This window comes from Giraffa tippelskirchi, chromosome 13 (genome assembly GCF_054371585.1).
Source record: "Giraffa tippelskirchi isolate mGirTip1 chromosome 13, T2T-mGirTip1v1.2.pri, whole genome shotgun sequence".
In the NCBI taxonomy this organism is placed as follows: Eukaryota; Metazoa; Chordata; class Mammalia; order Artiodactyla; family Giraffidae; genus Giraffa; species Giraffa tippelskirchi.
The window spans coordinates 109324447-109383980 of record NC_137287.1 but is presented as its reverse complement, the minus strand read 5'-3'; the positions used below and the strand labels follow the sequence as shown (position 1 = coordinate 109383980).

The 59534-nt window shown below is 46.9% G+C and overlaps 2 protein-coding genes across 9 annotated transcripts; both read right to left on the bottom strand.

The window, feature by feature from the left end:
- Positions 1-27437: 27437 nt before the first annotated feature.
- Positions 27438-49336, bottom strand: ACTR5 (actin related protein 5). Of its 8 annotated transcripts, XM_081560977.1 has the most exons (13): positions 48911-49336; positions 46521-46750; positions 43646-43815; positions 40575-40792; positions 39701-39883; positions 34987-35103; positions 34113-34252; positions 32951-33083; positions 30059-30569; positions 29097-29885; positions 28872-28962; positions 28592-28691; positions 27438-27739 (listed from the first exon to the last, which is right to left on the bottom strand). In XM_081560977.1, exons 1-9 carry the CDS (start codon positions 49307-49309, stop codon positions 30312-30314), a joined length of 1848 nt encoding a protein of 615 aa, XP_081417103.1. In that variant the 5' UTR covers positions 49310-49336; the 3' UTR covers positions 27438-27739; positions 28592-28691; positions 28872-28962; positions 29097-29885; positions 30059-30311. The 8 variants fall into 8 exon arrangements, with proteins under 8 accessions (XP_081417103.1, XP_081417099.1, XP_081417102.1 ...); XM_081560973.1 differs by having other exon boundaries at positions 29533-30569; XM_081560976.1 differs by lacking the exon at positions 28592-28691 and having other exon boundaries at positions 29533-29888.
- A 3804-nt stretch (positions 49337-53140) lies between these two features.
- Positions 53141-57806, bottom strand: SLC32A1 (solute carrier family 32 member 1). The gene is made up of 2 exons (XM_081553430.1): positions 57414-57806; positions 53141-55071 (listed from the first exon to the last, which is right to left on the bottom strand). The coding sequence occupies exons 1-2, from the start codon at positions 57804-57806 to the stop codon at positions 53884-53886; spliced, it is 1581 nt and encodes a 526-aa protein (XP_081409556.1). The 3' UTR covers positions 53141-53883.
- Positions 57807-59534: the final 1728 nt, after the last annotated feature.

Genomic DNA, 59534 nt, shown 5'->3' with positions numbered 1-59534 from the left:
AAGTGGCCAATAAGCACATGAGAAAATGTTCAATATCATTAGCCATCAAGGAAATACAATGCAAAATCCCCATAAGGGGACTTCCCTGGTAGTCCAGTGGCTAAGACTCTGCGCTCCTAATTCAGGGGCCATGGGTTTGATTCCTGATCAGGAAACTAGATCCTGCATGCCACAATTCAAGATCCCACTCAAGGTTCCACAGGTTGCAACTAAAGACCAGGCACAGCCAAAAAAAGAAAACTACCCCACAATGAGGGAATTCCCTGGCTGTCTAGTGGTTAGGACTTGGTGCTTCTACTGCTGGGGCCAGGTTCAATCGCTGTTCAGTGAACTAAGATACTGCAAGCTATGAGGCCAAATGAAAACACCACAATGAGATACACTTTCAAACTCACTAGGATGGCTATAATCAAAAAGACAGGTAGTAATGAATGTTGACAAAGATGTGGAGAAATTGGAAATTTTATCCATTGCTGGTGGGAGTGTAAAATGATATAGCCCCTTTGAAAAACAGGCTGGCAGTTCCCTAAAATGTTAAACATAGAGTTGCCGGATAACCCAGCAATCCCACTCCTAGGTGTGTACCCAAGAGAAGTAAAAACAAATGTCCACGCAAACTTGTACTTAAATGTTCATGGCAGCGTTATTCATAATAGCCAAGAAGGGGAGACAACCCAAATCTCCATCAAACAATGAATGGATCTGGAAAACATAGTGTATCCATACAATGCAATGTGATTTGACAATCGAAAGATATGCAGTATGAATACATGCCGCAACATGAACCTTGAAAATGTTGTGCCAGGTGAAGGAAGCCAGTCACAAGACCATGTATTATATGATTCCATTCCTATCAAATGTCTAGAATAGGCAAATCTATAAAGACAGAAAATTAATTCATAGTTGTCTAGAGTTGGGAAGGGCATTTGGGGCAAATGGAGAGTAACCAATAATGGGCACTAGTTTTCGAAGTCCCCTAATAACCAGTTTCTTTTTGGTGTGTTGAAAAATGAACTAAAATTGACTGGGGCAATAGTTACATGACTATGACTATACTAAAGCCATTAAATTGTATACTTTAGATCGAGGGGTCTCCGACCTGTGGGATCTAACACCTGATGATCTGAAGTGGAGCTGATATAATAATAATAGAAATAAAGTGCACAATAAATGTAATGTGCTTGAATCATCCCCAAACCATCCTCCACAACCTCAGTCCATGGGAAAATTGTCTTCCATGAAACCGGTACCTGGTACCAAAAAGGCTGGGGACCACAGCTTTAAAGGGAAGAGTTACATGGTATGTGAATTACATCTCAATAAAGTACCCCCCACCCAAGTCTAACTGTACTCTGGTCCTTGAAAGCAACACTGACCGTGTCTACACCTCTCTCTTCTGCCCCAGGCAAGAAAGTCCTTCCTTTTTAATTTTTTTGGCTATGCTGCACAGCTTGTGGGATCTTAGTTTCCCAACAGGGATGGAACCCACACCCTCAGCAATGAAGTTGCAGAGTCCTAACCACTGGACCATGGAATCCCCGGGGAAGGTCTTCCTTTTATTTTGAGGCTATCTATGGTCCATTAGACATTAGAGTATAGTCTAATGCCAATGAACATTCTAATAGACTATGGAAAATGTTTGAGGGCCTGGAAATAAATGGTTTGGCTCCAACATATAAAATCTGAAATATTGGTGTTTACAATTATAGAATTAAATATCTATACAACTTCGGGTGAACCAGTCAACTGCAACTCAAGCCAACTCATAGTTACATATAAATTATACAGAAGGTAGAATTGGGGTGAATTATATGATTGCTGTGATGTAGAGCAACACCTCAGAAGACGGAAGGCCTAGAGACTGCTGAGTCTACTAAACAATGAGCTAATCCAGCCTCAAAGAGATTCACTTCAGAAGTTATTTGATCCACTGGTTCTTTTTTTTTTTTTTTTTAATAAATTTATTTATTTTAGTTGGGGGCTAATTACTGGTTCTTAACACCAGCCAGTGAGCAGGTGCTGGGCTGGCTGTATTCATTCACTCAACAGATACTTAGTCCAGGGGAAAAGAGTATAGAGTTTCCTTAAAAAACTAAAAATAGAGTCACCATATGATCCAACAAACAATCCCATTCCTGGGCATATATCTGCAAAAGATAAAAACTCTAACTCAAATTAGCCCCCAACTAAAATAAATAAATTTATTAAAAAAAAAAAACTCTAACTCGAAAAGATGCTTGCACCCTAATGTTCATAGCAGCACTATTTATAATGGCTGAGACATGGAAGAAACCTAAACGTCCATCAACGGATGGATAAAGAAGATGTAGTCATATTATGGAATGAAATGGAATCTTATTCAGTCATAAAAATGCATGAAATCACACCATTTGCAGTAACATGGATGAGCCTAGAGATTATCATACTAAGTGAAGTAAATCAGACAAAGACAAATATCCTATGATATCACTTTTATGTGGAATCTAAAAAATGGTACAATGAATTTATTTACAAAATAGAAACTGACTGACAGACGTAGAAAATAAATATATGGTCACCACAGAGGAAAGGGGCAAGAGGAATTAATTAGGGGTTTGGGATTAAAAGATACACACCACTCTCTATAAAAGAGATAAGCAAAAGGATCTACCATATAGCACAGGGAACTATATTCAATATCTCATAATAACCTATAATAGAAAAGAATCTTAAAATGAATATATGTACATATCTGTATGTTTGTATCTGTAAATATAACTGAATCTCTTTGCTTTATACCTGAAACTAACAGAGTTGGACTATAAAGCAAGCTGAGCACCAAAGAATTGATGCTTTTGAATTGTGGTGTTGGAGAAGACTCTTGAGAGTCCCTTGGACTGCAAGGAGGTCCAACTAGTCCATCCTAAAGGAGATCAGTCCTGGGTGTTCATTGGAAGGACTAATGTTAAAGCTGAAACTCCAATACTTTGGCCACCTCATGCAAAGAACTGACTCATTGGAAAAGACCCTGATGTTGGGAAAGATTGAAGGCAGGAGGAGAAGGGGACGACAGAGGATGAGATGGTTGGATGGCATCACTGACTCAATGGACATGAGTTTGAGAAAACTCCAGGAGTTGGTGATGGACAGGGTGGCCTGGCATACTGCGGTTCATGGGGTCGCAAAGAGTCGGACATGACTGAGCAACTGAACTGAACTGAACTGAACACAATACCATAAATCAACTATACTTCAAGAAAGACAAATACTTAGGGCTTCCCTGGTGACTCAGTGGTAAAGAATCCACCTGCCAATACAGGAGACACGGGTTTGATCCCTGGCCAGGGAAGATCCCACATGCCAAGAGCCAGCTAAGCCCATGTGCCACAACCACTGAGCCTGTGCTCTGGAGCCCGGGAGCTGCAACAGGAGAAGCCCATGCACCACAATTAGAGTAACCTCTGCTCGCCACAACTCGAGAAAGCCCGCAAAGCAACAATGATTCAGTGCAGCCAAAAATAAATGAAAATAACAAATACTTATTTATTCTAGCGCCTGGCCCAGAATAATCCTAGATAAGTGGCTGATTCTGGTGAAGATGCTGGCTCCAGGCCAGGCCCACCCTAGAGAGGGGCAAGTGAAGATGACGGTAGGCTCAAGTGAAGACGACCGAGTCGGGGAAAGACCTCTCCACTTAGGAGTCCTAGCTCTGCTGAACTCGCTGGGCCGTCATTTCCTCTTCCAGAGCATCGATTTCCTGGTCTGCGTGACTCCAATTGTACAATACTTGCTTGTCTTTGTGTGTGTCTTTTTTCCCATGTCCCTGTGCTTTTGAGGGAAGTGACCTTTCTCCGACCTGTTTTGCAAGCACCCCAGTGAGCACATAAGTGGTGTGAAGGGAACACCAGATGTTTTTGGTCAACAAGTGAGCTCAGTCCTGTGTCGCTGTGCGTTTAGGGGGAAACAGGAGCAGGGGAAGTGGGTTTTCATTTTTACATTCTGTTTAGAGAGAACTCTCTTAGCCCAGCGTCTCTCAACCTTGGCAGTACGTTGACATCACTAAGGAAGCTTTTTTTTTTTTAATTTGGATGTGAGAGTTGGACTATAAAGAAAGCTGAGCGCCGAAGAATTGATGCTTTTGAACTGTGGTGTTGGAGAAGACTCTTGAGAGTCCCTTGGACTGCAAGGAGATCCAACCAGTCCATCCTAAAGGAGATCAGTCCTAGGTGTTCATTGGAAGGACTGATGTTGAAGCTGAAACTCCAATACCTTAGCCACTTGATTCGAAGAACTGACTCATTTGAAAAGACCCTGATGCTGGGAAAGATTGAGGGCGGGAGGAGAAAGGGACGACAGAGGATGAGATGGTTGGATGGCATCACCGACTCAATGGACATGAGTTTGAGTTAACTCCAGGAGTTGGTGATGGACAGGGAAGCCTGGCGTGCTGCAGTCCATGGAGTCGCAGAGTCAGACACGACTGAGTAACTGAACTGAACTGAACTGAACTGAAATTTAAGTTAGCAATACACATGGAATCAATTTCTTTTTATATCATAGTGAGCAATTAAGTGTCCAAGAATTACGTTTATCCTTTTTTTTAATTTAATTTTTATTTTATGTTGGAGTTTTTAAAGCTTCGCAGGTGGTGCTACTGATAAAGAACCCGCCTACCAATGCAGGAGTTGAAAAGATGCAGGTTCAATCCCTGGATCAGGAAGATCCCCTGGAGGAGGGCATGGCAACCCACTCCCGTATTCTTGCCTGGAGAATTCCATGGACAGATGAGCCTGGCAGGCTGCAGTCTATAGGGTCACACAGAGTCGGACACAACTGAAGCGACCTAGCAGGCATAGTTGATTTACAATGTTGTGTTAGTTTCAGGTGTACAGCAAAGTGATTTCGTTATACACATATAATGAAGTTTTTTATTCTATTTTTTACATTAATTTTTATTGGGGTATAGTTGTTTTACAATGTTGTGGAAGTTTCTACTGTACAGCAAAGTGAATTAGCTATAGGTATACAGGTTTCTCCTCTTTTGTGAATTTCCTTCCCATTTAGGTCACCACAGAGCATTCAGTAGAGTTCCCTGTTCTCATTATTTATCTATTTTATACATAGTATCAATGGAAGCTTTTTAAAAATGGAGATGCCAGGCTCTCCCCCAGGACGTTGGAATCAGATTCTGGAGGTGGGGCTCTTACTTTTAAAGATACACAGACACACAGATCACAAAAACTCCCCATGGTTGTTGAAAACGCAATGTGCGGCCAGCCTAAGGATCACCCTTTAAGCCTGTGTTTCTCAAATTGCAAGGAGCACAGAATCACTCCGGAAAAGAGAGAAAGAGAAGGTTAAAATGCTGCTTCCTAGGTCTGTCCTTTGCACCCCTCACTCTTGGGTGTAGGATGGGGCCTAGGAATAGACATCTGACTGATTCTCATGAACTATTTGAGTCAATGCCTCCAGCTGCCTTGATAGCAACACTCCATTTCCTGTATCCCTTACCTAGACTTAACCAGGGTTTCCCCAATTCCCTGAGTGGAAGAGTAACCTGGGGCACTTATTAAAAATACAAATACCATTTTGCAACTACTGTATAATCATTGAGGAGGCAAGTCATCACAGTTGCTAGAGCCACTGGGTGGAAAGTTGGATAACAGAATATTCACATGATTCCAAAAATCAGACCATTTATTGATTAAAAAGGGGGAGCCACACGTTCACAATAGGGAGACCCAGCAGTCTCCCCCTTAACCACGGATCAGACCCAGCATCTCAAAGAGGGCAGATGACCTGACATCCCCTGACCCCTTGTGATGCAATAAGATGTACTAGCATCTTCTATGTCATATTCTTGCCAAAAATACTTAACCTGATTTTAATCATGAGGAAAATTTAGACAGATCTAGAATATGGGGCATTCTACAAGCCTGGACTCTCTTTTAAAAAGCTAATATTTTTTAAGGTGGGGAGCTCTTCTAGATTAAAAGAGATGAGACGGACATAACCAAAAGTAGATATACAGCGTATGGACCTTGACTGGATCCTGGATTGAACAAGTAAATAGCTATAAAAGGAATTATTCTGTAGACCATTGAGAAATGAACGATTGTTTGCAGACTCAGTGGCGTTACTGAATTAATGTTATTATTCTGAGATGAGATAATGGTATTGTGGTGACAGAGGAAGGTGTCCTTATCTTATTCTTAGGGGATGCCCGCTGAGGAGAAGACCAAGGACGGAGAAAGAAAAGCCTAAATGGGTCAAGATGTTAACAGTCGGTGAATCTAGGTGAAGGATATTCAAAGGGCACTTCTCTTTCAATTTCTTTGCAAGTTGGGTATCTTTCAAAATAAAAAAAAAAAAAATTAGAGAGTGGAAGGAATGCAGAGCCCTGAGAACCTACCCCCTGGAGATTCTGGTTTAGCAGATCACTGAAGCCTTGGATCTGCTTTTTTTTTTTTTAATTAAAAAATTCTTTTTTAATTTTTTTTGCATGGGGCATATGGGACTTTAGTTCCACCACCAGCACGCCCTGCATTGGAAGGGCAGAATCTTAACCAACAGGGAAGTCCATGGGATCTGTAATTTTTAAAGAGGGCCCCAGGGTGGAGTTGTGGTTTGGGGGTGGGAGGGGGAGCGATTATATCTGGCCCAAGGCTTCACCATCCCGAGAGGTCACCGCAGCAGCCTCTGCCTCTAACTGCCTTTCGGTTCCTCCAAAGCCCTACTGGATGCTACCATCTCTTCAGCACACCCCGTTCCCTCTGCCAGGCCTGCTGTCGCCTCTTTCTCTGTTTAACTTTCATCATTTTTTTAGATCTCAGCCCAGATACCAGTTTCTCAGAGGAGGCTTCCTAGACACCCCTCAGTCAAACCCCCTTGTTTTGGCTCTCATGGCCTCAGGAACCACAGTTGTAGTTGTTCATATGGTTGTGACTGTTGGATTCATGTCTGCGTCTCCCATCTGACAGTGTCATGGGCTGAACTGGGTCCCCACCTCACCCCTAAATCCACATGATGCGGTACTTCAGAATGTGACCGTATGTGGAGATGGGGCCTTTAAAGAGGTGACGATGGGGAAAGGAGGTCCTCCAACTGGGCTCTCATCCAGTGTGACTGGTGTCCTTATGAGAAGCGGAGGGACTTGCCTCGTGGTTCAGTAGCTAAGACTATGTCCTCCCAATGTGGGGGGCCCAGACTGGATCCCTGGCCGGGGAACCAGATCCCTCACACTGCAACTAAGACCCACGGTAGCTGAGTAAATAAATATATTTTTTTAAAAAAAGAAGAGGAAGAGTGATTCAGAATTTCACTGGTGGTCTAGTGGTTAGGATTCCAGGCTTTCACTGCCAGGGCCCAGGGTCAGACCCTGGTCAGAGAACTGAGATCCCGCAAGCCAGGTGGCACAGCCGAAAAAAAAAAGAGAGGAAAGAGAGAACAGACACAGAGAACAGACCACGTGAAGACAGTGGAGGAAGACAGTCATCTTCAAGCCAAGAAAAAAGGCCTTAGAAGAAACCAACTCTGCTGATACCTTGATCTCAGACCTCTAACCTGCAGAATTATGAGAAAATAAGTTTCTGTTGTTCGAGCCCCCAGTGTGTGGTCTTCTGTTAGGGTGGCCCTAACAAGCTAACATATAGATGGTGAGCACCTCTGGTCAGATGAAAATGTTAGTCGCTCAGTCGTGTCCAGCTCTTTACAACCCCATAGACTGTAGCCCACCAGGCTCCTCTGTCCATGGAATTCTCCTGGAGGAGGAAATGGCAACCCACTCCAGCATTCTTGCCTGGAGAATTCCATGATCAGAGGAGCCTGGCGGGTTATAGTCCATGCGGTCGCGAAGAGGTGGACACAACTGAGCGACCAACATTTCTGGTCAGGAACCGTGTCTGTTTTGTTTACTGCCGAATTTCCAGGACCTGACAAAGCTGGGCACACAGGCAGGGGCACAGAAAGGACTTGATGCATGAATGATGTCACCTTTTACGAGACTTTTGAGGGAACACACAATACAGGTCCTGGCCTACACTAGGGCTTCAGTAAACAGTGCTTGAAAATACAGCCAGATAATACTTGGGGGATTACAAACTGCAGTTTAGCTTGTCTTCCTTCAATTGTTGTTTTGTAACTCTTTGCCTCTGGGAAAGGGCAGACACCACCCAGAGGGAACAAAGTGGTTCCTCCGTCCTGAACTGCAAATAGAGTCTCTAACAGTCACAACCCAGGGAGTTACTGGAGAGCCAAAGCACTTTTCACATATTGCTGCCTCAGACAAGAGAGGAAAGCTCTTTTGGAATTCTAGAAATCTAGGCTTGGAAGATAAAGAGACAAAGCCTGTGGAAGGAGGCAAGATGTTTCTCCCCAAATGACAGATGGGTTGAAGAGATGCTCACCTTCAGAATGATTAGGGAAGTACGAAGAAAACATCCAGGAAAGAAAAGCTGACAACCGTCAGGAATAGCCACAAAAAAGGTCTTCCTATCCTGAGGCAGCCTAGGATGATGAAACATGAATCCTAAGGAAAATCAACTCTGAATGTTCATTGGAAGGACTGCTGCTGAAGCTGAAGCTCCAATACTTTAGCCACCTGATGCGAGGCGCCGACTCATTGGAAAAGACCCTGATATTGGGAAAGATTGAAAGCTAAAGGAGTGGCAGAGGCTGAAATGGTTAGATAGTAATCACCGACTCAATGGACATGAATTCAAGCAAACCTTGGAAGGCAGTGAGAGACAGGGGAGCCTGGCATGTTGCAGCCCATGGAGTCGCAAAGAATCAGACACGACTTAGCGACTGAACAACAACAACAAGGACTGTGAAACAGGAACTTCTTAGGGTTAGGGGACCAAACACTAGGACCACCGCTTTGGAGAGGAATCCAGCATTGTTTGGGAAAGATGGCCCACAACTCCACTTTTAGGAGTACTTGGCCTGGAGAAAGCCTCACACCTGTGTAGGAACAGGCATTTCTTTGCGGCTTTGAAATCGCAAAAGATTGGCAACATTCTAAATGCCGGCCCAGAGGGGAGTGGACATAATGAATTAAGGGGTATTTTAAGATGATGAAATTCTAAACAACAGAAAAAAATGAACTGAAATAAAGCCACCTGTATCAACACAGAGAAATATGGAAAACAAACTGCAATTTGGGGGGTGGGGAGGGAAACAAGTTGCAAATGGATACTTTTAGTGTGATACTTTTATATATTCAAAAGGAAATAGCATCCAATATGAAATATACACAGGTGGCAGAATGGCTGCTATAGAGTCATTCTCCATCCTTCACTCGGCTCTGCCTCGTCGGGGATTAAACTGTAGGGATTCCTGTGTCTTCTGGCTTCTTCTAGATTTTGGCCAAAGGGAAACACCAGCAGATCAGTGGGCAGAAGAAATGAGACTATCTGAGTTGTCTGTGTCCCTCTACTGAAGGCCGTGGCTCGTGGTGGTAGCCCACTCTAAGTTTTGATAATTGCTCACTCCCTTTGCCTCAGTTTTCCCGTTCACAAAATGGGCATGATGGGACTTCCTTGATGGTCCAGTGGGTAAGACTTCGCCTTCCAGTGCAGGTGTGGGTTTGATCCGTGGGTTTGGTCCCTGGTCAGGGAGCTCAGATCCCATAGGCCTTGCGGCCAAAAAAACTAAAACCTAAAACAGAAACGGTATTGTAACCAATTCAATAAAGACGTTAAAAATGATCCACATCAAAAAAAAAAATCTTTAAAATAAAGCAAGCATGATAAAAATACCTACTTCCTAGGGTCATTGTGTGGACGTGGTTGAGGGTAGGCTCCTGGCACAATGCCTGGTAGGTTATAAACACTCAGCAAAAGTTAGCTTGGATTATTATTTAACCACACCCTTTCTCCAGTCCTTCAAGGAAGCTCTTCCCTCTTGTTTCCCCCCCCCTTTTTTTAAACATAGAAATCTCATGACTTCCTTTAATATGACTTGAAATTTGAAAATACAGGTCCACAAGAATCTGTCATCCGAAACCGAGGGAACCAAATGTGCTTTAGAATTCAGAACTTTGGGGTTTTATAAATGTCATGTGGGGCTTCCCTGGTGGCTCAGTTGTAAAGAACTCGCCTGCCAATGCAGGAGATGTGGGTTCAATCCCTGGGTTGGGAAGATCCCCTGGAGAAGGAAATGGCAACCAACTCCAGTATTCTTGCCTGGGAAATCCCATGAAGAGAGGAGCCTAGCAGGCTATATAGTCCATGGGGTCACAAAAGAGTCAGACACAACTTAACGACTAAACAACAACCAAGTGTAATGTGGTACATAAACTTTATATCAGTGATTCACATACTTGAATGTGAATCAGAATCAACAGGAGGATTTGGGTAAAGCACAGAAGTCTGGAGCCCATCCCAGAGGTTTTACTTCAATAGGTCTAGGATGGGGCCTGAGAATTCCCATGTTTTACAGGTTCCCAAGTGATGCTTCTGCTGCTGGCCTGGGGACCACACTTGGAGAACTAACGCAGTCTATTACATAGCATCCTTAGGGCAGCACCCCATAAATTAATATTTCTGCTGTGAAATGTTAATGAAAGACATTTCCTTACGTCAGTTCAGAATAGGCTAAGCTCCCCAGTGAGCTTTATTAAACTGATGAAAAACCTTTCAGTTTTCAGAGAATTCTGGATTCTGGAAGAGAAATGTAAGAGATTGTGGAGTTTGAAATCTCATGACCAAAGGTGAAAGCATACAAAAAAACAGTAACGTTAGATTACACTTTTTTTTTCAAACTACACTTGACCTATTAGGGACTTGACCATCAGGGACTGTGAAATGTTTGTGGAATGAATGAATGAATGGATGAATGAATGAATGAAAATGTCTTTTAAAGGGAAAACAGTATTTTTTTTCTATTGTCCACCAGGTGGCAGCAATATCTCTCTATCAAAGTTGGGGGCAGGGGTGCACGGGCTGGAGAACGGTGTTTTTTGCTTTTATATGAGAAAGCGCATCTGGTGGTCGCTGTTCTGGAAGAGTCTTTGGGAATCACTGTTGCTGTGTAACAAACTACCTCCAAATTTAGTGGAGTAACCACCATTTTATCATGCTCATGAATTCTGTGCCAAACTCCAAATTAGGAAAGGGCATGGCAGGGACAGCCCACCTTCCATGTGTCTGGGGCATCAGCTGAAAAGACTCAACAGCTGGGAGCTGGAATCATTTGGAGGAGTCTTCACTTATGTGTCTGATGATTGGTGCTAGCTGTCAGCTAGGACCTCACTCAGCTAGATGGTCAGCAGGAGCTACTACACAGGATCTCTTGATGCGGTCCCTCCGTGTGGGCCAGCGTGGGCTTCCTCACAGTATGGCAGCTGGGTTCCCATGTGAATGTCTGCACCCAGCTTCAAGGAGAGAGAACGGAGCCCTCTGGTGGATGGAAGGAACGTCACGGTCACTGTATTAGTTTGCTAAGGCTGCCATAACAAAACGCCGTGGGCTGATTTGCTTAAACGATAGAAATTGATTTCTCACAGTTCAGGAGGCTGAAAGTCCAGGAAAAGGTGGCAGCAGGTTTGTTTTCCCCTGAGGCTTCTCTCCCTGACTTGCTGCCCTCTTGCCGTGTCCTCGTGTCCTTCTTTCCTGTGTGCCCACACACCCTGCATCTCTGTGTGTCCAAATTTCCTCTTCTTGGGCCTTCCCTGGTGTCCAGTGGCCGAGACTCTGTGCAGGGGTCCCGGGTTCGATCCCCAGTTGGTGAACTGGATTCCACACGTTGAAACAAAGGTCAAGGATCCCATGTGCCACAACTAAGACCTGGTGCCAAGTAAATATTTTTTTTTAGCTTTTCCCTCTTCTTATAAACACAGTGATCAGGTGGGTTAAGGGCTCTAATCCTTAATGGCCTCATTTTAACTTAATCACCTCTTTAATGACGCAGTCTCCAATACAGTCATGTGCTGAGGTACTGGGGTTGGGACTTGAACATGTGGATTTGGGAGACATGATTCAACCCTTAACAGCCACATTGCTGAAAGAGCATGTGGGGTGGGAGGTGTCCTGCAGCCCTCTTGGGGAAATGCAGTCTACCCTGGCACCCCCTCCTCTGGTTGCCCCACACGCTCCAATGACCCCTGAGTTTATTTAGCACATCCTACTCATCCTGTTCCTGTGCCTTCCAATACGCTGTGTTCTCTGCCTGAGATGCCCTCACCTGCCCTTCTCTAATGGGCCGCTCTTATTCACCCAACCAGAGCATCCTTGACCCTGTCTGCAGTTGACCACCATTATCTTTACCACCAGCCTTACCACATTAGCCACAACCAATGCCATTTGTAGACTGCTCCTCTGTGCCAGCCTAAGCTCCACTGATTTTTTTTTTTGAAAGGAAATTTTTTATGTGGACCATTTTTAAAGTCTTTATTGAGTTTGTTACAATATTTCTTCTTTTTTATGGTTTGTTTGTTTTTTTAGCCATGAGGCATGTGGGATCTTAGCTCCTCAACCAGGGATCAAACCCTCAGGCCCTGCATTGGAAGGCGAAGTCTTAACCACTGACTCGCCAGGGAAATCCCTAGTGATCATATTTAATTCTTACAACCATCGTGAGGTTGGTTTTACAAGTAAAGAAATTAACAATCAGACTGGAGAAGTTCGTTAGCCCAGGGCCACAGAACGAGCAAGTGGCAGAGTCAAGACCCGAACCCAGGTCTTGCCTGCTCCAGAGCCTGTGTCTGTCATCTCTTATTGGGCCTTTGACACCTCCTCTGTGCTGCTCCTATTCCTGCTTCATCCCTCTTATCAAAGCATCATTCCCCTGCAACAGTTCACACCGCACTAGCTCTGGTCCCATCTGCTGGTCTCACCTGCATGGGCTGCTCATATGCCTGGGCTGCTCCAGGGAAGCTCTCATTTGAGCTTAAGAGCAGGCTGAAGGCATGTTACATTGTACATTACATGGTAACACCATGACATTGAAGGTCCCCGATGAAGCACACACTTCCTGATATCCATGCCTTTGTGCAGCCCCTCCCGCATTGACTCCGGGGTTGTCTGTGTGACTCCGTGTGGCCAGCAGGACCTCAGCAAATGAGATGCATACAGGCGCTTGAAAGGTGCTTGTGTATGGAGCCTGGCTCTCTTGGAACACTGCCACCTTGTGGACAAAATCCAGATAGATTTGAGGATAAGAGACCAAGCCCAGCCAGTGGCCTGGCCACCTCTCCTCCTGGTCGAGGAATTCTAGCTGAGACGGATATGTCCCTTGGTCTTAAGTCAGAGGCCATGTTTTGTTTTGTCTTGTTTTTATTTTCTTTTTTATTTTTGGTTGTCTTGGGTCTTCATTGCTGCGCACGTGGGCTTTCTCTAATTGCAGAATGGGAGGTACTCTATTTGCAGTGTGCAGGCTTCTCTTACAGCTGAGCATGGGCTCTAGAGCGCGGGCTCAGTAGTTGTGGCACACAGGCTTAGTTGCCCTGAGGCATGTGGGATCTTCCCGGACCAGGGATCGAACCCGTATCCCCTGCATTGGCAGGTGGATTCTTAACCACTGGACCACCAGGGAAGTCCTGTCTTGCTTTTACAAGCCTGTATTTTTAATCTCATATTTGATTTGGCTTCTTCACTGGCCTCTCAATCTCACAGATCGCCTTCCTTTGCTTAAATTCACACTGCTTGTGAGTGGAGGATCCAGAATTCCAGCCCAAATCTGTCTCTCTGGAAAGCTATAATAATAATAATAACAATAGGGGTTTCCCTGGTGGTCCAGTAGTTAATATTTTGCCTTCCAGTGTAAGGGGTGCTGGTTCGATAAGATCCCACACGCCACGAGGCCAAAAAACCAAAATATAAAACAGCAGCAATATTGGAACAAATTCAATTAAGACTTTAAAAAATGGTGTACATCAAAAAAATCTTTTAAAAATAATAACAATATTATTAAATACTGTTATGTATTATTATCAAATAATTATTATTTTATTTTCTTGCCCTAATCCTGTACTATATATCTAAGACATTGTAGATTTTAACTTTATTTTTATGCATTTTATAGTTTTATCATCATATTCTTTTTTACGTTTTTCACTATCACTAACTATTCTTTAATTTCCTGGTTTTCCTCATGTTAGAATGGCCACGATGTTACCGCTCTGCAGTCCAGTTTTCCGCTCTATCAATAGAGTATTTTGTATGTTTTCTTTTTTCTCTAGTTCTTTTGTGCTAGACCTAATCTTATGGTTGGCCTGTGTATGTCTGTAAAAGGTATAAGCCAGGACCCTGGAGGCCCACCCTTAAAACACTGCTGTTGTCATGGAAACATGGTCCAGCCCACCCCACCCCCAACTATTATAACTTGACTGTTTTTTTGCAGACACCATGAAGGGAAATACAACATTCCCAGAAACACTACTTAAAACCCTCTTTTCTGCCCCGTCCACTTACTTCACATGCCCAGAGTCCTTGTCCTCTGTTCAGCTCTTGTCTCTGTCTCCTCTGACTCTCTCACTTTCTCTTTTTCTTCCTACGTCTTCCACTTTCTTCCAGCCTCTGCAGATCTGTCTCTCTCTCCCCATCTCCTGGATTCTGCATCACAAGACTTGCTTAATTACTTGTCAACCACATGACACCACGCATGTCTGTGATTTTATACATTAAAAAGTCCAACAGATTCTCCATTCAGGTCATTTAGAACTAATCAGAGAATTCTTCAAGGTTGTCCGATACAACATCAATAAACAAACACCAACGATAAAAATCAACTATGTTCCTATACACAAGCAACAACCAATTAGAAAATGTCCTTTTGCAAAAGATGCCATTTACAATAGCAATAAAAGCTTCAAGGTGTCTAGGAATAAGCCTGCATGATATCTTTATGGGCAAAATCAGGAAACTGTAATATGAGACATTAAAGTAGATATAAACATTCCATGATTTAATGAAAGGAAAAACACACACCCAAAATAAAGAACATACAAAATCCACATGCAGAAGAGATACATCCCATTATCAAATTAGACAAAAAATGTGAATGGAGAATGTTCAAAAGAAATATAAATGACCGGAAATCAGAGAAATATTCACTAAAACCATAATATGATATAATTTACTGATTATTAGAAAAAACTTTTAAGATTATAAATATGCAGGATGGTCAAAGTGTGAAAAAAAATGGTTGGATACCTTTAGGGAGAGTATTAACTGATTTTGTTTTCAGACTGATTTGACAATACCTGTCAACATTTAAAACCTCCTTTGGTGCAGCAATTTCACTTGCAGTAATGTATCCCTCCTGAATATACGTATGCAAGGATGTTTATTGCAGCACTCTTTGTAACAGAATAATCTTGGAAACATATTTACTCAAATGCCATTCAAAATGGAATCATTAAATAAATTATGGCATGAAACATAATGGACAAATGTTTAAATATTTAAAGGAATCAGTTGCTTCACAAAGCATGGAAATATATGAATACAACTTTCAACTTTCAAAATCTATTAGGTGACATAAAGACCTGAATAAAGAAAAAAGGCACATTCCCATTTTTGGTTAGAAGAATCAATAAAGAAAAGATAGCATCTTTCAGCTTTCAATCTGTAATTTTAATGGGATGCAAATACATATTCCAACAGGATTGTTTTGGAACTTAACAAACTGACTCCAAAGATTATGCAGGAAAATCAAGAAAAGCCCTGAAGAGAGAGAGAGAAATTGGAAGAGATAAACTCTGTTACATCTCAAAGTAGATTATAAAATGACAGTAATAGTTCATTATGAATTCAAGAATAGACATAAAGATGAATGGAGCAGATGACTAAGTCTGGAAGTAGACACAAAAAATAAGGTTATTTAACAAATAATAAAGGTGGCATTTAAATCAGTGGAGAAAAGATGGATTACTCAATATTGTTAGTACACCAGGCTAGCCATCTGAAAAGAAATTCCACTGGAGCCCTACCACAAGCCTTTGCGAAGATGAATTCCAAAAGGATAAATAAATAAATCACGGTACATGCACACAACAAAATATTACACAGCAATGAGAATAAATGAACTGTGGCTACAGGCAACATGGATGCATATTAGAGGCAATGTTTAGAGATGCATAATTAGGTGGTCAAACTATACAGGAGCATGGAAGAAATACTATAGAAATTGGTATAGTGGTTTCCTACAAGGGGAAAGGAGATTTTGATCCAGAAAGATCATACTGGAGGCTTCTGACTGGGAAGGGGGGTAGCAGTGTTTTGTTTGTCAACCATACGACTCCACAAGTGTTCGTTTTACAAGTTGTTAGGTTGTTCACTTATATTCTATGCCATTATGTAGGGGTTTTTTTTTTTACATAAAAAGCTTTGCAATAATTAAATACATGGGAAGAAATTGTCGGGCTTGGTTTTGTTGTTGTTGTTTTTAATTTTCTCAGCATGAGTAAGGCTTTTCTAAAGATGACATGAAACCCAAAAGCAATTTTAGAAGATTGCTTGATTTGAGCCCATAACAAATTCTGCATGGGAAAACACCTCCACCCAGTCAGATGACAAACACCCATTACTGGAAAATGTTTGCAATTATATCACATTTCTTAGTATAAAAGAGCAAAGGATTGAAGGGTAGTTTTTCAGAATCTTATGAATGCATAATTCATTAAACATAATATAAAACTAAACAAAGGAAAAAAAGAGTATGGCAGCTGTTTTTATATTGATGGGGGCTGATCTCCAAGGAATGTTGTTATATTATGTATATGCTACTATTTGTATAGAAAGTGTGTGTATCTGATGTGGATATCCTGACTGCATTCACTTGCTGTTCTTTACCATGTTTGTGGCAGATATACACACATATACCTCTTTTTTTTTTCTTTTGCAAATACACTTTTAAAAGATGAAAAAGAAGCAACTCCACATGTAGTGATATTGAATGATGTCTAAGACATACCACTACATGAGCAACAAAACAAGGCTAGACAAGAGTAGCGCTACTTCTGTTTCTTTTAATGGAAACTTCAAATGTACAAAAAGTAGAGAGAAGTATAGTGCACCCTCATGTACCTCTCTCCCAGATTCATGATAAAAAACATATGGCGACTTTTGCTTCTTCTGTATCTCCCTCCCACTCCCCTCCACACCACATGATTATTTTGGAGCAAATCCCAGACATGCCATTTCGTTTGCAGATACCTTGGGATGTACCTCTCTGTAAGCCCTTTCTCTTTGCCTCTCTCTCTCTCTCTCCATACCACAATCATATCCAAAAATTAAAAGCTATTAATAATCATACAGTCAAACATCCAGACACTGTTCAACCTTCCCAGATATTTCCAGGAGTTGATCTTCTTTACCAGTTGATTTATTCGCATCAGGGTCCACGTGTCTACATTTCGTATCTGTGTTATGGTTCAAATGTCTTTTAATTCACAGGTCACCTTCTTTTTATACCCTTTGCAATTTACGTAAGGGGAAAAAGGTTATTTAACTTATAGATTCTCCCACAAGTCCCTTTTCCCCTCTCTTTGCAAGTTATTTGATGGAAGAACAAAAAAAGGCGGGGCGGGGGCTTTGTTTGTCCTGGAGAGTTGTCGGTGCTCTGGATTTGCTGACGGCAACCTTATGGTGTTATCATGTTTGTGTTGGATTGCAGTCACTTGCCCCACTGGGGTCTTCCTTCCACTCTTCTCCACCCTGTTCTTTGCCCCAGGAGGCTGCATCAGCCAGGCTCTCTTGCCCTCTGGCTTCAGTTGGGTTTGGCTACTAGCGAGCCCTGGTAGGAGTGGGAGGGGGCGAGAACAATGAGTTCAGTGTGTTTATTTCCCCAACTCCCTCTACAGGAAGACCATGTTGAGTTGGCTGTGCTTCTTCACTAAAGGCAACTGTTCCTCTCAGGACAGCTACTCTACACAGCTTGCTTCCCTTCCAGTTTCTGGTAATTTCTCCCTCTTACTGGCAAAGGCTTCTTGGCTTCTCATCCTAGGATCCTTCATATTCTACTGTCACCTTTATTAAAAAAAAAAAAAACCCTCTTCTCATTTTTCTAACCTGAGTGCGTCATCCACGTCCTGTTGGGACCCTAGTTAATACAAGGTTTCTCTGTATCCGCCCCCCTCTACCCCCAGTATTTCCAACAAATTGGCAGTTAAATCTGAAGCTTAATCAGATTCAAGCTAAACATTTTTGTAAGAATACTTCATGGATGTTGTTAAACACATTACATCGTATCACCTCAGAAGGCATGGTAATATCCATCCATTACAAAGGTCTCCATCAGCTTATCGCCAAATGGTTTTGAGCTGTCACTGGATCACTGTCTCTTGCCATTATCAGGAGTAGGAAATAATGCTATTCTATCATTCTTTCTTCATGCACTAGCTGGAAACCCTCTACAAAGGAAAATCCCCTTACCATCTACTTGGTAACCATGGGATCTAATTATACAAGAAAGTCAGGACCATGCCTATGTATTTCCCTTCTTTGTTTTTATTGATTTTCAGATGACAAACTGGATCTTTCGAATATAATCAATGACTAATTCATGGATTTCAATAATTAATATTTTAACTCTTCATCTTTGTTCTTTCTGATGCTCAAATTGCCCCCATTTTTTGTCCAGTGGGTGGGAGTCACTGAATTCTTTTGATGTGATCCCAGGAGTCTTTGATCATTTCTTTGGTTTCTGATACAATAAGATATTCCAGGTTCATCTCATATATATCCTGCCCCTGAACTGGAATCATCCATTCCTCCAAAGAACCCTGGTTCCTTTTAAAGAGAACTGGTATTTGAGACTGGGGCTTCCCTGGTGGCTCAGATAGTAAAGCATCTGCCTGCAATGTGGGAGACCTGGGTTTGATCCCTGGGTCAGGAAGATCCCCTCAAGAAGGAAATGGCAACCCATTCCAGTACTCTTGCCTGGAAAATTTCATGTATGGAGGAGCCTGGTAGGCTACAGTTCATGGGATCGCAAAGAGTAGGACATGACTGAGCAATTTCACTGGTATTTGAGAAGCCACACAAGGGATGTTCCTTGGTACTGTGTTGTTTGTTATTTCTAGATCATACTTCAGCTAAGAAAGTAATACTTTTAGAGAGAAAATTCATCATGTTCTCTTACTGATATTTATGATTCAAATTTAAGATTACAGGACTTTAATTTTTAATTTTACATTTTATGCCTTGTAATATATGCTGAAAATCTTAGTTTCTAATGACATTAACATAATCATTTACATATATATTGATACATAAACGTTTATATCTTCATAATAACTATATAGCAATGCTATTACCAACAACATAATTATTGGAAACAGTAAGATTCCTTTGCTGTTCTTTTTTGTCCTTAGAATATATCCCACTAAAGATGTACATTCAACTACTGGGTTTTTTCTTACTGCTGTGAAAAAAAAGTCACTTAAAGTCACCTAATTAAAGATTTAAAAGAGGACCTCTCTGTGTGAGTAAGCTACCAACTTGATATAATTAGCTTCATTTATTTCACTTTGCTTTTGATTTTTAAAGACTGTGCTTTTATTTCTATTGAAATTGGTTTCTTTCATAACATATACACAATTCCAGAGCCACACATACAAAGCATGTACTGTTAATTTAAAATGTAGGTGAAAGAAGAAGGAAATTGCAAGGCTCCTCTGGCCAGTATGGACAACTCAAAAACAGTTGTACCTTCATTTTCAAAACAGAGCTGTCAAATAAAATGTTATTACTAGAGCAACATATAATTAAGCAAGGCCTGCCAAATTTTTTTTAAGGTTTTAAGAATTTTATGGATATAGTTTGTAAAAGATTTTTTAAAAAAACAGCACATGATTACATTTCTCTAAAAAAAAAAAAAAAACCCAAGTGACTTAAAATAATCCTTTGTTACATTTGGAAAATTAAAAAAAAAAATTTTAACTGTATCGCTCCTCATGTGGAATCTAACTCCCCGACCAGGGATGGAACTTGTGCCCCCTGCATTAGAAGCCAAGAATATTAACCACTGGACTGACAGGAAAATCCCTCCCTTGTTACATTTGACACTTGCAACCAAAATCAGAACAGAATGAGAGCTCACATTTTATCAGAACAGGAACTTTGGACCAGTTTTCTACTGCTCTCAGGGGACTGTCTGCTTTTCCAAACAGGCAGAAGAAGAGGGAACATCTTTCTCACCTGAGATACTGTTCACTAGGAATTGTCAATGAGGAGGATCTCCGATCTTAAGGCCAAGCCCCAGAATGCCATTAAACAGCAGGAAGCAGAAAGAGCAAAGTCCAACTCAGAATATGTGAAAGAAAAAAGGCCATGAGAAGTTTTAAGTGTCTGCCTCCAAAATTCACAAAGAGCCAAAACCAAATTATTTCATGCTCTCAGGATACACCTCTGCGCTTACCTTCTTCATCCAACCAGATTTCCCTGGAAGCTCTTTTAAATTTGGTCCTTCTCCAAAGTAGCTCCAAATTCAGAAAAGAACTTTTGGGAAATTTTGCATCTGTGTCATCTTTGAGGGCTTCCCAGGTGGCGCTAGTGGTTAAAAAAAAAAAAAAAAAAAATCCGCCTGCCAGTGCAGGAGACATAAGAGAGGTGGGTTCAATCCCTGGGTCCGGAAGATCCCCTGGAGAAGGAAATGGCAACCCACTTCAGTATTCTTGCCTGGAGGATCCCATGGACAGAGGAGCCTGGCGGGCTATGGTCCATAGGGTAGCAAAGAGCTGGGCTGGACTGAAGCGGCTTAGCAGAGCACAGCTCAGCACAGCACAGCTCAGCACAGATCTCTGATGCTCCCCAGAAAGCCGCTGAAAGTTAAGTCGCTCAGTCGTGTCCGACTCTTTGCAACCCCATGGACTGTAGCCCATCAGGCTCCTCCATCCATGGAATTTTCCAGGCAAGAGTACTGGAGTGGGTTGTCATTTCCTTCTCCAGGGGTTCTTCCTGACCCAGGGATTGAACCCGGGTGTCTCTCATTGCAGGCAGACACTTAACCGTCTGAGCCACCAGGGTAGCCCACTAAGAAAGCCGCTAGGTGGCGCCAAAGAATCTTTTCCCATAACCAATGGCTTGACTCACACAGAGGTGATGCTAGGATAACCTGGGTGTAACTGCTAGGTCCCCAAATATCTCAGTGTATCTTAATAATCTTGTGAGAGGTTTCTATTGTTAGATACAGAATGTGAGGAAAAGCCGCCAAGAAAAGCGGAAGATCATCTTTCGCCCTGGGTGGGGGGGCCTCTATAAATATCCTGGTCAGTTTTATTCAGCTTCTTATTTGTATACTTTAGCATCTGGGCATACCTTCTCACAATGGCTAAAGGAATGTCTAGAACAAAGGCAGACTGGATCATTATCAACAAAGGGCTTAGTTCACACTCGTGGAATGCCCTTTACTATGAATAGTGACCAGGGCATGGATTATAAAGCCTTACACTTAAAACAACTATGATGAAATCCAATCCAAATTACTACGGAAGTGTCCCAAGTTGAAGAATGACCCAACAGGCAAAGAGGAACTTCACCCCCTTCCACTGCTAAAACTAGAGTTTCCAGAAGTTCGTCCAGGCCAGGAAATATCCATCAACCCAATTCCCAGGCAATCTCCAGGTGGTTGTCCAGATGGAAAGGTCTGGCAGGACAAGATAGAGCCCACCCTTCTGTCAGATGTTGATCAAAACCTTAAACAGGCTGGAGAGTGTCCAGCAGCTGAATTCACCCCCCCCCCAATTTTTGTCCAGGTTGAGGAATGGCTGTGAGGAGAATCGCACTGCATTTCCTCCAGGACAGCTAGGTACCAGCCAGAGGGGACCCCTCCAGCCCCATCCCTTTCCGCATTCCTGAGAAGAATGTGCAGCCTGAGCTCAGTGGCCAAGGGAATGTCCTCCTCCTGTCCCCACTTTCCTGATCCAGAAAGTCAGCTTGGAGATAAACATAAAAGACCATCTTTTTAGATTTCTCCAAGACTGCTGACTAAATAAAACAGTGTTAACAATGCCATGTGGGGTATAGAACATAAGTATTAGTAAAACACAGGATACCAATGGCAAATCCCAAAGTGGCAAAAGGAGTTATACACAGTGACATTCCTACATTGTTTATACATGGTGACATTCCTACATTCTATGTGAACTGTTACAGATTAATTCATGACCAATTGTAACAAATCGAGGATGTACAATGTAATCCTTAGTTTGCTGTGTGTGCTCAGTCATGTCAGACTCTGCAATCCCATGGACTGTAGTCCCCCAGGCTCTTCTGTCCATGGAATTTTCTAGGCAAGAATACTGGAGTGGGTTGCCATTTCCTACTCTAGGTGATCTTCCTGACCCAGGGATTGAACCTAGGTCTCCTGCATTGCAGGGGGTCCTCCGCATTGCGGGTGGATTCTTTACAGACTGAGCCACTAGGGAAGCCCGTAGTCCTACCAGCCCGTAGCAACTACCAGAAAAAAAAAATAGAGAGAGAGAGGTACAGTTAGACATGAAATGAAATACTGAAAAGTTACACATTGCTAAATGATGTGCCTTAACCAATGGAAGTTGAGTAGGTGTGATGTGTGTTACTTCTGGGTGGATGCATTTAGGAGCCAGGACTTGACTCTTAACATTCTCTTTTCTTCTTCGTGTTGAGTTGGCACAATCCTAAGATGAAGTGCTGTGATTATGTGCAACAATGATTCCCTCCAACCTGCACATACATGCTGACATTCGCTGGACACACAACATAAGAAAGAAACCTTGTGTCAAGCCTCTGAGATTTTTGATATTTGATGGATACATTTGCATTCCTGGAATAAAATCCATTTGGTCACTATGGATTATTTTTTCAATGTGCTGACAGATTCTGTTTGGAAATAATTTACTTATGCTTTCTTCATCGATATCTTTAAGTGAGATTGGGTTATGGTTTTCTTTGTGTGTGTGTGTGTGTGTGTGCGCGCATGTGGAGGGGGTAATCTATCAGATTTTTATATTATACTTAATACATAAACATAATTTAGATGATTTCTTCTGTTCCTGCATTCTGAAAACGTTTAAGGAACATTGGAACTATCTAGTCTTTAAAGGTTAATAGAATTCTATGAACTCACCTGGACCTGGAGTTTTCTTTGAAGGGGCAGCTCTGGGGGTACGTGTCTTTAGTTCATCTATGGAAATAGGTTGGATGGGCTCTACATATCTCTATGAGGACCAATCACAGTTTTCTAAAAAAATTGACTATTTCACCAAGATTTTCAAATGTATTTGCTGACAGTTGTGCAAAGTAGTTATACTTTTTTCTTATTTTGGTTATTTATTATTTTGTGTAGTTGTGTTTTCTTTGTTCTTTCTAGTAGTTTTAAAACTTTGTTGGTCTTTCCCTCGTAGGTTTTCTAGTTCTTCAGCTGTGTTTGTTTTTAATAACAGCTGATCTATTTTACCTTTTTTTTTTTGGCCTGGCCACACCAGGAAGCTTGCGGGATCTTAGTTCTCCAACCAGGGATTGAACCCAGGACTCTGAGGCAGTGAAAGTGCAATATCCCAACCACTGGACCACCAGGGAATTCCCTGTTTTCTCATTATTCAGTTTCTTTTATCAACTTTTTGCTTCTATACATTGCTATTAGAGTTTGATTCCATCTCATTTTTCTTTATTGTGTAAGTAATCTTCTCTATTTTTCCTAGAGGCCAGATGATTTTTTTTTAACTAGTACCTAGAGTTTGACATAATAGTTTTACTGGGCCTTTTTCTTAGAGTTGACACTTCTGAGTCAGTTTTCCCAACTATGCATACAGTGTGTCTTTATAGTATTTATATTTGGGGCCTTTTCCTTTCAGAGGGAGGAAAGTTTTACTGAATTACCATTTGAAGTATCAATTTTGTTCCTTTGTTTTCCTTCAATTCCTCTTCAATATAAAATTCAATACAGCTTAATTTTCTTCAACTATATTCAATTTGATTCAATTTCTGTTGCCTCTTTTCCTTATCTATAATTTCTCCTATTTTCTTTCATTTGTTTTTTCCTTTATTTCTTCTCAGTTGGATATCTTCACCCTTGTGCATCTTGAATTTAGGTTTCTGAGGTAATTTTTCCTTTTTATTCAATTTCTTCACCGAGTCCAGTCAGTTTCCACTTCACATCTACCTCTACTCAAAGTTTTTCAGTTGTTTTATGGTATCCTCACACCTATATCAGCTTGTCTATTTTTTAAAAAAAACATATTTATTTATTTGACTACGCCTGGTCTTTATTGTGGCATGTGGGATCTAGTTCCCTGACCGGGGATTGAACCTGGATCCCCTACATTGGGAGTGCAAAGTCTTAGCCATTGAACCACCAGGGAAGTCCCAGGCTTGTCTATTTTTAATTCATGTTGGAATGTTGCATTCCAGTTTTGCCTGTAGTGACTTTGAGGGGTGGGGGTGTATATATTTTATCTGATCAAAAGTTTGAATCTTTTGGTTTTTTTTTAAAACCATCTCCTCATAAGGATGCTGCAGTTTTATTAATGTTCATATTTGAGGATGCTAAATTCACCTAAACCACCATTAGCAGGAGGATATGGATAAGGGTGGGGCAAGGAGAGGGCTTTGGTGGATTACCACATTTCCCAAGGCTCCCCCTCCTGGTGCTATTGGGAGAGACAGACTCTTCACTACCGAGCACCTGTTAGTGACTGAACGGGCTTCCCAGGTGGTGCTCAGTGGTAAAGAACCCACTTGCCAGTGCAGGAGACTTATATAAGAGGTGCGGGTTCGATCCTTGGGTCGGGAAGATCCCCTGAAGGAGGGCATGACAACCCACTCCAGTATTCTTGCCTGGAGAATCTCATGGACAGAGGAGCCTGGCGGGCTGCAGTTCATGAGGTCGCAGAGTCAGACACGACTGACGTGACTTAGCACTGAACAAGACAAGACCTCTTCGTGGTCAGGCTTCCTCTGATCCAGCCTTGCTTTAGTAGATTATCAAATTGTAGCCCCTTCTGTGCTTCCCTTCACACTACCTCTGGCTTCCGAGGCGCCTCTCTCACCCTCAGAAGGGGTGCCTTTCCAAGACTGTCAGCTCTGGCCTGGGAGGCACCAGGACAATTGGATCCCACGGGGCTCCCTGGGCCGGAGCAGATGAGTGAGGGGCAAAGAGAAGCATGCCTGGGCCTCGGTGGGTGCTCCGAAACAGATGTTGGAGAAGAGAGGAGAGGACTTCATGGAAGACAGGGAAACAGTCTCTTTGTGCCACTTCCCAGGGCTCAGCTGTCTTAGTCCACGTGTGATGCCCACCCTGACCTTGGCTGTTCCCCAAGGTGAGGCTCCTGGCCACCAAGCAGAGGAGTAACAAGAGGACAGAGGTTTGCTGGGCAAGAGGAAATCCTGGGGCTACCCTGGCTGGAGGCTGACTGGAGGGAGACAACGGAAAGAATGAAGTGTGGGGAGGGGATGGCTGAAGTCCCTGAAATCTTCAAGTTACCAGAATGCACTTGAGGGAATTATTCATGTTTTCCTACTGGGTTTTATCCAGTGGCCTCTGTATATGCCTGCGTCCACTACAGGAAGGACCCACAAGGGTTTTGAGGGCCAGGGAGGCCAACAGAGAAGCTAGAGAAAGAAGAGGAAGGAAGGATGTGGCTTCCAGCTCAGGGTCCTCCCTTCCTCCCGAGCACAGCCATTCTGGAGACCACCAACTCCCTTCCCAGCATTTCAGGGAGCCCAGTCCTTGGGAGGAGTCCTAGGGAGAGGCTAGGAGTCCAGGTACAACTGCCCAGCCTAAAGTTCTCCTTTGGTCTGCCAAGGGACTGGACTTAGCCCAGAACCTAGACGTACCAGACCCACCCTATTCCTGGATCTCATCATCACAGCTCCCAAATACTGATCTCTCAAGGACCAGGCAGTATTTATCCGCCACTTTATGATTCTGTCAATCTGTGCTTTATACATTTTGAGGCTATTTTATGAGGGGCATACAGTTTAGATTTAGGCTATTTGTAACTTTTTCTGAATTGTTTATTATTTTTCCTAATAATACTTTTTTGCCTAGCAGATAAGTGCTTTAGCGTTCGTTGCCTTCTTCTGTCCCTTTTGTATCATGTTTTCAAAGCATCTTTTGCAAATAGCTTAGAGCTATACATGTTTTTTAAAACCAATCTTATTTCTCTTGCTTTTCTTTTGACAGGCTTATTTACACTTCCATTAACATACTTGAACTCATTTATACCACTTTGTTTTGTACTTTTAAAAAAGGTATTTATTTGGGTGCATTGGGTCTTAGTTGCAGTGGATGGTGTGGGCTTCTCTAGTACAGGCTTAAGTTTCCCCACAGGATATGGGATCTTAGTTCCCCAACCAGGGATTGAACTTGAGTCCCCTACACTGGATGGCAGTGAACCAGCAAGGAAGTCCCTATTTTATTCTTTTTATTAACTAGGCTACCTCTTCTCCCCACACCACCCACCCCCAAATTTTTCTTCTACTATTAATTAGCTTTTCTCTAATGTTTGGATTTATATGCTCTATTCCTCATCTCTTTGAGGTTTCCCTTGCTGCATTAGTGTTATCTATTCAGGGAGTTTATTCCAGGTTCCTTGCTCCATGAGAACCCAGGCTACATCTCTACTCAGGCATTTTAAAACACTTAGTCCCTACCCACCCCTAGGGCTGATTTCTCTGAAACTAAGGCTTGCCTCAGTGCCAACTTCGGCTTACCAGTCTAGCTTTGATTTTCGTGTTCATTTCCGATTTCCAAGCTTTTCCATATCTATAATTCTAAGGTTAGCATGACAACTTTTTAAAATTCTGCTTTATCCCACTTTTTGCTTGTAGGAGGTGCAAGGGGGTCTTTCTGGGTCAGCGTATAGACATGTTTCCTGAAATCCTTAGGTGACTCATTCATTAGCTCATTAATCCTACAGGATAAAAGGGCTTCCCTGGCAGCTCACGTGGTAAAGAATCCGCCTGCAACACAGGAGACCCTGGTTGGATTCCTGGGTCAGGAAGATACCCTAGAGAAGGGATAGGCTACCCACTCCAGTCTTCTTGCCTGGAGAATCCCCATGGACAGAGGAGCCTGGTGGGCTACAGTCCGTGGGGTCACAGTGAGTCAGACACGACTGAGTGACTGAGCACAGCACAGGATAAAAGGAATTACTCTCATTGCCTGGGCTTCCCTGGTTGCTCAACTGGTAAAGAATCCGCCTGCAACGTGGAAGACTTGGGTTTGACTGCTGGGTTGGGAAGATCCCCTGGAGAAGGGCATGGCTACCCACTCCAGTATTCTGGCCTGGAAAACTCCCATGGACTGTATAGTCCATGGGGTCGCAAAGAGACGGACATGACTGAGTGATTTTCACTCATTTCCTAAATGAGGGGATAACTATCTGTTACATTGTTCTCCTTGATTCATATTATTTCAAAAACTTTTCCTCCTTAAATCCCCGATGAACACGAAGGTAATGGTTTTTATTTTTAACCTACAGTTTTAGTTAAAATAATGCTAGCTGCTGTAACAGACAAGGCCAAAGCTCCCAGTGGCTTAAACAGTAAGTTTATTTCTTACACACTGAAGGATTTACAGGGTCTCTGCTCCTGAAAATCAGTTGTTCCTGCAAAGCAGTTGTTTAAGGACTCAGCTTCTTCCACTTGTGGTTCCACGGTCTTCTTGGGCCTTGGACAGCTCTCTGTTCAGCCAGATGATGGGGAAAGAGAGGCTCTCACGGGAGGTTTATGGAAGCAGTCCAGGCTGGTATACATCTCTTCTGTCTGTATCCCATCAGCCAGAACTCAAATGGCTACATGTATAACTGTGAGGGAGGCTGGGAAACGTGGGGCAGCTGTGTGCCCAGGAGGAAAGGAAAACGAATTTAGTAAACCGCCAGTCTCTCCGCCTATATTTTTTAGTTCTCTGTTCTACCGTTTTCTAAATATCTGGAAATGATTTAATCACAGGGATCTGTAATGACAAATTTCATCTCATCCATTTAATCCCTTAGGTAGGCATAAAATAATCTCTGCGTGTTGTATTTGTATGAGTTCCGTATCTTCATTTCTTGGTCAGGTGTCCTCTGACCATACTTAAACATTTATTTCACTCTTAACTTCTATTTCTTTACCTTTTCACCTTGGTTGCTTTGGTAAAACTGTTTATTTCCAAAGATGCCCATGGAAGGGAGAGGGGGCAAAAAGGGAGGACACCACTATCAGGGAGAGGCCCTGATCACCCTGGGTGGGCACTCAACCTTCGGAGCTGCCCTGACTCAAACCCAGAGCCAGGCTGACCCTGGGTGGACTCTCCCGACCCTGGGCTATCTTCCTCTGCCACAACGCAGACAGAAGCCCAAGGCTGGGCTACGGGACCTATTCCTTCACAACTGCCCTCAGATCATTCAGCTGGAATCAAACCCACTTTCTCTCCAGGAACAGTCCTGGTAGGATCAGAGGGAAGACTCAATGGGATCAGAGGGAAGACTCTATGTCTCAATAGCAGGGCTCCCTGGCTTAGGGGAAGTATAGACTCCTGATTTGTTCCTCCCAAGTGGAGCAGACAAGCTACGCTCAAATTGTCTTTGTTCACAGATTTAGTCAGTCATCCAACCAGCTGGTCACTCATTAGAAACCCTGAGAGCCCTCAGCACCCTCCAGGCCCAGCCCTGGGATGTATATACTCCAAGCTGAATGAAACCCACCTCCTGCTCTTGGAAACACTTTCTGCCTTACAGTCTGTGAGAGACCATGTGGGAGCAGAGAAAAATCTCAAGGTATTGTGATGAGCACTCTGATAGTGGTCTGTGCAAGGGAATGAGAGGTATGAGGAGAGGTTGCAGCAAGCTCAGTGTGAGGAGTTAAAAGCGGGAGGGTGCAAGGCCCAGCCTCAGCACAGCCCCAACCCTCCTCAGTTCCAGGCTAGACACCCCGAACAGAGCTGGCTTCACACTTGCTCTTGGACTACGCTGGGTCCCAGCTTACCTGCTCAGTCAGGGTCCTTCCTCAGCAAGGCTGGATGTCCAGGGCAATCTTTGCACCTCACCACTGCTCTTCAGGCCGTTTAAAACGTTGACTGTGGAGAAAGACCCCCAAGGCCCTCAGCAGCTCACTCAACCCCTCTTCCTGGAAACGTCATTATGAAAACCTCTCCACAGAGGCCGGTCCTGCCTCCTTCGCATCTGTCCTTTCTTGTCAGCTCATGCTCACCTTCCCCCACTCATCCTGTCCTCAGGCCCGGCTGTGGATGGCCACTGGCTCCCTGCAAGGCCGTGGGGGATCCTGATTTGGCCTGGGTCTCCCACCTCCTCCTCCTCCACCACTGCCCCTTCCTGGTCTTCAGTGTCAAAACCCTGGAGAGCTGGAGCTGCAGCTGACCAAGCCTGGTGAACTGCACGGGCGGACTGGTTCCGAGGAGGCCTCCTCAGAGGGGTGGCCCAGACGCTCCATAGGATTTAAACGGACGGATTCTGGGGCAAGGAAACTCGGGGGCCTCCTGGGCTTAAGCATTGAGTGTGTTTGAGAGTTAAAATTCTCCCCAAGCCATCTCTGGAGAAGAAAGGGGTTATCCATCCATTTAAGATGAAGCTGCAAAGGCCCAGGAAAGATGGGGTTGTGGCAAAACTGAAAAGGCAACACAACAAACCTTTTCCAGTCTGTTTCTTTCTTCAGGAAGGCCTGCAAAGTTATGCAGCCAGCAAATTGACAGGGACAGAAACTTCTTAAACTGTAGGAAGGCCTCATACAGTGGAAAAGTTTCCAGCAAAAGAAGTATGAACGATGCTGGGCCACTAGCCCCACACCTGCCTATTCGGAAGCTGGCACAGGGCAGGTCCTCAGGGAGTTGACTTTGGACAATCTCGTTTCCCTCTTTGGGCTCCTTTTCTTTATTTCTCAGCGGAAATAACAGGAGGAGGAAAATATTTCCAGTCCTGGAGAGTTCGTGGGTGATGGTTCTCTTAAGTGTTATCTTCTTAGGTGTAGATGAAAGAACACCACCTGCTGGGCATTCACACAGTTTTGGAATCAATTTAGAAAACTAGCTACATGGACAACATAAAATTTAAAGGATTTAAAAAAAAAAAAAAACAAGAACGAAAGAGGCTTCACGGTGTAGTCAGAAGGAAGCCTGCACGCAGTCTGTACACCTCTGCACTGCCAAGCTCACTCACCCTCATTCACTGCTGCAGAAGCACAGCCTGTGGCTCACCCACGGCACAGCAGAGACAGCAGGTCCCTGAAAGTCTGCTCGTCCCTTCACCGCAGACGCCCCAAAGAGCACAGTTCCAAAGGGTAACTCCTGGTGGCCCTTAACTGTTCTCCCCTGGAGAAACCCATCTCGTAGTCAAATGTTCCCAGCAGACTTGGGCCGCACACAGAGTCACTGTCCCGACGTGGCCCCAGGTCCCTGGAGGGGCCCCTCTGCTACGCTTGCTCGCTGGCCCCGCCTCCGCTGGCCCCCGAGCCCTTGCCAGACGCCTGGGCCTCTGTGGAGCGCGAAACCTGCTTGGGCAGGCGGATGGGGACGTACACATTGGAGGCACAGTGCTCCCTGAGGTAGCCTCCCCCCTTCTCTTCATAGTCCTTCCTGGTGATCCAGACGTCCTCATTGTCCAGGTGGTCCAAGGCCCAGTCACGAGCTCCGTACCAGGCGTCCAGCACGGGGTTTGAGGCCAGCTGAACCTGGAACATGAGCAGAGCGGTCACCAGAAGGACATCCCCCATCGGTTTCTAAGGACTGAATGTTTAGCAAGGCTGGCTACAGAAATGCACACACAGGAGGGCCCCCTTTGATTCCAAGATGCGGCAAGACTATCTCTGCACCCCTCAGAGCTGAGCTGAAATGCCCCAGACGTTCCAAGGAAGGACACGAACATGTAGAGTGCACCAGGACCAGAGAGTAAGAGGTCATCAGTTACTTTATCCACGCCACACCTGTCACCCTGGGCAGGGGGCAAAAGACCAGCTGCCCCGCCTCCTGCCCCTCTCCTGTCGACCATAAGGTGTCAGGTGGAGACTGGGAAGACCTGGACCTGAGCCCCTCTGCCAGCAAGGGAAGCAGAGGCTGATACAAGGTGGCTCTGGCCATGGTGGCAAATGAGCCTCGGAGGACGTGAGAACAGAGAGGCTCGGTTTCCGCTGCTTATTCCAGGAGCAAGACTGTGGTCAGCAGTCCCGGGAGTGCCCCCAGTGAGGTTTAAGCTGACCACAGGGCAGACCGCTGTCCAATTCAGATCGGGCTCCTCTTTCCTGGAGTCGCCTGCCTGACTTCCCACCTCCCTCTCCCCTCTCTCCTTCCCTCCATCTCCCATAGAAGTGCCAGGCTGGAATGGAGTTTTGGGAACTTTCTGAAGTAAAGGGCAAGAGGAATCAGCACAGATGGAGGAGGAGGAAGAGGCAAGGGACCTGCAAGAAAGGACCATCAACAAAATCTGGGTCACGAGAGCCCTGGCCGCTCTGGCATAGAAGTGTCAGGGACGGGACGAGGAGGCGCTGGCTCTACTCCTTGCAGCGGGCAAGTGCCCACTGGGAGGAATATCAAGTAGGACCATGTGTGGAGTCTAGGGGGGTCCTTCTAGCAACTCGTGGAATCCAGTGTGTTCTCAGGGGCCCTCAATACAACAGCTGATGTCTGTCCATCATACGCAGGCCCTGGCCTGAGCGCCTGACTCGCCCTGCACACTGAAAGCTGGTAACGGGTGTCAAGATGACCCCCCTTCTCACTGCTGAGAAAACTGGGGTGTGGCAAAACTCAGTGACGGTGGTGCTGGAGTCAAAACCCAGGCCCAGAAACCACCCCCTGAATGTACAACACATCACACAGCACAGGGCGGGCCAAACCAAGCCCCTCAGCAGGACACAGAGGCTCCACACCCCATGTGCCCTGCCGGCCTCTCCAGCACACGCCCCACCCTTCACAGCCACTCTCAGCTGCACACCCCTCAGCAAGGTTTTGGCCCCCAAGCCTTTGCTCCTGCTCATCCTCCTGCCCTCAATCTGGAACATTCTCTCCGTCCACCCCCTCGACACACTCTACATGACAAACACGTCGTCCTCGGAAGACTCACTTCCAAGGAGCCGTCCCTGAACTCCAAGACCCCTAGGTGCCCAGGACATCTCAGCATCATGAGATGACTGGTCTATGAGGAGAGCTCAGACCACATCTCTTGGTGATCGGGATTTTGGTAAATAAACTGTGGGGTACCCCCACCAGACAGTTGCTTTTAAAAGTATTTCAGATGAATAATGACATGGGAAAATGCTCCTGGCAGGTTAAGAAATTCAGGTTACAAAAGCAATGTGTAGAAAATGTGTGGAAGAAAGAAAGAAACCTCCTCAGCCAGTCCCCTCTGCCTGTGGCCCAGGGCCTGGGTGAAGAGAAGGCCTTAATCTCAATGTACACTCTTTTTAAAGAAAATAATTTGGTGATAATGAATCCCACATGCCGCAGGGCAAGTGGGGCTGTGCGCCACAAGTATGGAAGCCTGTGAGTCTAAAGCCTGTGCTCCGCAACAAGAGAAGCCACTTCGATGAGAAGTCCGTGCGCCACAACTAGAGAGTAGCTCTCGTTCACCATAACTAGAGAAAGCCCATGCGTAGCAACGCAGACTCAGTGCGGCCAAAAGTAAATAAATAATTTTGGTGATAATTTATTTAGCTGCACTGGATCTTAGTTCCAGCACGTGGGATCTTCAGTTGTGGCATGTGGGATCTAGCTCCCTGACCGGGGATCAAACTCGGGCCCCCTGCACTGGCAGCGTGGCGTCTTAGCCACTGGACCACAAGTAAGTTCCTCAAGGTACACTCTTCTGTACTCTCTGAATGTTTATTGTATGCAGGTCTTCCTTTGTTAATGAAAACAAAACAAAGAAGTACATAAATTATTATTTCCATTTTGCTTTAAAAATCTGAAGAACAGAAGGAAGGCCACAAATGTGTTAACAGTGGCTGTTTCTGGATGATGGAATGACAATTTTTCTCATTTACACTGTACTACTTTTGCAACCCAGAAAATAAACAATAAGGCTATTTTCCAAACAGCTGGTTACATGGACAATCGGTACCTGAAAAGAAGACTGAAAGGGCCTCATCTCCAGCAGCTCCTTCTCGATTCTGACCTTCATCCCAGGATACATCATGTTCCCGCCAGTGAGGAAAACATTCTGAACCAGCAGCTCTTGAACATCCTTTGGGTACCTGGGGATGAAACGATTCCACTGCTATCGTCTCTCCTACTTGAATATTGGAAGAGAATGTAGATGTGGAAATGTGAGCTCTCAGTACAAATCAGAACACAACCACACAAAAAGTTAAACAAACCAAAAAAATGCTCTCCATTTTTCATTTGCCTTTACAGAATGAATGTCAAACAGCTAGCTAAAACCTTAATTTGAATGGTCAATCCATTTCCTTTGCATTATGTCTTTCTAATACATGTTTTCTAAAAATTGACTTTAGTGAGGATTGCTTTAAATGCATTTAGATGAAGTCTGACAAATTTATAAACCCCAGCAACCACCACCACAACCAAGATAGAGAACATTTCCATCACCCGCCAAAGTCCTACCTCTCCTTTCGAGGACCTCCCTCTCCACCTGTGCTTTTTATTACTAGTTTTATCTTACACATTTGATCACTTTTCTACCCACTGCGAGACAAAACTCAAAGTTATTCAAACAAAGTAGCTGCAATCACTTTTCTTCCTCGCTAGTTGTTAAGTTGCCATTCTGCTTTAACCAACAACTAGAGGACCACAAGACTGTGTTCGCTACTTGTCCCACATGAATTAGGAAAACTCACACTGCAGAATCATAACTGTATAAACAGGTGGGGAGAGGCATGTTATTATAGAAATGTAAACTCTTAAAAAATAAAATGCAAGGTGGGAAAAAAACTAACTTCTGCTTGTTTTTAAGGTCATTTAGAACTGCTAGTGTGCAATGATGTGAAGACTTTTAGAAAAGCCAGTGCACATATATTATCATGTTGCCCAAATTTTTAAAAGACATTCTTAAAGCTCCTCAAATATATACACACTGAGCATCTACACACTGAGAAAAGAATAGACAGCCCTAACTCTGTGCCAGGCCTGGTGAGAGAAAAAGAACACCCTCTGAGGAGAGCAAGTCAATGAAAAAGAGACGCCCAGCCATCAGCTCCACTGTTCAATGCAAAATTCAAGGGAATGGTTCAAGAAAACAGAAGGAAAAGAAGGTCCAGGCTCACCTGTCCAGGATATAATGGAGGGTCTCTGCTATGCCGGCCTGCTCTTCTCCAATGAGAGATGGCTGGAAGATAATTTCTGGAGCTCGAATTCTTTCTGTCCCAACAAACAGCTGATGATACGCTGCCAAGTTAAACACGGGCTTTAAAAACCCAAGGTTTAGAAGATATTTTTAGACCATAAGAACAAACATCCCAGTTGCCAGCTTCCTCAAATTGCCTTTCTCATTCCATTATGGCTTTGTTTGTGCCAGAATAACGTCTCCCCCCACTCTCTTGATGTGATGATTCAATTTTTCTACCTTCTTTAACCTCTGGATTATAAATTGCTATACATCTCCATCATGAAATGATCCTTGAAATGCAGGAAAGAGACTTGGTGAAGAGTAGTAGCAGCAAGGCTGGCACTGGAAGACCAAGTCTCTGCCAGTGTTTGGCTCGGCACCCAGTCCCTGCACAGCCAAAAAAGCCTTCTCCCAGGTGTCTCAGCCTCACGTCCATCTACTTGGTTGCCACGGTGATGGCAGAAACATGGACCCAGATGAGGATGAAACATCATGACACTGGCTTCAATTGAAATAAAAGCATTAAAAGCTACTCTTTGGGTCTCAAACTCCCTGGTTACTGGACCAAATGCTCCACCGAGCAGACTGTTTTTCACAGTTTTACAGTCAGTGCTGGGACCCCAATCAATCACCAAGGGGAAAAAAGTCCCTGACTCTGCAAGTTTTTAGTGCTGGTCTCGCCCTTCTAGAAAAATACAACTGGGATTTGTGGCTGGAGGTGGGGGATATTCCTAAAGAAGCAGACTAGATCTGACTGGTCATTCACGTCAAGCTGCAAAGCATAAGCAAGATCGAGGCTACAGGAGGCCAACCTGGACCGTGGCCACTGGCTTCTCCACTTCCGGTGTCTCCTCCGAAAACAGGGGCTCGAAATCGTTGATGTTTTCCACATCTTCCAGAGACGGCTCGAGCTGCTCCAGGTCAGGAGTCTGAGAAGAGAAGAAACACAAGAAGACAGAACCTGTGATTCAGTGAGCCTTAGCCCTGCCACTCCAGAGAAGACTGTCCCACAGAGACTCCAGACACGAGGGGCTCAGAATCCAGCTGGCTACCTCCCCAAGCTCCAGCCACACTGCCCGCACCCCAGCTGCAGTGACTGGAGAGAATCTGGACTCGGGCCGCTCGGACCTGACCCTCAGCTGCACTGCTTCTACCCGTGTGACCTTCCCTCACAGGTAGAGGGCACGTTTCTCCCCTCGCCTCAATCTCAGCTTCCTTACTCATAAAATGGGAATGAAGACAGTACTTGCGGAATCGTGAAAACTAATCGAGACGATACTTGCACAGCACAGGGCCTGGCACAGGTCCCATGTTCTGTTATCATCAGTAACTGTCGCTCCTGAGTGGCACCAGCTCTTTGGTTCCGACCTTGGATGTGTGTCCTCCTCCACTGACAAGCTTCAGGTCACACTGGCTCCCTCCAGGATGAAGCCATCCCATTTTTATCCTGTCTTCCCACCTCCAGCCTGGCCTCTCCCTAAATCCATCATCCTAACTGCCACCAGTTATTTTCCTAAAATAAAATCTCGTCAGATTATGCCTTGCTCAGCACACTCTGAAGGCTCTGTCTGAAGGATACTATTCAGGCTGAAGGATAAAGACTGTTTTAGGCGGCCACGGCCTCCCTTCCGGCTTCGTCTCCCACATTCTCCATGCGGGATGGGCCCTCCTCCCTGCGTGTATACTTCTTTCCATTTAAAATGTCCTCCCTCCTCATCAGATATCTACTGAAATCAAATAATCTTTCAGGGCCCAGCTCAAACATCCCAATCCTTTCTCATAACTCCATCTGAGGACTTCCCTGGTGGTCCAGTGGTTAAGCATCTGCCTTGCAACTCAGGGGATGTGGGTTCCATCCTTGGTCAGGGAACTAAGATCCCATATGCCGCAGGGCAACAAAGCCCCTGCAACCACAACTAGAGATCCCGTATGCTGGAAACTAAAAACCAATGCAGCCAAAGAAATAAATAAACTATTTTAAAAAACAAACAAAAAACAAACCTCCATCTGCATTCCCACAGACATCTATTAATGGCATCACATTTGATAAAGGTTATTATAGTCTGGGGCATCCCTGGTGGCTCAGATGGTAAAGAATATGCCTACAATTTGGGAGACCTGGGTTTGATCCCTGGGTCGGGAAGATCCCCTAGAGAAAGGCATGGCAACCCACTCCAGTATTCTTGCCTGGAGAATCCCCATGCACAGCATATTACTGTCCTGAATATGGTTTAGAGCCCTAGGTTCTGAGGTACTGAGGAGGGATAGGATTGTATCTTAGTTACCTCTGTGCCCCTGGTCCCTGGCAATCATGCCTAGCACTGAGTGGTGAGTCCCCAGGATATACCCTAGATTTCTCTAGAATAAAGAGGACTGTAAAATGTCTGGGTTTTAAAGGCTTTTTCAGTATTACTATCCACTTTCATATCTCATTATATTCAAAAGCAGTCACCTTAAAAATAAGATTTCTTAGCTTCACCAAAAATTGTTAAAAAAAAAAACCAAACATTTTCCTTATCCTGATTCATATGATTCATAGAGAGGAACAAAGCTGGTAATTTCAATGCCCACATCGGGCATCCCAGAGAGAACTGATTTCTCTACCATGGCTGGCTTCTCTCCCTCTTAGGGTTTGCCAGGGTCCCCAGGTGTACTGGGTGGCAACTGGGAACACATATACGACTGTTCTTTGGGAACCGAACAGAGCAACAGTTTGCCAAGGCGCATCAGAGAAGATGCAGTGTGGTTCCAGCCTTGAGCAGCAGAAAAACAGAGGCCAGTTCAATCTTGATTCCTCAGGTAAGAGAACTTTCTGTCTTTGGCCCACTGTGCTTTCCAACAAAGGAAGGTGCTATCGAGCTGCACTCCCACCCATTTGCAGCGACAGAAAGCGAGCATCTTTTAAATACTCCATGAAGAATGCTAGCAGGACTTCCTTGGTGGTTCAGTGGTGAAGAGTCTACCTCCCAATGCAGGAGACACGGTTTGATCCCTGGCCCCGGAAGACTCCATGTGCCATGGGGCTGTGTGCCACAACCTGAGAGTCTGCGTGATGCAATGAAGATCCTAATTGCTGCAACTAAGACCCAGGGCCATCAAATAAATAAATAAACATTAAAACCAAAGAAAGAATGCTAACAAAGCCTATTCCTTTACAACATCCTCACTGAACACCTGGAGTGAGGGCTGAAATGGATTGGTTTGTAAGAAAAAATGGATTTTTAGAAAACACTGGAAGTTTAAAAATTCAGCTGTATGAATCCAATGCAACTTTTACCGTTTAGGTGGCATTTCAATATGAACTGTGGTCCACATATATTTGCTCTCCCCATTCTAAAGGAACTGTACAGTTGGAAAATACAATAAATATTTTTTGAAAGGTAGAACTGGCTGTCCAATGTTGTGGCCAAATTTAGCCCATGAATATTACTGTAATTGATCTAATCTTTAACAATCTCCCTGACTGACCATTAAGGCTTTGGGACAGACGGATTCATCAGATATGTTGTACTACGTAGGGAAACCTTTTAAAGTCCAACAATTCAAAATCTCCCCAAACCCAGAGAGATCTGAATATGTACCCTCAGGTCACAGGACAAAGTAGGGACTTATTAAGTACCTGCTGAATGAATGTACAGAGTGACTGAATCAGGGCACATAACAAACACAGAAAAATGAACAAAGAAAAGGAAAAACTAGCTCCCCAACTGCTTGGGAATCACATCTTCACAGTCATTTGATTTCTTTTCTTTTTAAATCTGAAATCCTCCGTGTGCATGTAGCTTAGTGGTTCATCTCTGATATCAAGATGCTGACACCCTGTGGACAAGCATGATAAAACTAAGTACAGACAAACAAACAACAAAGGCAATGTGAACAGAGGATTCGATGGTTGGATGGCACCATCAACTCAATGGACATGAGTCTGAGCAAACGCCGGGAGGGACTGAAGGATAGGGAAGCCTGGCGTGCTGCAGTCCATGGGGTCACAAAGAGTTGGTCACAACTGAGCAACTGAATAAGAACAACAATGTGGATCCAGATCCCAGTATCCAACGGCTCAAATCTGAAACACAGATCTGGAAAGTGGGAAGAGCAAAGCAGAAAAGGCACATTGGTTCTCCTAGAGCTGATCGGCGATGCTGTGCGAGACTAAGATGAAGTTCAAGGCCCCTTCAACCCCAGATCTCAGTGATCCGGTATGCTGTGTCTAGGAAGTCTGACTCAGGATCTGCTCTGTCAAACATGCATGCTCACGGCCAGTCACTGTCCTCATGTGACCTACAGCCTGTCAGAGAGGTGGGGAAGGGGAGGTTGAGAGCCGGTCTCCAGCTGAGACGGTGCCTGCAAAAGCAGGCTGCCTGCTGAGCCAAGGACAGCTCTGAGGTCCCTGATGAGCAGCACACTACATACACTCAGCGGCAAGCTGGAATTTTCCACAGGACATTTTCTTTCGAAAAGTAAAGGCTTTAGAATTTAAAGTTGACTTAAAAACAAAGATCAATAGCTGGACTGGCTAACCCTGCTCTGGAAGTGTCACAAGGCAATGAACAAGTACCTTTATTTTAGAACTCTAGAGATGACATATCCAGCAACAATGCATCCACCTATTATCACTTTTTTCCAGATCTAGAGAAGGAGAGCCAACCAGAGACCTGGGACCGAGGTGTGACCTGCAGGCAGCTCCTTCCACACGAGGCCCAGTGCTAGGGTTTGATTTACCCAGGGCCCTATCTCACACACCCACCCACCCTTTCAGCCACATGAATACTTATTCACAGTCCACAGGCAGGGAAACAAAAAGGAGACACTGAGAAGATCAAAGAGTTAGTTTTAGTAACAACAAAAGGCTGGTTTTAAATCAACCTACAAATATCTTTTCAAGGTTTTTAAAATAACACTTTTTTCTTAAAAGTTAACCTGTGTATAATAGGAAACCAAGAAACACAAGAAGCAAAAAACAATGTCATTCATAATCACAAGCGGTTTACCATCTGATGTGTCCTTCTGGGTCTCATTTGTATATTTCCTATGGAGCACGTCTATTAGCACCTGAAAAAAAATTCCCAGACTATGTGTGAAGTGTGATCCCTGTCCTTAGGGAGCACTGAGATGGACAGGTGGTGAATGAAGGAGTAATCACAATATATTTAATAAGAGATCAGAATAAAGTTGAGGCATGTATGATGATCCAGGAACCATCAGTGGCGCAGGTTCACGTTCAAGATGGGCCACACGATCGGCGTGTGTTATGTTCTTCCTTTTCTACTTGCATACTTCCCCCTCCCAGGGGGCCAGAGCTCTACTGGGTAAAACCCCTCAGGTCAGCACTCCAGTTGGTACAAGGTCAGTGCCATCCCTGCCCCCATCCGTGCCCCCAGAGACATCAAACACCACTCTGTTCTCTTTGCCTGCAAGTCTGGTCACAACCCCTTTGTCATCAGCCTTTCTTGAACACTCTCCTGTCCTCAGAAAGGGCTATCTTCTCTACACAACCCCTCGAGACCTCCCCTGTGTCCCAAGTACCTCTGGCTTGCTGTCCACCACGTCCACCTCGAGGCTGACTTCTGCTTGAAGGATCTTCTGCTTTGCCTGCTCTACTGCGGCACTGAGCTTCTGGATGTAGGACTGCAGCTCCTCTGGGGAGTCCATGTTCAGCTCTATCAGGGCCTTGTGAAACTGATCCATCTGGCCGTCCTCCAGAAGCTCCTGCAAGCGGAGCAGTCACAACCCATCCTCAGAGATGCACGTCAGGGCAATCACGCCCGGGAAGGAGAGAAGGAGCTCAGAAGCTGGACGGACAGGAAGAACGGCGGGAGAGGGCTCCCTGCGCCTGCCCCTCCACCAAGCCTGCCCCATGAAGCTTCGCACCACGGCCCTCCTCCCCAGCCGTCTCTGGGCTCCCACACATCACCGTCTCAGCACCACCTGAGCAGGCAACACTCATCTATGCAGACAGATGTCAGAAACGTGAGCTTCTGGGCAGGCAAAGGTGGGAGAGTTGCTAAAAGGAGACTGAGGGAGGCTCCTGGGCTGCTGGTAGTACTGTATTTCTTTTTCTGGATGTGGCTACGTGGTGCATTTCAGTGGTGAAAACTCATTGAGATGGACCCTTAAGATTTGTGTGCTCTGCATCATGTGTGCCACACTTAAGCCAAGAAGTTAAAAATCAAACAAAGGGGACTATAAGGATAAAATACATCAACAAGGCCAAGTCCATAACTGTTTCAGAAATTCCGCTGGTACGCTGCCCTCCACACAAGTGCTCTCTACACAGATGATCCTGCTAGACTCCTCCTTGACCTCAGGGTCGGGGGGACTGAGACGGCTGATGCATTTCACGGCTGGGGCAGAATCTACAGGAAGAACAGGCGGGGACCCACCCAGGGGTCTGCATCACCTGCACGTAGAGCAGCCGGTCCAGCCGCTCCTGATCCAGCTGCAGCTTCTCCTCCCGCCGCCGGGCGTTGAGCTCCTGCAGCCGCCGCAGCTGCTGCTGCCGCCGCTCCTGCTTCTCCTCGGAGGTCAGGGTGCTGCCCAGGAGCTTGCTGGAAAACGGGAGCTGCATCTTGTGGACATTGTTCTCATAGTAATCGGGGCACCGCCATTTCTGCAGCTCTTCAAAGGAAGCGTTTCGGAAGTTAGGAGATGGGAACACCATTAACCCTGAGATTAGCAAGTTGGGACCAGGATTCCAGGTGCAGGGGAAGATGGAGGAAGCACGCTCCCCCCATCTCTGAACCCACCCGATGGACGAAATGCAGCAGTAAGACCTGGACACGATGCCAACACACCTGCTCTGAGAAAACTGCTAAATAAAGCTTTTCAGATGGAAAGGATATCACCTGGAGCACCAGAAATGAAGGAAACGCAACTGAAATGATTAACAGACTAGATTAACCTCCTCCGGAATTCTTTAAAATAAGTTTGACAATTGAAAGTAAAAACCGTGACAATGTCTGATGGGCTTCCCACGTATGTAGATGTGACACAGAGGACAAGTCCGATACAAAGGAGGAAGGACACAGGGGCCTCTGGAGCGCTGACATCTCCAGGCTCCACTTGAAGTGGCAAAAAAGAGACCCTAAGATTGTGAAACACCTGTTAACTGTCATCTCTTGAGCAACCACTAAAACAAAAAACCTACACAAGAGAGATATGGTGAAAAACACAATAGATAAATTAAAATGGAATCCCCCCAAAATTGGTGGACCTAAATCCAGACACAAGAGTGATTAAATTCACTGTAAATGGTCTTAACTTATCAGTTAAAAGATAGAGACTGAAAGAAGGGATTTTTAAGAAAGGACCTGTTAGAAAACTTGCTTTGAATATAATGTTACACATAGATTAAAGGGCCAGGAAAAAACCACCACACAAGCACCAATCAAAAGAAAGCTCAAGTGGCTATACTAATGTCCAAGTAGACTTCAAAGCAAAGAAAACTGCAAGGGATAAAAGGAACACTACATAATGGTAAAAGACCAGCTTGCCAAGAGGATGTAAGAATCCTAAATGTGCACCTAACAAGAGAGCTTCAGATACTTGAAAGCAAAAACGGACAGAACTGAAAGGAGAAATAGGAAAAGTCACAATTCTCCCTGCAGATTTCAACACTCTTAATAATCAGTAGTAAATAATCAGTACAGCTTGATGGACAATGAAGCTGGGTTGGCAAGAACTGAACAAAACCAACAACCAGCGGAACCCGAATGACATGACAGACTACTCCATCCAACAATAGCAGGACATACATTCTTCGCAATTGTACATGGAACATTCACCAAAACAAACCATGCCTGGGTCCTAAAATAAACCTTCACAAATTTAACTGATACCAGGGAAAAGAAGTTCTTTGACTATGATAGAATTAAAGTAGAAATAAACCACAGAAAGATAATGGGAAAGTCTCCAACACTTGGCTATAAAGTATTCTAAATGACCAATGGTTGCAAATAAAAAAGGCTTGAGGGAAACTAAAAAATATCTGAACTCAATAAAAATGAAAATACAACATATCAAAATCTATGAAATGTAGATAAAGGACTGCTGAGAGGGAAATTCAAGCTTTAAATGCCTATACTAGAGAGAAGTTATGATAAAAATCTAAGCTTCTACTTCAAGAAACTAGGAAAAAAGGGCAAAGTAAACCTAAAGCAAGTAGAAGGGAAGAAATAATAAAAAGAAGACATCAATGAAATTACCTAAATAGCCTTATACCTATTAAAGAAATTGAATTCCTTCAGAGAAATAAATCCCCCAGGCTCAAATAGTTCTGCTGCAGAATTCTAACAAACATTAAAAAAAAAAAAAAATCAATTATTTACTCAATCTTTTCCAGAGAGTAGAAGAAAACACTTAACAGCTCATTTAATAAGACCAGCATTCCCATGATTCCAAAACAAGACAAAGACAGTAGAAGAAACTACAGATCAATATCCCTTATGAATATTGATATAAATACTTCATAAAATTTACCAAATTAAATCCAGCTATAAAAAATAATACATGGAAACAAGCAGGGCTCAAGGCTAGTTCAATATTTGAAAAGCAATCCTTATACTCTCTTAAATGAACAGTCCAAAGCACAAACACCATAGGATCATATGAGATGCAGAAAAAGCATTTCACAAAATTCAAAAACCCATTCATGATAAAAATGATCAGCAAAACTTAAGCACAGAGAGGAACTTCCTCAATTTGATAAAGAGTAAAAACTCACTATATTTCATAAAAATTCACTGCATTTCTATACAATAGCAATGAGCAATTGGAAACTGAAATTTAAAATAAAGAAATAAATAATTCAGGCATAAATCTAATAAAACATGTACAGGATCTATATGCTGAGAACTATAAAATGCTGATGAAGGAAATGAACAAAGACCTAAATAAATGGAAAGACACACTATATTCATGGATTAGAAGCCTCAACATAGTTAAAAAATGTCACTTCTCCCCAATCTGGATTTAGCATTATATTTGGATTTATATTTAGAAGGTTGCTGTTTTATATACAAACCAATCTACACATTTAATGTTCTTTCAATCATATCCCAACAGAACTTTTGGTAGATATGGACAAACTGACCCTATTATTTAAACGGACAGGCAAAAGAATTAGAATAACCAAAAGGACCGTGAAAAAGAACCAACATACGAGACTTATCACTTAACTGAAAAGTTTTTGAGGAAAGTAAATACCAAAAAATGGAAGAGGATGCTAAAAAGTATTAAGTGTAAAAAAGTGGGCAAAAAGGGAATTCCCTGGGGGTCCTGTGGTTAGGACTCTGCGCTTCCACTGCAGGGGGCATGGGTTCCATCCGTGGCTGGGGGAAGATCCTGCACGCCACACCTCGTGGCCAAAGAAAATCCTGTCAAGAGTGAGCAAGAGTCACCCAGGGAACAATGTAAGGAACACCCCAAAGGCAGACAACACTCGGAAGCTGCAGGCAGACATGCTCTTCGTACCTTCCACGTAATCCTCAGCGATGTAGCTGTGCCCGTGTAGGATCTCCTCCATGCGGCTGAGAGTGATGGCGGCCAGGTGCCCAGGGTACTTCAGCTGCAGGAGACGCTGGAGGTAGCCAGCTGCCTGGCTTCCTCCCAGGTTGATGCGCTTGCAGTTTTTAGCATCTAACCTACAATCGATAGGTGGGAATAGCACTGAAACTTCGGCAACGTGGAGGAGAGAATATGGAGACAATATGTGGACAAGGGGGAAGGATAATTGAATGTAGACTAATGAGGAAGAAACTGACTGGTGGGGGAAAATAAAACAGTTGGAAGGAACTTTAAAGTTGCCTTAGTGCAAACTCTGACCCAATGCAGGCATTCCTAGACCACATCCTAACAGACACGTGAACGTTAACTTCTGGTAAGAGTCTCAGAAGGAAACCAGGTTCAAAGCAAAGAACGTGCTCTCTGAAGTCAGACCCTCAAGTGACTTGTCATGTATTTCTCCAACTGTGGTTCCAAGGCCACGTATCCTGGAATCAACTGGGGACAATGTTTAACATGACAATGCCCAGGACCTGTCTGCTCTGGGGAGGGCCTAGGGATATGCATTTTTTCTTTTTCAGCAGTGTCACACACCATGTAGGATCTTAGTTCCTCAACCAGGGGTCAAACCTAAACCCCCTGCCATGGAAGCTCACAGTCTCAACCACTAATTGCCAATGAAGTTCCAGGGGCTATGCATGTTGACAAGCTTCCTGGGTAGCTCCAGTGTACCCCTCCCCTAGACACTCCACTTCTACTTATGCAAACACATTAAGTAGCCACATACACACCGGCTTACTGTAATCTCCTAAGCGTACCAGGTTCCTCTCACATGAAGTGAAGGGGAGAAGAACCAGAGTAACTATATCCTCAGTGTGAGAAAGGAGAGGAGCTGGGCTCTAGGAATTTGCTGTGCACTGAAACGATGCTGCTATATCACACCTCACCAGCAGGTGCCAGCACGGAACAGGACATGCTCCAATCTGATCCTAGCTTCCAGGTCAAATCATTTTCTCTCAATATAATATAACAATATTATTTTTAATTTCTGCATATTCTGGTTACATAAGATAGAAAATTCTGTATAGCAGGAGTGTTTGGGAATGCCTAACGATTACTTTTTTCTTCATAAATGTTTGTACAAACTTCAAGAGAAATTCCCACAATAGGGCTCAATAAATTCATCAACCTTTATTTTCACTTAAATATTCAGATTGTTTTACAAAGTGCCATCTCCTACATTATCTCATTTAATTCTCAGGGTAACCCTGAGAAATCAGTTTTTCCCAAGTTTATATGTTAGGAAACCAAGTGAAGAAGTTAAGTACCTCATCCTTCGCAGGGCTGCAAACCCAAGCTTTCAACTCCTCTTCCTATTTACACACTCTCTCTATGCAAAGAGGAATCTTCTCAGGAGAGCATGATGCTGGCCTAGTCTCTCTCTCTAATTTTTAATTGAAGCACAACTGATTTACAATATTTCAGGTACACAACAAAGTGATTCAGTTATATATAAATATATAACACATGTATATATGTATACTTTTCCAGATTTTTTTCCATTGTGCTTCCATCGGGCTTCCCTGGTGGCTCAGATGCAAAGAATCTCTCTGAAATGTGGGAGACCTGGGTTCGATCCCTGGGATGCGATGATCCCCTGGTGGAGGGCATGGCAACCCACTCCAGTATTCTTGGCTGGAGAATCCCCATGGACAGAGGAGCCTGGTGGGCTACAGTCCATGGGGTCACACAGAGTCGGATATGACTAAGCACAGCACATATATATACTTTTTCAGATTCTTTTCCATCGTAGACTATTACAAGATACTGAATATAATTTTGTGTCCTACACAATAGGTCCTTGTAGTTTATCTGTTTTACATATATATTGGTGTGTCTCTGATAATCCCCAATTCCCTATTTATCCTTCCCTTCCTGGCCTAGTCTCTTTGAAGTGAAAGTGAAAGTTGCTCAGTTGGGTCCGACTCTTTGTGACCCCATGGAGTATATAGTCCACGGAATTCTCCAGGCCAGAATACTGGAGTAGGTAGCCTTTCCCTTCTCCAGGGGATCTTCCCAACTCAAGGATTGAACCCAGGTCTCCAACATGGCAGGTGGATTCTTTACCAGCCGAGCCACAAGGGAAGCTCAAGAATACTGGAGTGGGTAGCCTATCTCTTCTCCAGGAGATCTTCCCGACCCAGGAATGGAACAAGGGTCTCCTGCATTGCAGGGGGATTCTTTACCAACTGAGCCATCAGGGAAGCCCCCTGGCCTAGTGTCTTTATCAGACAATAAAAGCCCAACTATAAAATAAGAACACATTTTAAAATGACAGAAACTACCCTCAACTTTTATACACCTTGGAAAAATAATCTACTATCTATCTATTATGTACCATACTTGAAAAGAAAGGTCTAAATTATTGTCATTAAAGAGCTTTAAATAAAAAAGCAAAATAGCACTTAATAAAAAAAGTGACTCCAGAACACAACAGTCTAAATTAAATTTAAATAATTTACTCAGAACATTTTTATTAAGTGCCTACTACCTACAGGTACTTGTATTAAACTATCTATTTCACTCTAAGTCAGAATCATACAATTCTAGAATTACAGATTTGTACCTCAGAGACCATCGACCCCAACTCAAGCCAGGAGGTCACAAGGACAGATGGTGAGGTGAGATATCTATACTCACACTGTGAGGGAGGTCAGAGTTAAGCCCAGAGGTCAGTTCATGGTCCTGTACTTGCTCTTTCCACTCTACCTTTACAGTAGGTGCCCAGTAAAAGTTTCCTGAATGCTTCTCAAAACAGCACTCAAATGCTGTAAGTACAACTCACCTCCCTTCTAAGATGGGTAAAATATGTGTACACTGATATCCAGATGAAATGATGAGCCCACTGGAAATCATGGTCTTTGGGTTATTGTGGTAGAAGCTGAAGAGGCTGTCTATCCCATAGGCAACCTTAGGAATCCCGTAGCACTCAAACAGAAGCTCGGACATCATCTGTCGTGAATACAGTGGGGTACACACGGCTTCTGTCAAAACTATGGGATGATCAACACAGCCCTACTTTGAAAGAAAAGAGCAAATTGTTAGGTGCTAAGAGAATACACTTTTCAAAGCAAAAAAAGAAACAAAAATCCTTATTGCAAGGGCTGAATTGGCTTTTGGTCTCCAATCAAAACACCTGATCAGAAGCAACTGAGAAACACCTCTCTCCCCTGGAAGTTTCTTTGGAAAATATGAAAGTAGGGTGTCGTGTCCGACTCTTTGTGACACCATGTACTGTAGCCCAACAGGCTCCTCTGTCCATGGGATTTTCCAGGCAAGAATACTGGAGTGGGTTGCCATTTCCTTCTCCAGGGGATCTTCCCAGGGATCAAACCCGGGTTTCCTTCATTGCAGGCAGATTCTTTACCATCTAAGCCACCAATGCTCATAGTAACTTAAGTCAGTTCAGTTCAGTCCAGTCACTCAGTCGTGTCCAACTCTTTGCAACCCCATGGACTGCAGCACGCCAGGCTTCCCTGTCCATCACCAACTCCCAGAGCTTGCTCAAACTCATGTCCATCGAGTCGGTGATGCTATCCAACCATCTCATCCTCTGTTGTCCCCTTCTCCTCCTGCTTTCAATCTTTCCCAGCATCAGGGTCTTTGCCAATGAGTCAGTTCTTCGAATCAGGTGGCCAAAGTATTGGAGTTTCAGCTTCAGCATCAGTCCTTCCAATGAATATTCAGGACTGATTTCCTTTAAGATTGACTGGTTTGATCTCCTTGCAGTCCAAGGGACTTTCAAGAGTCTTCCCTAACACCACAGTCCAAAAGCATCAATTCTTCAGAGCTCAGTTTTCTTTATAGTCCAACTCTCACATCCAAACATGACTAATGGAAAAACCATAGCTTTGACTAGATGGACCTTTGTTGGCAAAGTAATGTCTTTGCTTTTTCATATGCTGTCTAGGTTGGTCATAGCTTTTCTTCCAAGGAGCAAGCATCTTTAAATTTCATGGCTGCAATGTCAACTGAAGTCAAGCCCCATCCAAACCGTGAGCCAATCATCTGGCTCTATCTTCAAAACAGCTCTAGAATCCAACTGCTTCTTATCACATCCGCCATTCCTTCCTCATCTAAGTTACCATCATCCCTCACCTCGGAACTGCAACAGCCTCCTAACTGATTTCCCTAATTCTACCCTATGACTCAGGCTAGTTCATTCTCCATATAGCAGATATGATCCTTTTGAAACAAAAGTCACATCCCTCTGTTGTTTAACACCCTGCAATGGCTCACCATTCCACTCATAATAAAAGCCTACAAAGTGTGTGACCTCTCTTACTTCTACTTCCACTTACTGAAATGAAGTCGCTCAGTTGTGTCCAATTCTTTGCAACCCCAAGGACTGTAGTCCACCAGGCTCCTCCATCCATGGAATTTTCCAGGCAAGAGTACTGGAGTGGGTTGCCATCTCCTTCTCCAGGGGATTTTCCTGACCTAAGGATCGAACTCGGGTCTCCCGCATTGCAGGGAGATGCTTTACCGTCTGAGCCACCAGGGAAGACCTTACAAGTAAGACCTTCCACTTACTACCCTCCCCTCACTCTGACTGTCCTCAATTAGGATTAGGGAAAACTCTTGCCTCAATTTTCACTGGCTGTTCTGTCTCTCCGGATTACTATTCATTCAGATATTCACAAGGCTTGCTCCCTCAATCGTCTGCTTTAGTTCTTGCTCAAAACACCACCGTCACCCTGAGTCCTCTCCCTACCCATCTTACTGAAAAGCTGTAACCCTCTCCTCTCCATCTATCATGCCGTAGAATCTACTGCTTAATTCTACTGTTTATTATCTCTCTTTTCATACTAGAATGTGTTTCCATACTTGTGCTCCACAAGCACAAGAGATTTCGTGTTATATTCCCGGACATATTTCAAACATCTAAAAAAGTCCCCATTGAGAGTAGGTGCTTAACAGATATCTGTTAATAAATAAATGTACTAACAAACAAGCCCAAACAGATGCTCCAAGAGAAAACAGCGTTATTTTGCTCACTGGCATACCCCAACCGCCTAGCACAGGACTTACAAACGTTAGGCGTTTAATATTTGATCGACTGACTAAATGAATGACGAAATGACAAATGGAGCGACTATCATCTGTCGGAGAGCGGAGTGACACCGGACGCGACCACATCCCTCTCCTCAATGCTAACCCCACCTCGCCCGTCACCTGTGAGGAGACACCCAGATGCTGGAAGCTGTAGTCAAGCAGCAACTCCTGAAGCTCCAGGTTCACCGGCACGTTGCGGTCGAAGGGCGATCGCAGCATCCAGCGCAGCGGCTCCAGGCTGCCCAGCGCGTTACCCACTTGCGGGCCCGAACCGCCCCGAGCCCCACCCCGCCCGCGGGCGCACACAGCGCGGAACTGCAGCCGGGGTTCGGGGCCCGGGTCCGGCCCGGGGCATGCCCAGCCTGCACGGGCCTGGAACGACCCATTGTCCAGCACCAGTGGCACCGGCAGTGGCCCGTGTGCCACCGGGCCGGCCTCCAACACCGGATCTGGCGCGGCGCGGGCATCGCGGAACAGAAACACGTTGGTGCCCAGCCCGCCTGCAATGGCCGCCGCCATCTTGGAGCGCTGCTGCCTCCGCCCCTCGCCGCGGCGTCAACCTATTACGGCGCGAGACTCCGCCCCCGACGCAGCGTCCGCCCGTGCGGCGCGAGACTCCGCCTTCGCACAGAACTGCGTTGCCTCCAAACCTCGCGCGCTCTTGCCCTTGAATCCCGGGCGACGTTTTCACCAAACTTGCTCTCGGTAGCCCAGACCGCCTTCTGGGATCGCTAGGCCACGCCCACCCTGGCTGTGGTTTAACCTCGCTCCCAGCATATACTTCGGCCTTCGCGAGTATATTGTCACCCTGCTTAGTTAACTTATATGCAGAGTACATCATGAGAAACGCTGGGCTGGAGGAAGCACAAGCTGGAATCAAGATTGCCTGGAGAAATATCAATAACCTCAGATATGCAGATGACACCACCCGTATGGCAGAAAGCGAAGAAGAACTAAAGAGCCTCTTGATGAAAGTGAAAGAGGAGAGTGAAAAAGTTGGCTTAAAGCTCAACATTCAGAAAACTGAGATCATGGCATCTGGTCCCATCACTTCATGGGAAATAGATGGGGAAACAGTGGAAACAGTGTCAGACTTTATTTTGGGGGGCTCCAAAATCACTGCAGATGGTGACTGCAGCCATGAAATTAAAAGACGCTTACTCCTTGGAAGGAAAGTTATGACCAACCTAGATAGCATATTTAAAAGCAGAGACATTACTTTGCCAACAAAGGTCCATCTAGTCAAGGCTATGGTTTTTCCAGTGGTCATGTATGGATGTGAGAGTTGGACGGTGAAGAAAGCTGAGCGCCAAAGAATCGATGCTTTTGAACTGTGGTGTTGGAGAAGACTCTTGAGAGTTCCTTGGATTGCAAGAAGATCCAACCAGTCCATCCTAAAGGAGATCAGTCCTGGTTGTTCATTGGAAGGACTGATGTTGAAGCTGAAACTCCAATACTTTGGCCACCTCATGCGAAGAGTTTACTCATTGGAAAAGACCCTAATGCTGGGAAGGATTGGGGGCAGGAGGAGAAGGGGACGACAGAGGATGAGATGGCTGGATGGCATCACCGACTCGATGGACATGGGTTTGGGTAGACTCCGGGAGTTGGTGATGGACAGAGAGGCCTGGTGTGCTGCGATTCATGGGGTCGCAAAGAGTCAGACAAGACTGAGAGACTGAACTGAACTATGTTTGGGAGGCAGGGGACCATCAAAAGCCCACTTTTGAAATATGGAAGACCTGAAAGTAAAGCACTAGATAAAAGCAGTCATTATCCACTGGGAAGGGAGGTGAGAGAGTACGGAGTGGCAGGGGGCAAGAAGCATTGCGAATGCTGAAGGTGGGGAACCTTGTGAGCGCCAGCAGCTTTGCACTCTCAGCGCTAGGGGGCGCGGCAGGGCGGGCTCGGGACACGCTGGCGGCTTCTTCGTGAGGATATGGATCTTGGTGGTTCCCAAGCCACCGAGCCCGGATCGCAGTCCGAAGCGCCCGGAGCCAAGATTCGTCGTTAAGAACCGACAGGAACTGATAGGGGTAGGGGACGGAGGGGACGGGTCCTGGGGTGGATTCCCTGGCTCCTCAGTTCGACTCCGGAATGAACCTTGCCGGCCCTTTCTGCCTCCCTCGAATTCGGATTGCGAGCTCACAGCGGACGCTTGCAGAGAACTCAGTTCTCTTCAACTTCCACCCCTGCACTTTGCTGTTGGGGGTTGGGGGGAGTCAGAGATGGTTCTCATCTTTTATTTCTCCCGTAGGCCTGAATGCAAGCCTGGGGATGGTTGTACGGCCAACGATGGGGCAGGGTTTCCCTTGGGGCGCCTAGGAGCTTGGCTCTCCCGCCTCGGTCCTTCAGGGCCCAGGCGGGGGGCGGGGAGGGAGCGGGGGACGATTTCGGGGGGAGACCCGGGCTCCGGGGAACTGAGCACAAAGCCCGGAGCTAGGATGCGGTGCAGCGGATCCAGGCGGGTCCGCGGAGGTGGCACCCGCCGTCCAGGGCGTGCTTAGCGTCTCATTTGTCCTTTCAAAGACGGGAAGAACGGAGCTGGTGCAGCGTGACGCTCCCACCTTCCCTTCCACTGCAGAAATCCGGGCTATTTCTGAAGTCTATAGACCCAGCTCCGATTCAGAGAGCACCCAAGGGTGCGTGGACCCGCCGAGGAGCAGCGGAGGCGGGGCAAGCTTCCCTGACCTGGGAGACGTCAGAAGGTGTAGGAGGACGGGAAACAGAATCCTCTGGCCAGCTCCGGATTCTAGCTAGCGACAATAGTGACAAAGGGGCATCGGGCGGATGATAGCAGGTATCTCAAATGGCCAGTTTAAATCGTCAGAGCTTTGGGCGGCCAAGGGAGCCTAATTTTATCCCCCTTGCGCTCCCACTCCCGTTGGGTGGCTGCAGAACCAGGGCAGTGCGCGGTCACCTCTGTCGCAGGCACGCGCTCATGGATGGTCTGCACACCCAGGCAAGCACACACATTCATCAAGGCTCTCACAAGACACAGGTACAGACTCTCCCCGACCCCCCCCCCACCCTCCCACCCCCGGGATATCGCGTAGGCTGCTCTTTCTCGCTCAGCGGCACACACTCACCCACGCCTGTCACAGCGGGTAGGGAAAAATGGCCACCGTGCATTTGGCAGTATCCCCCTTCTTTTCCCGTGCGCCCTTTGCTCCTGGATAAACCGTTCTAAACGAGGCCTCTGCCTTGATAGGGGAGACCAAAAACCTCCCGCATGGCTTCTCTTTCAGTGATAACGGCCCAGCCGTCCTGAGCACCCAGATCTCATCTGTAGAGTCTAACCACGACCCATTCCCACCTTTCCCAAGACTGACGCCCATGGAGGCAACTCGAGGGCTGCGCCTGGAGTAGGATCTGCACACAGAAAAGAATCGGATCCTCTGGGTAATTTAAGTAAACACATTCTCAAATAGGCTGCTCAAGAAAGGGGAGGCTGGAACATAAAGCGCTGTGCTTGGTGAATCTAAACAGTCGGATCTCTTCACTGTGGCTGTGTAAACTCCACACAGAGGGTACTGAAGGGGGATTCTCCAGGGTGAGAGATGCGTGGGAGGCCAGGTTTGTTCCCACCCTGGGAAATACACAAGAGCCCTGCTGATTTCCTTTACAGCCTGTAAGTCATATTGTGGATGTCAGAGTCCTTGTCTATTGCCCCTCTCTCCTCTTCTAGACTGTAAGTTCCAGGAGGGCAGGGCTGGGTTTGTTTCTCCAGGAAGCCAGCACAGTCCTCACCTCTGGTGAGCTGTCTATAAATATTTGTTGAAAACCCTGTAGGGCTTTTGTTGTTTAACTGCTAGGTTGTGTCTGACTCTTTGCGACCCCATAGACTGTAACCCCCCAGGCTCCTCTGTCCATGGGATTTCCCAGGCAAGAATACTGGAGTGGGTTGCCATTTCCTTCTCCAGGAGATCTTCCCCACCCAGGGATTCAGCCTGCCTCTCCTACATTGGCAGGTGGATTCTCTACCAACGAGCCACCAGGGAAGGGCTTTTGTACACAGAAAAATATACATATATACATTTTTAAAAAGGATTGGAAGTTGAGAGCATCCACCAAATTCTCAGATGGATCCAACTCCCGGGAAGAGAATTGGGTTTACAATAAAAAGAAAAAAGCCTAGTCCTGGCGGCTGGGGACCAAGGTCAGATGGAAACCGTGGGTGCACCTCCTGCTCCTTGGCCTGAGTCCCCTAAGCACCTGGAGAGCCTCCCCCTCCTCTCCAGGGACTCTTTCCCTACAGCTGTCTCACCTCCCCCAATTGCTTCAACCGGGAGGGCCAGAGCCCGGATTCCCGCGGGTGTGAAAATGCAGAACTGAGCCAGGGCCGCAAGCGCCTTTGTCTCTTCTTTATTTGCGGATATAATTATGCACCGCACTCTAAATTAGAGATAGATTTTTTTCTGATATACATTTCACCTTATTCACCACGAGCACACCACACGCACAGTAGAACAGTTCCACAACCTGATAAATTGCGCAGGATGAGTTTGGATTCCTGAAAATCGTAGGCAAGCCAGCCCCGCTACGGCTCCTCGCCTCTCCGCTTGGCTGAAGGAAATTCGCCCACCCGAAACGGATTTCCCGGCCAGCTTTTCCCGCTGCGGGGTTGAAATGTCTCCGGAATGGGAAGCGCTCTTGCTGGAAATGGCCGGACGCTGCAGATTCCGAGCACTGATGGCTGTGAAATGTCCCCCACCCCCAAGGTCAAGTTTCCGCGCCAGCGAGCTGCGCCCCCCTCTCCCTCCCTTCCCACCCCTCCCCTCGGTGACAGGGACCAAAGTGTCGGGGCCCCTACTGGAAGGACAGAAAACCTTGCCCGCAGATGCGCCCCCCGCCTCCCCCGAAACCAGGGTGTTTTGTGGAAAAGAAAGGACAAAAGAAACACAGACGCGATGGACGGTGGATCCCGAGCCCCTCCCACCCCCAACCCGCAGAATCAGAAACTAGGAACCAGAGATGTTGACAGCTTGGCTTCCCAAGCGCGGCGGCAGCGGGGCGCACGGGGTTGACCGGGGTTGGGTGGGTGGGAAGCGGGGAGAGCGCGGGAGCGCAGCCGCGGCTCGCCCTCGCGCGCCCTAGTCCTCCGCGTTGGTTCGGTAGGCCTCAATGAGGCCCTCCAGAGAGTGCACGAAGCCAGACACACTGCAGATGCCGCCGATGACGAAGATGGCGACGTCGAAGAAGACCTGGTGCCACAGCAGCTTGCGCCAGAGCAGGCGCAGGTGGAAGAGGCTGGGCAGCAGGAAGCAGAGGCCGGCGCCCGTGAGGCTGCCGGTGAGGCCCATGAGCAGCGCGAAGTGCGGCACGTAGATGGCCATGAGCAGCGTGAAGACCACCAGCCCGCAGCGCAGCGTCAGCCCCCACGACTTGAGGCGCCCGTCGCCACCGTAGCAGGCGGGGAAAAAGGCGCGGCTGCCTTCCTGGAAAAGCGACTTCTCCAGCACCTCGACAGCAGCGAAGAAGGGCAAGGGGTAGGACAGCAGCGCCTTGGCCACCAGGAAGATGTTGACCACGGCGCGGATGGACCCGGGCAGGTTATCCGTGATGACCTCCTTGGTCTCATCGGCCCAGGTGAGGTAGGCGACGAGCGCGAAGAGGCCTTTGAGCACGCAGGCGGCGATGTGCGTCCAATTCATCATGCAGTGGAACTCGCTCGGCTGCTGCATGTTGCCCTCCAGCGAAGGCAGGAAGATCTGCGATGTGTAGCTGAACACGATGATGCCGATGGAGATGGGAAACTTCTTGACGTCGATGTAGAACTTGACCTTCTCCCAGGCCCAATCGCGCGCCCGCGACAGGCAGTAGGCAATGACCAGAATGTTGATGACGAAGTGGGCCAGCGTGCACAGCAGGCTGAACTTGGACACGGCCTTGAGGTTCTTAAGGAAGGCGCAAGGCAACAGCACCGCCGTGGCGATGATGGACCAGGACTTCTGCGACACGGGCAGCCCCGGGAAGCTGTTATACATGAGGTTGCCGCTCACCACCACGTACAGGATGCAAGTCATCACCAGCTCGATGATCTGAGCCACGTTCACCACGCGGCCGCCCAGCGTGGGGAAGCGCGGGGCGCAGCAGGCGTTGGCAATGGCCACGTACGAGTCCCGCACGCGCACCACCTCGCCATCCTCGTTCTCCTCGTACAGGCAGGCGATGAGGATCTTGCCGGTGTAGCAGCACACCACGGCTGCGAAGATGATAAGGAACAATCCCAGGTAGCCGCCGTGCAGGATGGCGTAGGGCAGGCCCAGCACGAACATGCCCTGCGGAGCGAAGAGGCAACCAGACCCGGGCGCTCAGAGGAGGCAGGTGTCGGCGGAGGAGGGTCTAGGGGCGTGGGTTACGGGTGTCGCCGGAAGGGCGCGCTAAGGAAGTGAGAATTGGGCCTAAGCCTCCGGGAGGAGGGGTTAAGGGTAGGCTGGAATGGGGGTGTAGAGCGGCCTAAAGGGAGAACGTGGATGTTGAGTCAGAGATGGCGAGGGACGGAACTGAGAAGGAGAGGTGTGCTTGGTGGCTGGGAAATGGAGAGACGGCTGAGTTGGGGGTGGGGGTTGGGTGGGTGTCAAGCTACAAAGAGGGAAGGGTGCAAGGAGATACTTGAGGGGGTTCGGTAGAAGGTGAGAAGGGGCTGGAGGGGGCGTGGCCGGAAAGGGCAAGGAGACATGTAGAGAACGGGGCCTGGGCCACTCGGAAAAGGGGGCACGGAATCTAAGGTGGGGCCGGAACGTGGTGCACGGAAGCTAAAGAGGGAAACGCAGGAGCAGAAGGGCCAAAGTGGGAAGGAAAGGAGTCGGGGGAGGGAGGGAGAGGGGCTGAGCTGGGGGCTGAGAGGGGCTGTACGCAGCGGAGCGAGAAGGGAGGGAAAGAGAGGTTGCTGGCGTAGGGTTTCGAGTGGCATAAGGCCAGGGACGCGGGGGCAGGGAGGCAGGGTAGGGCAGTCTTAGGGTCAGGCCGGAACTGGGGCGCAGAGACGGATCCCTAAGGAACGGGACTGAGGGGTAGAGGCAGGCAGGATGAGGGGCCCGCGAGGATAGCGCGAGCGCTGGGTCGAAGGCGGAAGCAAGCGGGAGTCGAGAACCAGAAGCTGCGGGGTGGGGCGGGCAGAGCTGTGGAAGGAAGGTTTAGAATCCACATGGGGAAGCAAAGCTAACGAAATCCAGGGCTCCCGAGACTTGCAGGCCTCCAGCCTCCCACCCTGGCCTCCCACTAGGCCAACCGAACGAGCCCTTTAAAGATGCCCCAGGTGGAGGCGCGGGCGGCGGCCGAAGCTGGTGTGGTCCCCCGGTCCCTAGTTGCGCTTGGCCGTCCTGGCCGGCCCTGGAGGGGGAGACGTCTTGGGTTGGGGCACTTATTGAGCGGGGCCCCTAGGAGTCCCGGGGAGCCTGGGTCCCTGAGCAACCCTATCTCAGCCTCCAACTCCTGGGAAACCCACGTTCTGCGCCCCAGCGACCGTGCGCTCCGGGGACGCCAAGGATGGGGCATGGGTTGCAAGCCGCAGGGCCCGGGGACGCCCAGGGCCGAGGCCTCCTGTGCCCTCCGAGCTGCGGCCAGCCCGCCTTCGTCAGCGCCCGGGATCGTTGTGTAGATTCCACAGCCGCTCCAGGTGGAGACCGGCGCCGCCTGGTGGGGACTGAGGGTTGACCGTAGGGGTGACGGGGTGGCGACCAGAGGCGATTCAGAGCATCTGGAGGCAGCTCCGACAGGGTCACAAGCGGAGGAGCTGGTCGCCTTTTTGTGGTCGCCAGGAAACAGGGATTTCGGCGGAGAGGGGTGAGTCTGAGGGCAGGTAGCGCTGGGATACCAGAGACCATGCTGTGCTTGTGTTATGTGTGTGTGTGTGCATGTTTGTGAATACCTGTTTGTCCCCATAGGACTGCACCTGAGACAGCGAGCGGGTGGATCCTGTATGCATGAATCTGTGCATGTGTGTGTGTGTGTTATGTTTAAATAGGTTTGTGTGTGTGCCCTTGGTATGTAGAGGTATGCGTTTCTGTGTGTGGGAGGTGTAGGGGTGTATGAAGGTGCATTTGAGGGTAATCTTGTGGTCTATATATAGATGGGTGTCGTGTGACCTGCGTTTCTTCGTTGGGGAGAGGGACTGTGGGTATGTGTAGCTGCCTATGTACATGCGCGCTGTCTGTGCATGTGTGTCGCGTGTGCTGGGGGAGGAGACTCCCAGCTCAGCGATTCCCCCCTCTTCCTTTCTACCGAAAATGCAGCTGTGAATCCATTCCGGAGTCCCAGGCTACACTGTTCCTTCCTATCCTGATTTTCTTTCTCCCTCACCCCTCCCCACTCCCCCTCCTCCTGTTTCCCTCGCTTTTGCAGGGTCTCCGGGCAAGCATCTCTGACCGAACCTCAGCTTAGCCATCCCGAGGCCGAGGACGCGGGAGAGGGGCCGGACCAGGGGGAGGACACACTGCCTGGGGGCGTAGATCCCCGCGCAGGGCTGAGAGGGATGGGGAAAGGCGAGATTCCGGGTACAGGAGGGGGTCTTGAGGCTGAGATCTCCAAGGGACTCTGCTGGGGGCAGAGCCTAGTGCGCAGAACTGGGAGTGAGGGAGTGGGGGGAGGGGGCCGGCAGAGCTGGGAATCCCGCGCTCACCTGGATAGCGTTGGTCACGTTCCAGCCCGCCTCCCACGCCGTGATCTTGGGCTTGTCGTGGCCCCCGAACTCGCCACCAGCTCCTAGGGCCTGGTCCTTGGAGCCCGAGGGCGGCAGGGGCGCGCCACCGCCGCGCTGGTAATGGATGTCTCCCTCGACGGGTGGTTCGGCGCCCTCGTCCCCGCAGGGCTCGCCCTCGCTTTTCAGGATGTCCATCTGCAAGCCCTGACGGTGCTCAAAGTCGAGGTCGTCGCAGTGCGCGAAGCCCACCGCCTCCTCGTCGGTGGCCGCCTGAAAACCCATCCTGGCAAACATGCCGCTCACCTTGGCCTGGGACTTGTTGGACACGGACGTGGCCACATTGGACAGCTTGCTGCGGAGCAGGGTGGCCATGGCGGCGGCGGGGCCCGAGGAGAGGACAGCAGGGACCGGGGACCCGGGGGAGGCGCGGCCAGGCGGCGAGGGCCAGGGGGGTGCGAGGGCGCTATCTTCGCTCGCTCTCCCCGCGGCGCCCCGGGGCGCTCTGGCTCATGACCTCTTCCGCTGGCGTCTGAGGCTCGCTCGAGGCCGACCCGGCGGGCGGGCAGCGGGGCTGGCGGAGCGGCGGCGGTGAGTGCACTGCGGAGCTGCCGCGGGGCGCGGGCTGGGCTGCGGAGGGCGGCGGCGGCGGCGACGGCGGCGTCAGAGCGGCTACGCGAAGCTGGCGCGGCACCCCCACCCGCACGCAGCCCAAAGTGCTCCCGCCCCTCGGAATCAGGCGGGGATGCGGGTGGGGGTGCTGGAGAGGGAGAAACTCCGGGAAGCAGGAGGCGTGAGGAGGGGGCAAGGAGAAGAGAAAGTGGGCACCAAGGGACTCCGGAGGACCGAGATGGGGACAGGAAAAGGGCGCCCACGGAAGGGAGCGGGAGGGAGCGCGGGAAGGAGGGGTGCGGAGGGCCGGGTGGGGGCCAGAGTGCTGCATTTCTAGGGGAGGTGCTAAACTCCGATCCTGGCCCTTCCCATCTCGCAGCCGCAGGGAGGGAGGGGGCCTGAGCGGGCAGATTCTCTCGGTCCCCAGTCCCTGGCTACCCCCTCCAGAGTCCGGGAGCCTTTCAGCCCCAGATCCTCTGGCCAAGGACTGGTCCAGACGCCTGGGAAGGCAGCAGGACAGTTACCTATCTCCGGCAGCGCGGGCCGTCAGGGCATCGCTCTGTCTCCCTGGCACCCATCACTGGCACTTGGACCTGGTCGCAAGCCGCCCCCCCTTGAAGGCAGAAGAGTGCGGCAGAAGTCGGGGGACCACTCTCAAGAAGGCTCAGCCCGGGCCTCGGTCACTAGGGCTGTCTCCTCCCGTCCAGGGACGCCGAGATGGAAGTGGTTCTGCGGTTTGTTTGCCACCAGTCATTCTCCAAACGTGTGCAGAATGAAGGCGAAAGGTTGGCTGTTCGCTTTCTTTTCGTTTGGGAGTCTGGAAGGAGGAAGAACGGAACGCACCTATCGACAGCCTCGAGGCGGGTCTGCGAGTGCTGGCGCCGCGGAAAGGCGCAGCCAGTGCCTGGCAGAGAGGAAAGAAAGACTCGCAGAGGGCCCAGGGCGCAGAGGCGCGTGCTGCGCTCCGGCCCTGCTGGCCCCGCGGCCGCCGGGGGCGGTGAAACCCTAGACTGTATCTGTTGAGTGGGTGGCAAGTGTGTGCTCTCGAGAGTAGGAGAGAGACCCAGAGACAAAGACCGACACGGTATCAGCTATTGCTCCGGGCCAGATCTGAGTGGACTCCGAGGGTGAGATTTGGTAACCGTGTTTATTCTGTGAATGTGTAGTTTTGCGCCTCATCTAAGCCCCTGTGTGCACAGAGCTTGGGTGCTGGATTGTATGTGCATATGCATTCCCGAATGAGTTGCTTGCGGTTTTGCCGGTAGAAGTCCTTTTGTAGTCGTGTCCCCGTGCGGGTCTTCGGCTCCCTGTGTTTCCAGCTGGGATCCTGCCCCCGGACTCAAGCGGTAAACAGCAGCGTCTGAGACGTGATCCTGCCAGTGGCGGTGGAGGAGAGCTAGTGGCTGTGACTGGGGGTAGGATGGGAAGAATCTGAAGGAAAGGAAAGAAAGGGGCTCCTAGTGTACCCTTTCCCAAGACCCAGGCTCTCTG

Excerpts from the sequence above, each read along its gene's own strand:
- ACTR5 (XM_081560971.1), bottom strand. The coding sequence starts at position 49,309 with ATGGCGGCGGCCATTGCAGGCGGGCTGGGCACCAACGTGTTTCTGTTC. Across the intron at positions 40,793-43,645 it reads CGCTGAGGATTACGTGGAAG|AGCTGCAGAAATGGCGGTGC; the intron begins GTACGAAGAGCA and ends CTTCCTTTGAAG. Across the intron at positions 34,253-34,986 it reads AGCCAGTGGCCACGGTCCAG|CCCGTGTTTAACTTGGCAGC; the intron begins GTTGGCCTCCTG and ends GGGTTTTTAAAG.
- SLC32A1 (XM_081553430.1), bottom strand. The coding sequence starts at position 57,806 with ATGGCCACCCTGCTCCGCAGCAAGCTGTCCAATGTGGCCACGTCCGTG. Across the intron at positions 55,072-57,413 it reads ACGTGACCAACGCTATCCAG|GGCATGTTCGTGCTGGGCCT; the intron begins GTGAGCGCGGGA and ends TTCGCTCCGCAG.